Source organism: Astatotilapia calliptera, chromosome 7 (assembly GCF_964374335.1).
Source record: "Astatotilapia calliptera chromosome 7, fAstCal68.1, whole genome shotgun sequence".
NCBI classification, from domain to species: domain Eukaryota; kingdom Metazoa; phylum Chordata; class Actinopteri; order Cichliformes; family Cichlidae; genus Astatotilapia; species Astatotilapia calliptera.
Window position 1 is genome coordinate 30,361,103 of NC_137428.1, and position 69,882 is coordinate 30,430,984.

General features: G+C 42.0%; 6 protein-coding genes across 14 annotated transcripts in view; 2 read left to right on the forward strand and 4 right to left on the reverse strand.

The window, feature by feature from the left end:
* Window positions 1-769: 769 nt before the first annotated feature.
* LOC113025930 (sorting nexin-18-like) lies at window positions 770-10,259 on the reverse strand. The gene is made up of 4 exons (XM_026174190.2): window positions 9,024-10,259; window positions 8,406-8,699; window positions 7,751-8,133; window positions 770-2,458 (listed from the first exon to the last, which is right to left on the reverse strand). The coding sequence occupies exons 1-4, from the start codon at window positions 9,743-9,745 to the stop codon at window positions 2,232-2,234; spliced, it is 1,626 nt and encodes a 541-aa protein (XP_026029975.1). The 5' UTR covers window positions 9,746-10,259; the 3' UTR covers window positions 770-2,231.
* A 32-nt stretch (window positions 10,260-10,291) lies between these two features.
* On the forward strand, window positions 10,292-14,784 carry kiaa1958 (KIAA1958 ortholog). Of its 2 annotated transcripts, none has more exons than XM_080304396.1 (6): window positions 10,292-10,428; window positions 12,233-12,542; window positions 13,026-13,506; window positions 13,591-13,770; window positions 13,885-14,076; window positions 14,160-14,784. In XM_080304396.1, the coding sequence occupies exons 2-6, from the start codon at window positions 12,240-12,242 to the stop codon at window positions 14,465-14,467; spliced, it is 1,464 nt and encodes a 487-aa protein (XP_080160522.1). In that variant the 5' UTR covers window positions 10,292-10,428; window positions 12,233-12,239; the 3' UTR covers window positions 14,468-14,784. The 2 variants fall into 2 exon arrangements, with proteins under 2 accessions (XP_080160522.1, XP_026029976.1); XM_026174191.2 differs by lacking the exon at window positions 10,292-10,428 and adding an exon at window positions 11,128-11,347.
* An 84-nt stretch (window positions 14,785-14,868) lies between these two features.
* Window positions 14,869-20,907, reverse strand: LOC113025932 (SOSS complex subunit C). Its single transcript, XM_026174193.2, has 4 exons — window positions 20,553-20,907; window positions 17,110-17,206; window positions 16,024-16,111; window positions 14,869-15,263 (listed from the first exon to the last, which is right to left on the reverse strand). Exons 1-4 carry the CDS (start codon window positions 20,575-20,577, stop codon window positions 15,165-15,167), a joined length of 309 nt encoding a protein of 102 aa, XP_026029978.1. The 5' UTR covers window positions 20,578-20,907; the 3' UTR covers window positions 14,869-15,164.
* Window positions 20,908-21,490: 583 nt separating this feature from the next.
* Window positions 21,491-38,286, forward strand: snx30 (sorting nexin family member 30). Of its 2 annotated transcripts, XM_080304397.1 has the most exons (10): window positions 21,491-21,868; window positions 25,186-25,401; window positions 28,606-28,716; window positions 28,833-28,991; window positions 29,367-29,556; window positions 30,874-31,073; window positions 32,888-32,977; window positions 33,322-33,474; window positions 34,551-34,614; window positions 37,869-38,286. In XM_080304397.1, exons 1-10 carry the CDS (start codon window positions 21,734-21,736, stop codon window positions 38,003-38,005), a joined length of 1,455 nt encoding a protein of 484 aa, XP_080160523.1. In that variant the 5' UTR covers window positions 21,491-21,733; the 3' UTR covers window positions 38,006-38,286. The 2 variants fall into 2 exon arrangements, with proteins under 2 accessions (XP_080160523.1, XP_080160524.1); XM_080304398.1 differs by lacking the exon at window positions 34,551-34,614.
* Window positions 38,287-40,247: 1,961 nt separating this feature from the next.
* slc46a2 (solute carrier family 46 member 2) lies at window positions 40,248-54,213 on the reverse strand. Its single transcript, XM_026174195.2, has 7 exons — window positions 53,543-54,213; window positions 51,757-51,927; window positions 50,957-51,175; window positions 50,347-50,518; window positions 46,021-46,104; window positions 42,711-42,867; window positions 40,248-42,629 (listed from the first exon to the last, which is right to left on the reverse strand). The coding sequence occupies exons 1-7, from the start codon at window positions 54,014-54,016 to the stop codon at window positions 42,581-42,583; spliced, it is 1,326 nt and encodes a 441-aa protein (XP_026029980.1). The 5' UTR covers window positions 54,017-54,213; the 3' UTR covers window positions 40,248-42,580.
* Window positions 54,214-60,476: 6,263 nt separating this feature from the next.
* Window positions 60,477-69,882, reverse strand: part of palm2akap2 (PALM2 and AKAP2 fusion) — a 97,519-nt gene continuing 88,113 nt past the window's right edge. For 5 of the 7 annotated variants that reach the window (XM_080304401.1, XM_080304399.1, XM_080304404.1 and 2 more), the window contains 6 exons: window positions 68,679-68,777; window positions 68,472-68,573; window positions 66,824-68,285; window positions 65,857-66,035; window positions 65,022-65,060; window positions 60,477-63,237 (listed from right to left, as the gene is read on the reverse strand). In XM_080304401.1, the coding sequence (XP_080160527.1) occupies window positions 63,100-63,237; window positions 65,022-65,060; window positions 65,857-66,035; window positions 66,824-68,285; window positions 68,472-68,573; window positions 68,679-68,777 (2,019 nt within the window). In that variant the 3' untranslated portion in view covers window positions 60,477-63,099. The remainder of the gene's footprint in view (window positions 63,238-65,021; window positions 65,061-65,856; window positions 66,036-66,823; window positions 68,286-68,471; window positions 68,574-68,678; window positions 68,778-69,882) is intronic. The other 2 variants (XM_080304400.1, XM_080304402.1) reach the window with 2 other exon arrangements.

The window sequence follows — 69,882 nt, forward strand, 5'->3', positions numbered from 1 at the left end:
GTGGGTGGTGGGAAACATCCAAGTGGTTCTATGGCCTCCTGGAGAAGGGGAAACTAGGCTAATTTATGTCCAGTGAAGTCACCAAACATTGTTTCTTACCTGATAAAGGGTTTAAAATGTGTGACCACCCCCAACCGTCTGCAGCAGATGGCTGCCTCTCTCTGAGCCTGGTTCTGTCAGAGGTTTCTTCCTGTTGAAAGGGAGTTTTCCCTTGCCAGGGTCGCCAGGTGCTCGCTCATAGGGGGTCATTTGGTTGTTTGGGTTTTCTCTGTATTACTGTAGGGTCCTAACTTTACAATATAAAGTGCCTTGAGGTGACTGGTGTTGTGATTTGGGACTATATAATTGAAACTGAACTGAAAGTTTAACACAAGAATAATAACACTGACTAAGCGCATCTACAATGACAACTCTGGATGTTTCATAGGCTTTTCTCTGATTTTCAACCGTCATTTTTTTTCAGCGGGTACAGCTGATTATGGATATATTTTTTTGAAAGTGTGGCGTGTTATTACAGCACTTGAATTCAGTGAGCTTATTCTTTCACAAATGACTGCAAAGGCATGCTGAACTGCTAGGTAACTGATTCTATACACCCTTGGCACTAAAAAGATGAAAGATTAAGAAGTGTGGCACAATACCTTTTGTCCGAATAGTGTGTGATCATCACAAATATATTAATATTCATCAAAACAAACACCCTAAAATATGCAGAAAATGGGCCTATATTGTGCAAAAATGCCAATGATCAACAATACAGAGTCTGAACTGAAATAAATTCTGCTTTTATTTATTTTTTTATTTTCTCCCATCATGTTATATTGAAAGTATATCACTTTCACTTTTGCTAGCGATCCAAGTGAACAGCTAAAAAACAACCAGGATGGTGGTTTGTCCCATTATAAACTTTGTAAAGTGAAATCACAGGAAAGGAATGAAGTCACACCTGATACCACAACTCAGACTTACAGTGGCTGATACTTTAAACCCCTGTAACCAACTCCACTGAACTGTATCTCTGAGTTTTCTGCATTTTTAAGGAAAATATAAGTAATATTAAACAAATCCTAACTGTCTCTCAGAGAGCTCAGCCTGCAACTCAATGCTGATTAAATCCAAGGAGCTTCTGGGTGAATCGGGCTCATTATATCAGTACACGTGAGGCATTGTGATCATATTTTGGTGGCGTGTTAGAAGGGAGTTGAAAAGCTGTTATGTCTAGTATTTGAACAATGCCAACCCCAAATAGCATTAAAAGAATTGGTCTGTTAGTGATGCATGTCTGAGATGTACAAGTTGATCAGTTTCACAAGGACTGCCATGTTTCTCAAACAAAAAGCTTTCACTCTAAAGCATGTAAAATATGCTATAATCACAATCACTGCCTGCATGCTCTCGGTTTACTGTTTCCATGCCAGAAATAGCTGGCATTCGAAAGAGCTTTTAACCTTACCCTGAATTGGGTGAGAGACAGATGTAGCATTAGGTTTTCATAAAACATCTGGAAGTTAAGATTACTGCGGTACCGCTTCACCATTAAAACATTTAAGAGAAAATGTTCAACCACAAAAAGTTTCAAATGCAAACAAGGTGAGGGTGATGTGAAAGAAGTCAGACATCACAGGTAGCTCAGATTTCAAGCTGTGATGGAAATCCAGACTTGAAACCGATTCTGGAAAGTAGACAGTGCCCTCTTCCCTTTCATACGCTGTCTTGTTAAAACAATACTGAGCAGGTCATTCAAGTTAAAACAAATCAGTACATTTATATCTTTCAGGCGCTAAAACATCCAGTTCAAGCGATTTAGTTAGTTTTACAGTCTTTGTTTGGGCTGTTGTTGATTGTTCTTTCCCGACCGAGTGCTCCCATGAAGAGGCAGTGGAGACGGTCACGTGACCCTGAAACTGTGACTCAAACGCAGCTCCAGTCATACTGAGAGCAGCTGTTTTAAATATCTGCTGCAATCCTGCTGAGTTGCAACATGTGTCTGGAGCGTCAGCAAAATCCTTGTTAATGGTACATTCATCAGAGCTTCAGATAATACAAGAAGTTGTCAAATGGCCTGTATTTTTCTTCCAATGCTCCAACTAGACAGCGAGGGATCATCACAAAAAAGATTTTTCTTTTAAAGGACAATAAGATGCTCTCGATTATGAGAGGATGACACCACCACCACAACCCATTTCTTTGAAGCCTTTGTAGTCTGTTCTCTTCCTTGTCTCACTCTTGTGCTACTGGTCATCGTCATATATCTGCAGTGCGTCCTCAAGCTTGGCCGTGATCTTCTGGAAGAAGCTGATCTGCTGGCGTAGGTGGTACTGCATCTGTGAGCGGAAGTCCCGTACACGTGTGCGGTGGAAGTGCTGGATTTCTGCCAGCGTGGCGAAAGAAATGATGTTGCAGCGGTCATGCAGCTCACCTTCCTTCTTTGGGCAGTCTTTCACCTTGGTCAGCGCACCTGGGAAAATACATCGGAGAGTTCAAAAGTTAAAAAAAAAAACTTTCGGATTTTTCACAATAAAAAAAAAAAAACTTATTCAAAAATATTCTGTGATCATGACAACACTGGAAATAAAACCCTGACACATTTATTTCAGAAATAATATTCTACAGCTATCCATTCGCTTCTGCTTATCCTTTACAGGGTCGCGGGAGCCTATCCCAGCTATCATAGGGCGAGAGGCAAGGTACACCCTGGACAGGTCGCCAGTGTGTCGCAAGGCTAACGCACAGAGACAAACAACCATTCACAGTCACACCTGTGGGTAATTCTCACTAACTGCATGTCTTTGGACTGTGGGAGAAACCCACGCAAACACAGGGAGAACATGCAAACTCCACACCGGCCTGATGGTGGAATTGAACTCAGAACCTTCTTGCTGTGCGGCAACAGTGATAACTACCATGCCACTCTGCTTTGATATTCATCTATCTTAAAATACATTACCTCAAAAACAGGTTTCCTTTCTTCACACAGATAAACAAGAACACTTCAGCGACAGATAGCTGATAAGATAACAATCTAAGTTTGCACACTTGAAGTTACAGTCACTAAAGGTTGTGGCAACACATACACAGATATTTTTGGGTTTTTAGCTTTTAGCTTTTAGCCTACGTGTAAACTGTTATCTCCATTTATCAGATCACTAAAAATGGAGCCTCCAGAGACACATTAAGGGCATACCATTGATGTGGTATGCCCTTAAAGGCAAGCCACATTAATGGTATGATGTTCTTTTTGACATCATAATGTGCAATGTTTTTTTCCTGTAATGGTAGGTGCAGGCAAAAATACTGTTGCAATACATTTGTTATTCTTAATATCTGCAATTTTGTTCCTCTGTCTAGAAAGACAGGCGTGAGAATGAAGTACTACATCCAACACGAACTCTCGTGGCCCAGAGTCTGACGCCAACATCGTCGCCAGTTTTAAACAGGCCTCTCTGTCTGTCTAACAATCCCAACAATCAGATGACCCCGTGCTGATCAAGCGCTTTGGTGACAAAGGGAAGGAAAAGCTCCCTTTTAACAGGAAAAACCTCAACTCAGGCAGAACCAGGTTCAGTGAGAGTAACCAGTCTGTCGTGAGCACTTTTGGGGGGGGATTTAAAAACATTAAAAAAAAAAAAATACTAAGAAACACACTGGGCCAAGGGGAACAGACACTCTGACAAAGGACAAGTGGAGACAGCAACTATACATAAACAGAAGGGTGATTAGAGGAAGTGCAGACAGCTGGGGAGAAGAAGACATCTGAACTAAATTGCAGAGCCAAGACAAGGGAACTAAAAGCAAAGCACAAGGAAAAAAACTAACTTTCAAAATAAAGCAGGAAGTGAGATATCTAAACGTGGAAAATATGAATGAACGTACGGGAGACTTGACACAAAAAGATGGAGCACTGAGGGAAAAAAATTACTCTAAAGCAACTAAGAACTAATAAAATGGGTAAATACACTAAGGGAGAGAATACATTAAACAGTTTAAACAATAACCAAATGCAAAGTTTAAATGTGCAAAATTTAAAAGTAAAAACTCACAAACATTGGATGAGACAATCTGAGACCATGGCATTGTCATGTAAATCACCACATGGGCTCAGGACACTTCAAGAAATGATCTTGAAACTAGACAGGTTAAAACTTTATTCGAGTATAATCCAAAAACGCTGCCATCTTCTCTGGACGCTTCTTATTAATGTTCATTTAAAAAGCCTGCATCTCTGATGGTATGGAGGATGAATTAGCGTGTGTGGAACTGGCAGCATGCACATCTGGAAAAGCAGCATTAATGCTGAAAGGTATATACAGCTTTAGAGCAACATGTCCTCCTATCCACACAATGCAGTCTTTTTCAAGGTAGGCCTTGCATATATCAGCAAGCCAATGCTAAACTACATACTGTCCATGCATTACAGCAATATTGCTTTGCATTAGAAGAGCACTCAACTGGCCTTCCTGCAGTCCAGACCTTTCACAAACTGAAAACACTTGGCACATCGTGAAATGAAAAATACAACAAGGACATTTTTTAAAGCAGCCACTGGATAACTCAAAGACTTTATTATGAATGGAAAGAACAGGAGGACTCCTGCACAGTGCTTTCTTTTTCCTCCTTTTTTTGCCTAGCAACTTTTTGCCCCCTAGGCTTCTGATTGGACAAAATTTATATGGTTAAGGTTATACCGCCACTTGATTTTATTTTTCAACATAAAATCCCCATTATAAAAAATACACTTTTACACCCCCATTGACCAATTTTCAGGACTTGATGATAACAACAGAACCATTCATCTTCACAGCTTGCTATATGGTTGTGCTCTCTTTAGCTTGTTAGGGTTGACTCGAGTTTTTTGTGCTCAGATAAAAAAAAAAAAGACACTCATAGGAGTTCAGTTTTCCCCCTGAGACAACACTTAGTTGGTTTTTTTTGCCAAAATTAGAAAATTGAGACTTCAAAATAATTGTCCGCAAAGCAGTTGATGACATCAGGGTGGCTACACAGGAAAGAGGAAGTCAAACTCAATAGTCAAATCAAGGAAGTCTGGAATATTTTTAGAACTTCTACACAAATAATTAAAACACAATTCTACAAAAGGAACTTGTGCAATACAAAATTCACGAGGTCGTAACTGGATCACATAAAATCAGGACATGTTGAGAAACCTGCAGAAATGTGCTGATTGTTGCAAACCTTTGCCAGGTTTCTTTGAAGACACCCATCACCCACTTATGACTCACAGTGTTTAGAGTGACTCAAGCTTTGGGGGGGAGGCTGTACAGTCCAGACAGACAGGACCAACAAAGAGGGATCTCAGAGTTAAGGACTAACTCACATGAATGTGGAGGAAATTGCGAGGAAGCTGATCTTGAACGTGCTGACCTAGTTTCTCCTTCTCTCTATCTCACGAAGATCAGAAGCACAAGTTTGCCACCACAGTGAAGCAAAAAAAAAAACTCGGACTTTGCTCTCCTCCCCGCCAAGGGGATTACTGAGCTATAATTTGAACTCTTGTACTGTTATGCTGGTAGGAAATCTTGTAAAGCTCTGTAACTCTCCGTACCCCCTCATACATTCACCTCCCCTCTTCTTCTTCTTCTTCTTCCTATTTTTCTTTAACCAACAGGAGGAAAGAGGAAAAGGGGGGAACAAAAAAAGAGGAGGAGGGGAATGTAATCCTGAGACCGCTCCATTTTGGATTCCTGTAGTCCCGGGGCAACAGAGTACAAGAGGCCCAGGAATTCCCACTCATTCAAATCAGATGTAGCCTTTGGACTTAAAAGACTGAGCTGGCATAGATGACTGTCACCGTAAGTGACATATGTAGTTCAACAAAGCAGTCAAACATGAGGTGTTACAGCTGCCATTTTATATGTTTTCTAATTTAGCCATTACTGGAGAAAGTGTATATGAGACAATATGAGACTGATAGAAATTAGGGGAATGTGGAGCTGCTGCTGCTGAGAAAAAAATGAAGCCTGATGCGTCTGGAAACGCAAACCCGCTAGAGTCCTGTTTTCCTTCTTGCCTATTTCTTTATCAAATCAGATGCCTCGTGAACTAAGCCAGTCATCTTATGCGAATCTAAGTTATTTCACAACCCCAGCACCAATGTCGACTCTGCAGTATGGTCAATGGTTGAAGGATGTTACTCACCGGATACTGACCTTTTCTAACACCAGCAGAGATGATTACAAAAGTCTGAGAGTGCTTATTGTAAAGGCTTACAAATTCTTCTGCATGCTGGGTCTATTTTATAGTTGTGTTAGTCATTTTCTTTGGATGTGTTATAATTAGGGTTATAATTTAGTTTACAGCAGGATAGAATCTAGCTGAAAACTAGAAGAGGATATACCGTGTTACTGACATCAAGGGTAGGAAAAGCATAGAGGTTTCTGTTACCACTGAAATGTTTAAACCCTTACACATCAGCTCAATTAGTGAGCACAACACTGAAGAAACTTGAGTAGACTTTCATTTTGCTTTATATTTTTGATCCAAATCAAATGATTTCATGGTTATGATCTGGCTTGTAGCTGGCTGGCTCACTTGAAGGCTTAAATCTATATAAAATGTAATAATTTTCTGAAACATCAGTGGACAAAATGAATGAGAAATTCACTACTGGAAGTGGAGGTCTTAAAAAAAGTGGGCGGTCACGGTCCCTACCGACCATGAATAAACAGAATCAACTCTTTGTATGAAAAGGACAAAAAAATGTTGCCAGTCAGTGTTTTCAGTGATGAAACCCACGCCGGTGCCCCAGAATTATGTCACTACTTTGTGGGAGATCACCTGAAATGTTTAAATTACGTTGACTATCTTTCCGAGATATTAATCAATTTGGTTATAATTTAAGTAAAATGTGTTTTACTGGTTTAACTGGTTTTTATTTGGCGTCCCATTTTATACAAAATACCCCGAACCAATGATGCTCTGTGGAGAGAAACTTTGGCATGAAAAACTTAACAGGAAAAAAACAGTGAGTTAGTAAGTAAATGGGCTTTGCGAGGCATAAAACAATGTGTTTGTTATTTGTCAACAGGAAAGGAGGTGAAGCCCTGTCAGTCACACGGACTATTGCAATTCAGGCTCGTTCCACAGTTGGGAGCTGGGATTGTATCTGGAGAACAGAGTTCAGCAGACTATAGAAACAGTGTCTCTCGGTCTGGCAAACGTCTGGACTCTGCGTGCCAGGAGGAACTCCCTCCTCCCAACCTGCAGGGAACTAATAAGCCAACTCCTGCTTTGTAAGTGTGTGTGTGTTTTCAAAATGAGCAAATACAGGCCCTCGCACAGTACCCCGAGTGTTACAATGGACCACGGGTTTCAGTTTTCGACGCAGATTGACACTGCTCTTCACTAAATGAAAACAGATGTTTCTCTTGGTTGGGATACAGTCAGAATCTGGGTCTTTGTATGTCTGCATGATTAACAGACATGCTAGAAGCATTTAGACGCATATAATTCGTTTAAATTTTTTTCTTTAAACGGCAGTTAAAAGCTTCCCTACATACTTGGTGCCGAGTCTGTTTTCTTTCCTCTAAGTTTGTTTGTTTTTTGATTTTTCATAATTGGTTTGTTACTAATTAGAATTTATTTTCCCAAGAAAGTATTTTAACATGTTTAGGCAGTATTAAAACGTTAGCCCTGCATAAAAATGTGCTCAACGTCTTTCCTTTGCATTTGTGCTCTAAGACTGCAGAGCTGAATTTTTTTTACCAACATGAAGACAAAGACACTCTCCCACCTTTCTGCACATGGATGATGTCAGGGAAGTTGGCCAGGTGTCCTTTGTAGATGTCCAGCAGGTCGGAAATGAGGTCCAGGTCCTGCCGCGGCTGATCAGCAAAATACTCTCCTATTGCCTCGTAAGACTCCCCCGTGTAGGAAATGGCCTTGTTCAAGCCCACTGAGAAGACCTGCTGGTCCAGCTCGAAAGCCTGGGCCAGGAGTTTGAAGGACTGTCCGACCTTCTGGTACTCCTTTTTGAACCCCGATATTTGTTTGCGGCCGAACTCGTTGATGCTGGTGTTCACAACTATGATGTTCTCGTCCATCTTCTTGGTGAATGTTTTGAAGCCTTCAATCTTGCTCTCGACTTCCTGCAGGTCCAGAGGTACAGATGGGGGGCTGACGGAAAAAAGAAAGGGGAAGATTGTCATTTTAAATCTTTTTCTACTGCTTATCTTTTGCTCACTATCTGGCACACCCTATTTTTAAAGGCCTTCAACTCCAAGTTGTTAAAACAGAGCAAAGAACGTAGTTTATAATATTAGTTCCCTATACAAGGTCAAATATCTTTCAGCTAAACTTAACACTATTAAAAAGAACCTGACAAAAAACTTTGTCATTTCCCAAAATGCTATGTGCATCTTAATAAAGACCAATTCTCAGACTCCTACCTGATTGTGAGGAAGAAATTGGCCCCGACCAGCTCGTCCCTCTCTGCCTTCCTCTTTCCCTGCTTCCATGCCTTCTCATCCGCCCCACAAGTCAGGAAATGCTGGAAAACGTCACAGTGCGCCAGCACAGGATGGCTTGTCATGTGGTTCATCCACCAGATCAGACCCTTCCTCCTCTTGGAGAGGAAGTCCTCCTCGAAGCGGCCCGTGGCCTGCTTCTCTGGCAGGTGGGGCACTGAGATGACAGGGAAGCGCTCCACGAGCCGACCGTAGAGCCAGTCAAAGTGTTTATACCTGCAGGAAGGAGTGGAGAGAAGAGAAATTGGGACTGGTTGAATAAGTGAGGTAAGGTAATGCCAGGAGCATGTAGTGAGACAGAGTGAAAAAGATAAATGGAGGCGAAGTGCAGGAATCTTTTCCCAACAAGCCCTGAGGGAATTCGAGTGTAGTTCAACTGACAGACACATGGACATGGAAACAATGTGAAAGCTGTTGAGGGAACCTCAGAGAGGAAACAAGAGAAGGCTCCAGATGGCAAATATCCACAGCTCTGTTTTTAACATTTCGTAAACCGCAGTAAAAATCAGAAAAGTGGAGAAAAGGGAAGACGATACATACCTGCGGTTGACTTGGACATTGGTGTGCGTTGGAGTAAGGCCATATGACATGTAGCTCTTCATCCCTTTGAACTTTGTTTGCTTGGTGGGGTCGTCAATGGTGCACGTGAACGGATAAGGGTCCTCCTGCCACTCGGGTCCATGCTTCCCCATCACCACACAGATCCTGTCTCCATCTTTCACAAAAGCTGACGCCTCCCCTAGCAGGAAGGCCTCCCCTCCGGACTTGACGAAGGTGGAGAACCTGTTCAGGTTCCTCCCCACTGTGGCTGAACTCTTGGCCTGCTGCTGCTGGGAGCTCCCACGGCCCGGCAGGGAGGAGGCAACTGGGTGCAAAGGAGGGCTGCTGCTGAGACCCTGAGGGACATTGGCCACAGGAGAGCTGTCATCCCACTCGTCATCCCAGTCATCATCGCTGCCCTGGCTAGTGTGGAAGCTGCTGCTATCAGCTCCAAATCCTCTGTGAGGCTGGGAGGATGTGTAGGAGGTCTGGACTTTGGTTTGGGTCAAGGAGAAGCCATTGTTGTTGGAGGTGATGTGGTCTCTGATGATCTCAACATAAGAGGCAGGGAAGAGGCCAGCCTCCCCCTTGCTGTTCTCCCCCTCCAGCCAACCCTCCAGCTCCTCCTCGCTAAACAGAGTCACCACCTCATTCTCTGCTATGGAGATCTCTCCTGGATTTTCAGAGTGGAAATCGTACAACACTTTGGCCTTCAGCGCCATAATTTCAATACTGCTGCAATATATTTTTATATATTTATATCTCTATATATAGATATATATTTCTGGTTCTGATTCTCAAAGCTTCCTCGAAAATGTTATGTCTTCCAGCACGATTAAACCTTTAGGATCTGTGCAGCTTTAATCAGATTTAGGAAGTTTTATGGTAAAAACAAAAAACAAACCATTCCACCTTTGACCAAATTAAACACGCTTGTATCTGTGATCCACGCGCAAAAGAATAAGACGGACACGCAAAAGTAGTCCTGTATCCGACACCCACCTCCTCTCTCTCCTTTCCGCGGGTTCAAATATCATTAGTTTCCATGCACAACTTAATCCAAGTCCGAAAACGCATTCAAAACCTGACCTTTTTTCTCCCTTACGGAAAGACACCGGCTATTCAAGTTTAAAGCCAACAAACTTGCGACGGCAGGATAGCCGTCTTTCCCTAAGATAAAAGCCGGGGGGAAAGTCCTCTTTTTTTCCCCTCCTCTCTCCAAGATGCTTGTAAGTTAAAGGCACCAGCACTAACACGTAGTTACACAGGCTGACTAACGGAGGGTGGAGCCAGGAACACGTTCAGTCAAGTCTCTGAAGTCGGACCAATAACTTTTAAAAACCAAAAAACTTCCAGCTTTTATATACTCATTTATCCAGACACGGAACAATCCACATCAAGCGGGGTATGTTAGATTAACTGCCCCAGTTAACCTGCTTTATAGGCTATGACGTCATTACACGTAATCTTTGAACTGGTCTCGGGCTAACCTTATGTTAATTAGAGAAATTCGCTAGTCACTCTTCAGGATGCTAAAAATACACACTTTAAACGTTAAAAGTTAATTTGGGCTTTGATAAAAAGTTAAAAATAAAATACTGTTTGTGTTTTAAAGTAAAGTCTGCATCAAGTTCCTGGATGTTTCAGCTTCACCGGGCAGAAACGATGTGTTCGCATCAATTTGACATGCTGAAAGTTTCTGTTCGCTTGATTTGTAATCTGAGAAGATTTTTTTTTGTGACAGCACAACTTGTTTGGCTGCTTATGCTGCTGTGAAACTGCTTTTTAGTTGGGTGTCAGGGAGAAAATAAGTATATATAAATACGTAAAAACATGTTTTAACCCGGCAAAACAAATATTAAATGTTTTTTTAACACGTCTTACAATCTATATGGATGAATGGGATATTTTATTTCTCATCCTCTTATAATTTAAATTGTATCAAAACAAAAATAAAATAAAATAATATGCATGTGCAGGATATATATTATTGTACTTTATTAATAGCCCCCTCTGCCCACTAGAGGTCGCTGTTTCATCACCCACTGAGAGCAGAGCACAGTTCATCCTCCCGTCCACTTGCTGGCAGTAAACCAACCCTTTCATTCAACTGTGGCGATATTAAACCTACCGGACAAAGAAGATAATAATTAAACAAAAGCTGGACATTTTTTATTATTATTTTTAATCAAGCGTGGTTCGCGTCAGCACATAAGACCCGAGAGTTGCTTTGGCTTACTGCAGGCAGCTGCGGAATAAATGAGGACAGTCAGATTATGTGAAACCTGCATGGACCTGGTTTAATTTAGATTTCTTTTTTAAAGGTAATTATGAGGCATGTGTATGTGCTGTAGGTGCTTTGTTTTCCTGTGTCTGTTAAATTAGGATTTGCCCGTGGACAGATTTGATCGAGAGGAAGATAAATTGATGATTTATGCCAGTTTAAATAAAATATAACTTGTTTTTAACAGGAAACTGAAGGACACTCTGTTTTTACAGTTCATTTGCTCTAGCTACAATTAGGCGTCTTGTAACCGACAAGATTTATTTTTATGAATTGGAAAATTTTGCCTTCATAAATATGTGACTGTAATCTTTACCATGGTAAACTGAATCAGGGGATTGAGTATTGCAGCAGCTGCATGCTACGAGGTGTAGTATCCAGCTGTTGCACGATAGGACTTGCAAAGCAACAAGTCTTCTTTGAGGATAATTTAAAGAGGAGAAAAGGGGAAAACACTAACAGATTAGATGTGGTCATTTGTGGTAAACATGCATTAAAAATCAGCACGTCTTTTTTGTCTGCTAAAGTGAAAACAGTGATTTTTTTTTTTAAATCGCCAGTTTATATACAAGAACATGAAACATTTTGCATAATGTAAACCCTGAAATTGAAGAAAGTCAAAAGCACAAAAAACTGAAAAATAAATGAGCCTGTAATATGAGAAGCTGTTCTTAGGACTCAGTTTAGGTCACACATGGCTGAAAATTAAGATGGATCAAATCAAGACTTGCACCACCTGTAAATGTGAATTTCCTTGAGTAATTATTAAAAAAAACTTATGGCATCAGCAGCAAAGGAAAGAAAGATAACAGCAAAGGCAGCTGATGGAAGCAGTTTTTATCTATGATGCCAGTGATATTAGCAACAGATACAAATAAATAATATTAAAGTGTTTCTAACACCGTCTTCTCGCTCTCTGTTTCAGACATCCTATGATGTCCAGCCTGGTTCAAACCACCTCGGACAGTTTGTGTAAACTCGTCCGCTGGGCTCACAGCCACGGCACCATCTGTAACCTCCTCCCCAGCTTGCAGCACATCACCCGTGGCTCCTACAGCAATGTGCTGACAGCTGAATCTGGTCCGCACGGTGGCAGCGTCCCCATTGCTGTGTGGGGCTGTGGGGCTGGACACGCCTACCACTGGCCCCTTGGTGAAAATGCAAACACTTGTGGCGGCTCAGCCAGTACCAGACAAGGCCAGGAGAGGTTTGCTGGAGGTCGTCCAACCAGTAAGGTGAGGTAAAGATGTGAGGTGCTGGTATTGTCTGAAATGACACGGGGATGTGCAAATGTGCAAAGAATTGGGTTACTGACAAATTCACATGAGCTTAGGGCCAGTGTATAATCAGCATGTGGGTTCATGAGCCTTTAATACTTTGTCTGTCAACATATTATTAAACCCAGACAAGACTGGAAAATCCCTGCAGCCTTACTTTTATGTGGGATTTTTGGTGAAATAATGCACTCTTAAATCACTTTTACAGTGGCTTTGTTTTTGGAACGTGGAAGCTATGTGGTTACAAGCCATCTTTAAGTTACAGTCCATGGATTTCATGCAAGTTATGCATAATTTTAAGGCTTAATTTGATGTAAACTGGTGACTTACATGAAAATGAATTGTACAGTTGTCATGAACTGTACAGTAAAGCTATAGAGACAATTATGTACTGGATTATAAGGTTGTACAGTTGGACATCACCTCTTTCTAAATGTTCAGATTGCAGTGAGAACATCATGTGACCTCTCCTATAGTGAAGCGGCATCAGAGGGCGAGGAGTTCAGCGGTCGGCTTTTTGACATTGCTGCATGTGATTCATCGGCCACAGATGAGGATGGCGACTATGAGCCCCGGCCATCTAGGAAAAGAGGCGGGGCCCAGGGAGGAGCCATCGCTGCAAAGAAGGTCAAACAGGAATCCGCCCCAGCAGAAGACGATGACACTGGGCTCACAGAGACAGACCTAGTCTGTGTTTTACAAACTCATCAGGCACCAAACACATACTCTCAAATCACACAAACACTGTGGCCAAAAAAGGCTCTTTCATCTTGCTGTCAGCCCCAGCATGGACAACATGTGGGGTGTGAGGGATCGATGGATCCAGAGACGGAGGTACTAGGAGGAGGCAGCTGCACAGCAGGGACCACAGAGCAGGCTGAGCGATGCAGCTCTGCCACAGAGACCACTACGAAGAACACAGGTACCAGCTCGCATGTTTTCATGCCATCAGGGGAACAAAACATAACGTTGTTTTTGTTTGTAATTTTTTTGTGTGTCTGTAAAGCTGAAGAAGACGAGAGTGAGCTGGAGAAGCTGCGAGCATTACTATTAGCAGAACGCAGCCGAAACCAACAAATGACAGAGATGATCTCCAATTTGAAGCAGGACAAAGAACTGCTGCAACATGAACTCACGAAGAAAGCTGAACTCATATGTGAGTTTCTGCAGGATAAACTGCGCCCCGGTAAGCTCACGAATCTGTGCCGTTTGTAACCTTACACAAAAATTACGTTCACTGAACTAGAGTTAGTTGGTTTCTCAAAATCTTCAGTCCTCATCTTCTCTTTCTTTCTCCTAGAGAAGAGGTGGCCTCGTTGTTCCACTCAGGTGGAACCTGGAAGCTCACACATGGCGTCCTCTGATGATGCAGCTGGGTTTGATTTGCCAACGCTGTTTGACTCATTTGAGGAAGTGGAGCTTCATCCTCTAGAGCGCCATCGGACCCCGAAGAGCAAGAGGAGCCGGGATGGAGAAAACACTCGAGTCAGGAGTAAGGACACATAGAGACACTCTGATAAATGTGTCACGGAGTACTTGCTGTGCTAAACATTGCTTTTTTGTTTTTATTGGTAGTGAAAAACGTGGTGGGTGTGATAGCACGCTACATGGCTGCCCTCCAGGAGTTTCGCCGCAGCGTCTCCATGAAGGTGGCGTTTGACCGCATCGGTGTGGACCGCAACACAATCTCTCGCACGGCGGCCATAGCGGAGCTCAGCCTGGCTGCTCCAGAGGTTTTTCACGCACTGGTGCCATGGGATGAGAAGGAGGAGACGCTGGCACACTACGCCCACCGCTGTCGGCAGGCGATGGACGACACCATTAAGGCCAAGATCAAAACAATGAAGGCAAAAGGAGAACTGTTGCCCATTGTGTCAAAGTGACAGCTTCATGTATGGTGCTCGCGCTGCCTGAGGCACAGGCCTACAAAACCTCTGCATACTTTATGTATAGAAAAAAAAATCAGAGAAAAATACCACCTTAGGACTTTTAACATAATTGACTTCAAATCATATGTCGACTGTATTCCAACCATCATGGGTGCTTCCTGTCTAGTGGATTTTTTTTCTTGTGCGATTATGAAACAGAAGCGTGAAACTGACACTTGTTGACTTTCACAGCAGATTCAGCTGCTCAGAATTCATCAGGTTCTAAAAAATGTGTTTCTTATGGCTGTTTTACAATAAACCACAAAAAAAGGTTTTTTCCTCCATTTATTAAATTGATATCTTTCACCCTCAAAGAACATCAGTGGGTGTGTTAGAGTCCAGAAGCACTCCTGTTATCATCTTTAATGTATGCAACATTTTTATTATCCACAGCAGAACGAAAACAGTCGAAATATAACCTTTACTGCAATGTTTCACGGCCATGTAGAACAGTCTTCTGATCCCTTGTGCAGGTTTTCTAAAATCAGCAACCAGCTTTCCTAGTCATGAAAATATAAGAGAGGTCATTTAACACTCCCCTGAGATCATTTACGACATCACAAACAGCTGTCCAAGATGAGAGACGTGGTGTGCGCCCAGCTTGTTCCAAAGCTGCGCCTCTCACACCAGAAGGTAGATCGGATGTAAAACGTCAAGACTCGGGCTCCAGGCGTGGAAGAACTGGGAGGATGAGGTTTCCAAATGAGGAGTCCTGAGTGATGAAGAAGCCTGAAGAATGTGCATGTGCATGCTGCAAGAAAAGAAATAAAGGTGTTAACTACAGGCTTGACAGCAGAGGGCCACCCAAACACGCAATCACACCACCAGCATGACATGAAGAATCTGTGTTTTCATTTATTCTGTTTTATCAGTTAACTTGTTGAGGTTGAATTTATATTGCCAGCCTGATAACAAATCATAGTTATTTCCCACTGTTAATGATATAGAAGGAGGATTAAATGCAGCTCATTTTTAAATCTAACCTCTAATCTACATTAGCACATACGCACTGCTAAGTGATACCCAGCTGGTATTTACTGGTATTTTCTTGTAACTGTAATTTACAAGAAATGCTGCCCTCAGATCTATCAGGCAGCTTTGAGACAGCATGCCTGAACCAATGATTAATTCACCAGCACTTAGTAAAAATATTTGGGATTTCAGATCACAGATGTGGGATCTGGCATTTGTTTATCCAGCAGATTAGCTCTTACACGCTCAGCACCAGCTGTAATCACTGTAACTGTAATCACAGCTGAGGACACAGTGATGTGGAGTCAAGCAGTAAACTTGTAAAATAAATGACTGGAACATTAAGGATCAATGACCTCACTGTCCCCCCCCACACACACCTACACCTAAAAAAATAAAAAATAAATCCAGTATTAGTTGGGCTCCTATCAGAAGGCTCTTCTAATGTATGCTGTGTAGGATTGCTTGTAATCACTGTAAGATTCATAATGAGGAGGGGTAATGTGGTTGCACTTCTAGTAGCGTTTCTGGTGTCTTACCTGCAAGGCTGCTTTCTGCTGCGCAGCGATGTGCTGCTGTTCTGCGTTGTCCCTGAAGTCCTTAACACTGGGCCGGGCCAGCGAGATGCTACAGTGTTGAAGGGGAAAAGATGGCATGGAAGCATGTGAAAATTACCAAAGTCTTTTTTGTTCTGCCTGAACTCGGCTCTTTAAGCCTGACTAATGACAGGTTATATGTTGGTGTTCTAACATCATCATAATTATTGTTCCAGGACCATCGCTGCAAATGTCCAGTCACATTGTTGTGAAGTCATAACATTAGAGAAGAAAAAGGCAACTGGCGCCTTGTCATAATAATGAGGGCATTAAAGTTCAGGCTTCAGGATTTGAAGCAGCACAGAGCTTTACACACTCGGAGCATCTCTTAATATGTTATAACTGAAACAACAGGGGAAAAGCTGTGTCCCAAAAAAAAATCGACTTTCCCACTGGACTGTTTACAATAAAATAAGCATATGGAGTGGTGAGCACACCTGTTCCCTCAGATGTTATTTGCCACATTTGTCAGGAGTCTCTCCACATCTCGGATGGCAATGAAACGTGTTTCACAAGGGGAAATCTGTACAACAGTGTCCAGCTGTTGTTCCTTATTGCACTGCCGATACAAGCCAGCCATCTTGTTTAATGCTACTGGCAGGGAGGTGGGAGTTAAACTGAAAGAGGTAAATATGGTTCTGTGAATTCCCGGGAAACTGCCAGTCATGCTGGTCACTCGGAACATCTCGGCTCAAGAAGCTTCCTAGAGACTGGATGTAGGCTATAACATGGTATCTCAACCTGCATGCAGTGCAAGGAGACATATCCAACTTGATGTCTGGGAATTCACAGAACCAAAGTTACCTTCATAACTTGCGTGTGTCCTGTCCTTGGATGACCTCTTTCATGTTTTTGCATCACCGTTGTAGTTGATGGTCCATATGCAACAGTAATTATGATGTTGTAGGACCAATGCCAACACGAGGACATCAAATCATGACACATACTAATGTCCCAGGTAAGCTTTACACACAGACTTAATACCCCCCCCCCCCTTCTGTTACTTGGATTATGCTATACTACACCTACCTGGCTCCAGGAGTATTCATGGACTGACTCTGCATCAGTCGCCTCCTTTCCTTTTCCAGCTCTGCCAATATAGCCACCCGGGTCTTGTTTGGGAAGGCTGTATTACAAAAAAAAAGAGAGTAAGGGACAGCTAATAATGGCCACGTTTTTGGGTAATTACAATTGAATGTTGAATAAACATCCAAAAAGATTAAGCTAAACAGTGTTTAAGATTATTTAGGATCTTATTTATAGCAAGATTTACTAGAAAACACAATAAAAATGATTCTTGTGATCGTGGAGGTTCTTTTTTTTTTTTGACTGTCCCGTTTGGTTTTTTTGCCATCAGAATTGTTGTCTAAAGGCAAAGAAAGACACCCAATGGATTTACTTTACCAAATGGACCATCCCAGCCTTGCCGTATTGGTCTATTTGATTCACCTTTGCTTTTATTGTTTATTTTGTTTTCATTTGCTGAACACGGGACAGACTTGACTGGAGAAAAGAAAAGGGAGAAAGAAAGAGGGAAAGAAAAAGAGCGGGGAAGAGGGGCGGTGATAAAGGGCAAAAACCAACAAAACAAACAGACAAAAAATACACATATCAGTCACCTGAGCGTGAGTGCGCTTGTATTTAACAGGTTCCTTCATGTAATGATCTGCTAGGGAGTGTGGGGAGCCACAGCCCCGTCCTCCAGGGCATGAAGCAGGTATGGAGGAGATCAAGGCTCCAGACATCCAGAGGCCCCCAGAACACAAGAGACCAAGGAAAACCAACAGAGGGGCAGCCGCGCCACTGTCCCAGAAAGAGCTGAGGAGAGCCCCAGATGAGGGGTCACTCAGCAGCCGCGGAGCAGAAGCCAGGGGGGGGGGGGGGGGGGGGGGGGGGGGGGGTTGCAGTGACGTGCCTGTAAGCTCCGCCGCAGCCAGCTGTGCCAGAGTGACCGAGCCCCAGGCCGAGGGCACCCCACCCCCGAAGGAGCCCGAGCGAGCCCCAGGCTCCGACAAGCACCCACCAGAAGTGAGCCGGTGTGTACTTGGACGCCCATCCCCGAACACAAAGAACCACCAACGCACCGATGTCTGAGGGCGTCTGCCACTGGCAGGGGGAGTGGTGGGGGGAGATAGGCCTCCAAACCTTGGAGGGCCTGAGATGTCCCCAGAGAGGTGGCGTCTGATACCCAACCTGACATATGGACACAGACAAACAGGCACACACAGATACAAACATCCATTCCCACCCTCATGCTCTCATATGCAATTACTCAGCACTCACCCAACGTGGAGACAGACATAAAGAGACGCTGTACACACGATCACACTCCCCAAGCGTACTCTAAGCCCCGGGTCTAGGTCCCCCTGCCCCTGGAGGGGGAAACTGCACCCAGACCCAGGTGGTGTTACCCTTTTCCCTGGGGCGGGGAGAGGCAGACCGCCCCGACTCAGCAGCAGCAGGGAGGCCCCACACTCCAGACCCCAGTCGGACGGCCAACTCCTCCTAGCCCCCCCGCTCCAGCAGGCTGCAGAGAACGGGGGTGAGAGAAGACTCCAAACCTCCCTCCACCCGCTCTTATGTAGTGTTGATGCATGTGTGTTCTAAGGTGCCTTTAAAACCCAGGAGGGCATGGAGCTACCTGCCAGAGAGCAGCAGGTAAGCGCATAGCCCCTCCTGCTAGCCCTCAATGTCTACGTGTATTTAAAATTGAGAGGTGGGCAACGACGCCAGGGGTGAGGTGTCCACCCTGATGGTACTTTGGATTCCGTGTAGCGTGCCCAGCACCAAGGTCCTATATATATGTGTTATGAGAGTGTGAGTAATGTGAATGTCTAAGTTGTGGGATAAAATTGAGGCACAGGCAGCCAGAAGGGGACGGGGGGGGGGGGGGGGGGGGGGGGGGGGAGATGCCTCCCCTGCACCTTGGTGACACATCTTTACCCCAAGGCCCTGCATGTGGGGGTGATTGTGGTGGCGCGGGAAGAGGGAGGCAGCTGGAGATGGGGAGGGAAGGAAGGGAGGGGCGAGTGGCCCCTCCCTGGGGCCAGCTCCCCTGCTGACCCCAGTAGGCACCCCCACACTCTACAACCCACCAGGGAAAGGGGGCCCAGGCCCATCCGGACTGGGGGCCCAGTTCAGCAGTGCCGCCCGGCCCCACAGAGCCTGGGGCAGCCCACCTGACCCCACCGCAGAGAAAACTGCACCCACCCCGTCTTCCACTTATCTTCCAGACTACACAAGACAATAGACACCCAGGCTGAGATCTTCCTCCACCTCTCCTATATCTCTCCCCACCTGCAGAGTCACTTCCTGGAGAGAGGAGACATCCTGTAAGATGTAAAAGCCTCCCCCACCAGTTGAAGAGCCCCCCAGGTGGCTTGATGCACCGGCGGCACCCTGTTCCAGGGCTGGGCCCCCATGCACCCACACACCCACAACCCTGGCGACACACCAACCAGGACCCAAGCCCCCAAGGCCCAGCCATGGCCCCAGCCCAGAGACGAGCACCCCCAGAACCCCGCCTGCCCTGGACACAACCAGGGACAGCCAGGCTCCCAGGTCAGTAACCCACGTCCGTCAGCACAGACCCTCCCCTAGCCCCGCTGCACGCAGCCACGAGGAAACAGTCACCTAAGAGCCAACAGAGCCCTTAACAGGCCATGACCGCAACCCCGGGTTGGGCCCTCCAAGGAAGACGCTTCTGGGGAACCCCCCGACGCCCCAAGCCTGTCCCTACCCCCACACCAATCACAACGGCGAAGGTAGGACCAAACTATGACCCCCCCACCCCCACTAGGTGATGGAGCTGATCAAAGGAGCCCAGAGCAATTGATCTGATGTGGTGGCAGAGGCTGTATCAAGACTAATGTAATCTAATAGATAATTTCTATATTGGTTAGAATTAAGATTATTTTTATTTTTCCAGTTCATGAGGACTGTTTTCTTGGCTATGCATAGGGCAGTGAAAACCATATGGGCGATATTCTTTTCTGTAGTGACATAATCTAAGCTGCCCAACAAACACACTAAAGGGGAAATTGGAATGTTACATTTCAGACACTTTGATAAGTCTTCACATATCTCGCGCCAAAACTTCTGAACTGGTGGACAGAACCAAAGAGCGTGGATATAATTGTCCGGTGTATTGGTTTGACAGTGTGAGCAGTTGTTGGTAGACGTAAAGCCCATCTTGAACATCCGATGACCTGTATAGTGCACTCTATGTAATATTTTGTATTGAATTAATTGAAGACTGGGATTTCTAATTAGATGAAAGGTTTTTAAGCATATCTGAGACCAGAAGTTTTGGTCTAAGTTAACTGATAAATCCGCTTCCCATTCTTTGAGGTTCTTGCCCTATTCCTCCCTCATGGAGGGGGCTGTTTCAGGGTATCCAGAGCTGGTAGTTACGCCCCTGTATTCAGCAGCCGATTCTCAAGAACTTAAATGACCCAAAACAAATGAATTACCTTGTCCTGGAGGATTAGTAGTCATCTCAGAGAGTCGGAGAGGTCAACAGCGGACACCAAAAACCCCCAAACAGGTTATATTAACGGTCAAATGCTTGGTGTTTCCTTCCCGCTGCGATTGTTTCGACGCTACTGGAAACTGCTCATCGGTAAAAGTCCTCAACGGTGATTAATGTAAGTTAGTTAGAGAGAATAGACCATACAGGAGGACTTGGTGATGGACACCTCAGCAAGTGTCTTCGTAACAGACGATAAAACACTCGACTGTGTATCTGTGCATCACCGCATTTTTGTTTCTTAAACGCGTGTACCGGTTTCACAATTACAAAAGACTGCAAAGGAAAGAGGACCCACTCTGCCTTTATTCAGGAAATTTAAAAAAAGTATATATATATATATATATATATATATATATATATATATATATATATATATATATATATATATATATATATATATATGTATATATATATATATATATACATATATATATGTATATATATATATGTATATATATATACATATATATATATATATATATATATATATATATATATATATATATATATATATATATATATATATATATAATCAACTAATTGATTTCTTTATATTTAAATAAGAATTTGGGATAGTAACAAGACATTTTGAGATACATTACTTGAAATTTTCAGACATAGTGGGAATTCTGACATAATAACTCAAAACTCTGAGGCATATAACTTAAAAATTTGAGATAACCTGAAATCTGAGGACAATAACCTGCAATTTTGATATAGTAATAATTTAAAATTTTGACTTAGCTTCTTGTGTTTTTTTTCCTGGGCCATTTGTAAACTATAACCTGTTTTGTTTCTTCATGTATTTCTGTAAAATATAAATCTGCTTGCAAATCTGTTCGTACATCTTCTTAGTAGACGATCTTCAGCGATTCCCTCGTCATTTGTCACGTGACTGACATGTTTACATCCAGGTTCTTCTCGTTTAACTTCCGGAACTGCGCAGTAGGAGTCAGCTGACAGTTGTGGTCAAGCAACCAGTGAAACATCTCAGCTGAAGAGACCCTGAACGGAGGAGGGGGGGAAAGCCTCTTTTTTGTCTCCAGAACCGTAACGGCCGCGGAGAAACGGACAGCCGTTACCTCCTTAGATACCCGGCCACGTCTTCCCGCCTTCCACGCAATGAGTATCAGCGCTCCGAGAGGCCTGGCCAGCTCGGGGCAAAAGCCCATCACGGAGATTCTCCACCCGCTGTCCGCCGCCGAGGAGCCGCTCTCCCCCGGGCCAGATGTCACCGTCAGCGGTGGAAGGGATAAGGTAGGATCTGATGGGGCTTCACCGACGGTGGGGGATGGAAAGAGGACGCTTACCCAAACAAAACCCCTCTTTGATTAAAGTGTTTTACGGCTGACGCCAGTGTTTATCATTCCCCCTGTTAATAAGTAGGAGAAAACCGATGCAAGTTTAAAGAGGAAACTGTGGAAAACACTCATTTCTGTTTGCATTTGAGGTTTTAGAGCACATGGCTGAACCCTCTGAGTCTGCCACTAAATCAGTGCTGAAACAGCAAATTCACCTAGTTTGGATATCTTGCCCAAATTAATCGACACAAACTCGCAAGTAAAACCGTATTTAAGATGGATTATGTGTGTACGTGGGCATGGCATCCATCTCAACCCCGGTGAGCTGAGTAAACAAAGTTGGGCCATCCAAGCATATCACATGGCTTTTATTCTCCCTGCTTCTGCTGCTGCTGTGTTTACTGTAGTAACAACTGTAGCAACCACTTTGATACTGAGGTTAATTATTGCCTACAGGAGATGCTGTAATACTGCCAGTATGAAGCTTCTTGGCATCATTATGGTTGTGGCTTTTCCTTGTACATGATTACCCAGGCCAAATGGGTCTGGCTCCTGTCAAACCATTTGTCCAGTCATTTTAACAAAATGGAAATGCCACAGGCTCCAGAGCAGGTCTAATATCATTCTATTTAGATAAGAGATCTTATTTTTCTTAGGATCTGGTGTATAATGTTAAACACTGAAATTGCATGCCTAAGGGTGCTTTTAGTTCCTTAAAGAAGCTGTAGGAAACAAACACCACAATAACCCATTAAGCATACTGCAGCTCAAGTGGTCTGAGTGGGAACTAATCAAAAGGGAACTGGACTCCTGCACCTCCCTTGCTGTCTGTTTTCCGGCTTCATAAACTCTGGTCAATGATGGAAGACTTTGGACAATCACAGGCTGTTTCAGACCAGATCAGGTGAACAGTACAAAGAGCAAAAAAGTGCAAAGGAAGTAGAATTCACTCAGGTAGAGTGGACAAACGCAAATGTGATGAGTCAAAGGTTCGATCCCAAAGTCTGTGGGGGAGATGGACGCCCAATCTTGAAAAATACACAAACATCCACGGCAAAAAAATTTGAGGGTGGGCAGGTGAGCAATAACACATCATATGTATAAAAAGATAATGACAGATGGAGGCTTTCTTTTATGATTAAAAATCCCAATTGCATCTGTCGGTGTGTGTACCGATGCAACAGATTTATCTAATAGGCGTGTGCCCATGTTGGTCTGTAGGGAGGGGTATGAAAGTGGTGCTAGATTGGATCAGTCACATAAAAATTGAAGTGCACATTTTCTTTATTACTGATTTTGATGTTCATTTGATTATTTTGAGGTCTGGGCTGTTGATAGGACAAAGCAAGGATTTACATTGTGTCACTTTGAGGTCTGAGAGAGAGTATGAAAGTGGTTGCATGAGCAAATTTAGCAAGTTCACAAGTGGCACAATTGCAGGCATTGGGACAGCAAAACAACTGATCACAGCAGCATAGGTCCTACTTGCTGCAGCTTTAACCTGCAAAAACAGGCACAGGTAGTTTGTGTTAACATAAACATGTATAATTTTTTTAAGTTGGCAAGTTCATATTTTAGGCGTGACCATAAGTGTTTAAAATATGCAAACATGTCCATAACAAAAAAAAGCTCAGGTGGAAATATTACATTGATGATGGTGAGGGTTAAATTCCATTCGGTGCTTGGTGACTCACTGACATGCTGTCGTGGCACTTGATGTATTTAGTAACACCTGTGCTCTAAATATCTGCTGATTGGCCACAATGCCGGGACTGGTTGTCACAAACATCTGTCAGCTCTGCCGTGTCTGTTAGACACATACAGTTTTCTTATTTTCCTCCTCACTGTCAGTGCGTACTGGACTCTCCTGTTGCTTATTAACATCAGCCCAATGCAATTATCTCAACTGTGATTACCAAAGCAGGTTAGCACCAAAGTGTTTAAAAAAAAAAAAAAGAGAATTTACAGCATCAGCGCCCGTGTGTGTGTTTCCTGTGTGCACAGCAATGAGTGAAAGCAGTGTGAAGAAACTGTGTGGACAAACTGAGGGAAAGCACTTCTTTTGACAGCGATTGAAGTAGAAATTTATCCACAGACCCTCTTTTTCTTTTTTTCTTTTTCTTTTTAAAGAAAAGGTAATTGTGCTTGAACATGAGCCTCTCACACAACGAAAGTAGTTCCTTTTCTCATGTGATGCCATAGAAGACTCTGACAGCCGCTGAGATTTGTCACCAGAAAGTTCACAGAAAATCAAATGTTACATTACAAGTCCTCATTCCAGCGGTCCATAATAAAACTGTTTGTGTTATGTTGTTTCCTGCTAACAAAAATGATCCTTTGTGCAGTTTTTGGTTGCACCACTGATATTTTCACCCCTTATTTACATGTTTCTAGACAAGAATCAGAACAGAATTGGGGGAAAAGGCTTTTAGATACGCTGCCCCTGCTTCCTGGATCTGAATCTGGAGAAGGAACTGAAAGTATCAGAATTGGTTACCTTGGGGGAGTTTAAGTCCATCTTAAAGGAACGAGAGAATAACTCTTTTACTCAATGTGATTGTTTTTAATGTCGCTCTTAATTTGGTCTGTTATTGTATATTTTTCACATGTTTGTATGGGATATTGTATTTGTTTTAAGTGTTATATACTTATGTGGTACATGTATTTTGACTTTTGTTGCCATGATGCCAGGTCTCTCTTGGAAATGAGATTTTTTTTACCTGGATAAATAAAGGACTAATAAATAAAAATAAAAGAATACATGCGTTTTCCTGCAATATGCATCCAAAAGTGCTCAACAAAAAGATAATAGAACAGCATTAAAATCTTCTCAACTTCAATTCCATGCCAGTACAGCTTTAATAATTCATGATCAATTTTCTCCCAACATACATTGCGGGATATTGGCCCAGTGCACTCCTGAGACTGCACCTCTACTGTTAGCAGCACCTCTTAGTTAGTCTTCTAAACTATTATTTCTTAAGTAAGGCCCTTGGAAAGCAGTGACTTTTATATATTTACTTGGAAGATAAGATAAAAAAAAATTCTCAGTATTTCATGCCAGAGCTGTTTGTTTCCCTCCCATTATCCATCATTCAGTTAGGACAGTGTAGGAGATGTAGGATGTTTGCACGGGCCTAACAAGAGCGCCATTGACAGAGAGGGAAAAAAAACTGCAGTGGCAGCATCGGGATCTGTGTTTTACTCTTTGTTTGCAGAGTGCAGCATCTGTATTTTGGTGTCATGATGTTGTGGTTATCTGTTCACATGCAGGAAGTGGGGCTGACCAACGGGACGCCGGTTGAGACGCCGAGTCCGGCTTCTGCGTCCGTGCTGTTCAACAGGCTGCAGCTGGACGACGACTTGGACTCAGATGGCAGGGACCCCTACGCCGACACAGAAACCCACGACCTTTTCGTCACTGTCGACGACCCAAAGAAACACGTCTCCACCATGGAGACCTACATCACTTACAGAGTCTCCACCAAGGTCTGCTACAGGCTGGTGTCATGATAATGTGAACAAACTCTGTTTTATTTTATAGAAAATAATTGCTTAATTAAACTTTTATTTAGTGTTTTCTTGTATTTTTTTCCCTTTTTTCTTCGACCTGCATTTAATGATGGCGCAGAGCTTTAATGCAGCTGCTGGAGGTTCTGAAAAATGCTGTGCTGTAGTGTTAAAATGAATATTTAATTAGAAAAACATACCAGTGAGGAAGGTGTAAGTTAAAGATACTCTGTGGTGTTTTTGACTTGCAGTGCATTGTTTTTATGACTGTGTAGCAGTGCAGCAGCACAGGTAGGGAAGCTACCTAACAAGGATGTAAACAGAGGAAAATATACTTGACACATTTGTATGGGCTTTGTCCACAGAGCACTTTAACAACTTAAGATGTGTAGATAGGAATCAGGCTTTTCTTGATGAAGCTGTGAAAGGTTACATGGTGACAGCTCATAGACTCTTATATATTGCAGTGGGTGTATTTTGTCTGTTTAATCACTGAGCCCCCTTTTTTTTTTTTCTAAATTCAGTTTTCACATCTCTTAATTTCTGCTGTTTTAAGAGATGTTTTAAGAGATTGCTGTTGTTAACCTCCAGTTTAAAGCCACAGACACACTGATGTTTTATCTCAAAAATACTGTGATGTAGAAATGTACATTAGTTATAGTTGCCAGCTTTTGTCACAGGAGCAGCAGCAGGCAAGAGAATGTTGCCATCTCCAGACAAAGAGAGAAATGGATGCTGGAGCAGAAATCATGTGTTAAATCTGTTAAATCTACACTTTTATGTGTATATGAGTTTTTTGTTTGTAAAGCTGTTGTTATTGCATTGTCCATTGTTAGAAAGGCATGGACACCAAATTCTGAACCCACAGTGAAACAAAGGGACAATTACAGTGGGGCAAAAAAGTATTTAGTCAGCCACCGATTGTGCAAGTTCCCCCACTTAAAATGATTACAGAGGTCAGTAATTTGCACCAGAGGTACACTTCAACTGTGAGAGACAGAATGTGGAAAAAAAAATCCATGAATCCACATGGTAGGATTTGTAAAGAATTTATTCGTAAATCAGGGTGGAAAATAAGTATTTGGTCAATAACAAAAATACAACTCAATACTTTGTAACATAACCTTTGTTGGCAATAACAGAGGTCAAACGTTTACTATAGGTCTTTACCAGGTTTGCACACACAGTAGCTGGTATTTTGGCCCATTCCTCCATGCAGATCTTCTCGAGAGCAGTGATGTTTTGGGGCTGTTGCCGAGCAACACGGACTTTCAACTCCCGCCACAGATCTTCTATGGGGTTGAGGTCTGGAGACTGGCTAGGCCACTCCAGGACTTTCAAATGCTTCTTACGGAGCCACTCCTTTGTTGTGTGTTTTGGATCATTGTCATGTTGGAAGACCCAGCCTCGTTTCATCTTCAAAGTTCTCACTGATGGAAGGAGGTTTTGGCTCAAAATCTCACGATACATGGCCCCATTCATTCTGTCCTTAACACGGATCAGTCGTCCTGTCCCCTTGGCAGAAAAACAGCCCCATAGCATGATGTTACCACCCCCATGCTTCACAGTAGGTATGGTGTTCTTGGGGTGCAACTCGGTATTCTTCTTCCTCCAAACACGACGAGTTGAGTTTATACCAAAAAGTTCTACTTTGGTTTCATCTGACCACATGACATTCTCCCAATCCTCTGCTGTATCATCCATGTGCTCTCTGGCAAACTTCAGACGGGCCTGGACATGCACTGGCTTCAGCAGCGGAACACGTCTGGCACTGCGGGATTTGATTCCCTGCCGTTGTAGTGTGTTACTGATGGTGACCTTTGTTACTTTGGTCCCAGCTCTCTGCAGGTCATTCACCAGGTCCCCCCGTGTGGTTCTGGGATCTTTGCTCACCGTTCTCATGATCATTTTGACCCCACGGGATGAGCTCTTGCGTGGGGCCCCAGATCGAGGGAGATTATCAGTGCTCTTGTATGTCTTCCATTTTCTGATGATTGCTCCCACAGTTGATTTTTTCACACCAAGCTGCTTGCCTATTGTAGATTCACTCTTCCCAGTCTGGTGCAGGTCTACAATACTTTTCCTGGTGTCCTTCGAAAGCTCTTTGGTCTTGGCCATGGCGGAGTTTGGAGTCTGACTGTTTGAGGCTGTGGACAGGTGTCTTTTATACAGATGATGAGTTCAAACAGGTGCCATTCATACAGGTAACGAGTGGGGGACAGAAAAGCTTCTTACAGAAGACGTTACAGGTCTGTGAGAGCCAGAGATTTTCCTTGTTTGAGGTGACCAAATACTTATTTTCCACCCTAATTTACGAATAAATTCTTTACAAATCCTACCATGTGAATTCATGGATTTTTTTTTCACATTCTGTCTCTCACAGTTGAAGTGTACCTCTGGTGCAAATTACTGACCTCTGTCATCATTTTAAGTGGGGGAACTTGCACAATCGGTGGCTGACTAAATACTTTTTTGCCCCACTGTATGTGACAGATTGCCTGGTGCAATTTATTTTGCGGGTTTCGCGAGAAGGAGGGTAAGCCCGAAAGTAAAAATCTAGAAAAATATTTGATATATGAGGCTAAAATTTCACAATGTATGTATGTCCACATTTTAAAACCATAAAGGTTTCAAGTAAATCAGAGGTGGTTGTGCAGAAAATGTTTAAATAATTTATTTGAGATGGAATGAACCGGTTAGACCTGAATTTGCTTGTGTCCTGATAAAACGGGTCGTTTCAGATACATGAACCTTTCCTGGAAAATGATATTCCGCAAGGGAGATTCTGTAACTTGTGTTTAGCGGGTGGATCCTCTGTTTTTTGTTTTTTGTTTTTTTTTTTCTTCAGCGCTTAATGACATAAACCGATTCAGTGGGGAGACATGTCCAAGCAACCTTTGACCCTTGATGTTCAGAGAGACAGGAAGTGCATTTTTGTGTGTGTACACATGCACTGCCTAGTGTGAATACTAAATGATTTTCCCATTTCTTTCTTTCTAAATTAACTTAAACTGTTACAAAATAACTCACAAACGGTGTAAAGTTTACTCGGCCACAAAAGGCTGCGTTCATGGACCTGTTTGACTTTACCACCTTGTCACATGCTGGATTTTTCTAGCTCTTTCTTCCTTTTTTTTATATGAAGAATTTCATTTAGAAATGTTTGTGTGTGTTCTTCCTCAGACAACACGGATAGAGTTTGACCTGCCGGACTACTCTGTTCGGCGGCGCTATCAGGACTTTGACTGGCTGAGGACCAAGCTGGAGGACAGCCAGCCGACCCACCTCATCCCAGTAGGTTACACGAGCTTTGTTGCAACCAGCTGTGCCACTTGCCAATTAGAAACCTCTCACGCTCTCTTTTGCACTCCGGTCTTGTCCCCGCTCTGCCGTCGTCCTCCCATCTCCAGCCGTTACCAGAGAAGTTTGTGATGAAGGGCGTGGTCGATCGTTTTTCCGAGGAGTTTGTGGAGACGAGGATGAAGGCCCTGGACAAGTTCCTGAAACGAGTTGCAGACCACCCCGTCCTCTCCTTCAACCCTCATCTAAATGCTTTCCTTTCTGCCAAGGTGAGATGGGGGTCTCCCATGAAGAAAAGCAGATCCACTAATATATGAATATAGGTCAAAAAGAAAGGAAAATCATGAGTGCTGTTGCGTGATAAATGAAAATTCAAAAGGCTCAACCTCAGCTGTAAGCTTTCAGAAAAATATAAAACCACAAAATTTAGACCTCTTATTTCCTTGCTTAAAATGTCTTTAAGCAAAGTTTTTGTTGCTCTCTTTAAGACGAAAGACCTTCAAATGGTCTTAATCGCCACCAATACTCGATCTCCACTGAGAAGAGGAGAGGAGACACGATTACCATCATATTTTCTTTACTGTCTAACCTTTTGAAACTTATGTGGCTGCCTATTTATATCAAGATCATGCTGTTGCTCGCAGGACCTCAACAAACGTCAGGGTCTGGCCCTGCTATCCAAAGTGGGTGAGTCTGTGAAGAACGTGGCTGGAGGCTACAAGCTGCGAGTGCGACCTCCTGAGTTCTGCGCCATGGGAGAGTACCTGGACACCTTTAACCAGAAACTGGGAACCATCGACCGGATCGCTCAGAGGATCCTCAAAGAGCAATCAGGTAAGGGGCCGAGGAAATATTATTTAAGCATGATAATTCTTCCTCCTTCATCTATTTTCCAGAGAAGTCTGAGCACAGATGCCCTTACATGCCTTTCATCAGTCACCTGCCCAGCTTTTCTGGAGAGAATCTGAGGTGTTTGTAGGCTAGCCAGGGAGACATAACCTATTCAGAGTGTCCTGGCTGGCCAGTGGTCTTCTCTTAGCTGGACATGCCTGAAATACCTCATGTAGGAGGCGTAGGAGGCTCGTATCATCATCAAAAGTCCCAGACACCTTTGCTGTTACATATGGTGAACTGTTTATCTATTTTTTTCCATTCTAAATTAAACCCACAAAAGGAGAAATAATTATGCTGAATCATAAAAAAAAAAAGAAGAAGCTAAAAACCAGAAGAGAAGCTTTCGTTTGTATAGGATGTTTTTATTTTACCAAATATATTAAACTCCATGCTGACCCTTAGATGTATAAAGCACTATGGCTGGATAAAGAGTTAAATTCTCTAGAGTTGCTTACCCCATTCGTGTATTTTAGGCACACGCAGGAAGCAGCCAAATTCATATGGTGCTGTGCTCTTTGCAGCGTAGCCTCAGTGACTATAGAGGAGCTATTTGTATGTTTACCACTGTGCTTGTGGTTACAGATGAACTTCATCGAGGCTACTTCTTCCAAATGTGTATTTTAGGCACCAGCAAGCAACGAGTGCATATAGTGCATTGGAGCTTGCTCTTTATATTACGTTTCTTGGCCATTTTGCTGGTAGCATTTTGTAGCATCGGCGTTTGAATTTCATGTGCGATCGTCCAGTCTGTACCGGGGACACAAGCAATGAGTTTTAGGATGAGTTGATATGCAGTATTGACTGTGGAGTGTGTTTGTTTGAAGAGGAATCCACAGACCTTTGGGCCTTGTGGTTGATAACTGCAGGCCTAACTCATGCATGAAAAGTGACTGTGTAAATAACTGCCACCAGCCACGTGAAGTGCTGCTCGGCACCATCTGTTCAAGTTGTAGACCAGTGGCTGTCCGCGGCGGCCTTGTTAGAGGAGATAAGATGGAAACTGATGACTGTAAATAATAAAGACCTGTGAGGTGATGGAGTGTAATCCAATCCAATTTTTTTTATAAAGCACTTTAAAATACCCAGCACAAGACCAAAGTGCTGTACAGAAAATAAGTTAAAAACAATAGTGTAAAAAAAAAACTATGCTTGTGGCTTTGCTGTGATTTATTTCCCAGCACTAGTACTCTGCAGTAACTCTGACTTTAAGAAGTCAGATCTGACCTAACCAACTCTTTCACCCCATCTCTCGACTAGAGTATCTAACTGAGCTACGCGAGTATGGTACAGTCTATGCCAGTTGGGCGGGGTCAGAGGAGGAGCTGCAGCGCCCTCTGGAGGGCGTGGCTGGCTGTGTGACGACGTGCTGCGGCGCGCTGGAGGACATGAGCGAGAACATGGGCCAGGACTTTCTACCCGTGCTCAGAGAATACATTCTCTACATCGAATCAATGAAGGTAGGGAGTTGGTGGCACTAAAAACGTGTAACGTCTGCTTGATGTGTCAAGAAAAGGGAACAAAATAAAGTGTTCTAATTTCTGCTAATTAGTCCCCGGGTGTAGGTTAAACAAAAATTTAGCGTTAACTGTTTAGAATTTTTTGGACATTTTATACTAACTCATAGTAATTAATTGGCTGATGATAACATTCATGGCCAGATGAGGCCTGTTCTCTTGTTATTTCATGACAGATAAAAGATCAACATGAAGTCCAAAGAGATATGCAAGTGAAAAAAGCGATTGTTAGGCTGAAAAGACAAAGCGAGAGAGTTGCTTAACTTGCTTGAAAAGAATGAAAGCCCTGGCAAGCTCATCAAAACCAAAAGACCCGAAAGAGCACAGAAAACAACTGAAGTCGATGATGACAGAATTATTTCCATGGCCAAGAAAACCTCCCTTCACAACATCTAACTAAGCCAAGAACACTCTTGAGATGGTGCGTACATCATTGTCAAGGTCTAAAATCAAGAGATGCCTTCATGAGTGTAAATAAAGAGGGTTTACAACAAGACGCAAACCACTGGTTACACTCTGGAGCACGAGGACCAGATTAGTATTGGCCAAAAAACTTCTTTGCATAGATGAACCGTTTACCAGAATGATGGGATGATGGGAAGTGAAACAAAAACAGCTCCTGACCTGGAGCATACAACATCATCTGTTATGGCTGCCTGTGAAACCAGGGCACTAATGTGTATTGATGCTGCTGATAGACGAGCAGGGTGAATTGGGAGTCATACAGGGCCGTACACTCAGCAAAATGGGGCAGAACTGATCAGACAGTGTTTAACAGTACAAATGGATAATGACGCAAAGCAAAACAACCAGGGGGTTTCTCAAGGCAAAGAAAGGGAATGTTTTTAAAAGTCAACCTGATGTCACTCCAGAGCGTGCTTTTCAGTTACTGAAGGCAAAAAACCCACTGAAGGATAAAATAAAGGCCTGGAAGGGAAACACAGCTTTTTGTGATATCCATAGGTTCTACACTTTGGGTGGTCATTGACTGCAAAAGGGTTTCATGACAATCCTCATAAAATGATGTTAGCTTGTCCAGTTAGTTTTGAGCCTGTGGAGATGTGGGGTCTGTGTATAAACATAGCAATATTCCTCAACAGTTATTTTGTTAAACCAGAATTAAAGCAGAACATCTGCACTTCAACCACATCTCGACTGTGCAGGCAGAGAGAGGCAAAACTACAAAAACCGTGTCATTGTCTCAAACCTAGTGACAAAAAGAAGCAAACTTATGTGAAATTAAAATATTTTTGCCTGTTTCTTTCCAAACTAAAAAGAAAAAAAGATGTCTGGTTTGCTGAGCTAAAATTAGCAGAGGAAAGTTCTACTGAAGTTTTCCACTGTAAACACATTTATAGGTTTTGGATGGAAAAGAGTGGAAACGGCAGTTCTGCTCGGTTCGCAGGCACAAGCTTAAAAATGTGTAATGTTTAACCGTGGATTAGTTTCATTTATTTATAGCGGAGAACATAAGGAAGATACGCGGGGGCAGAAATTTACCCAGAACAGCATAAAGTGCGAGTCCTTCTGCCTGCACACAGTCGAGCAGCGACTGCTTTCATCACCTTTGAACCTGAATAGAGGAAGTATGGTGTGAGATTCTGCATGTGTCATGTCCTGTCCTCGCCAAGCTCCTGATTCAGCATCTCTGTCTCAGTTTAACAGTTTGCACATGTTGTCTTTCTTATAAAATACTTCGGACAGTGTCACATTAAGGGTGCAAAATAAAACGTATGACCTTCTCTGTCTGTTTACAGAATGTTTTAAGGAAGCGAGACCAGAGCCAAGCGGAGTACGAAGGCCGTCTAGAAGCAGCCGTATTGCGCAAACAAGAGGACAGAACGCCCGTGAGCCTTCCCCTTCCTTTCATCTGAATCTGCCGTTTCTGCATTTGTCACTTCTGGGAGCGTCTTTACTTTTCACTGGCATTCTTAGAATTGAAAACTTAATAAATTACAAGTTAAGAGATCATTCTTCAGGTGACCAGGTTAGATTTGTCGGATGTTAAATAAAGTCGTTCATTTTTATCTTTTGCCCATACAAACATCACAGGATTTAATACACACCCCATCCTCACCAACGCTTCTGCACCGCTCGAGCGGCGATGTTGTTTGTGATTCTTGTCCTGTAAATTAGTCCTGTATTATGTCCCCTATGGCTCCTGTAGCTGATGTTGTTTGTGTTATACCAGATACCAGCGGAGGTAGAGAAATGCCAGGACAAAATGGAGTGTTTCAACGCTGACCTGAAGGCAGACTGGGAGCGCTGGCAGAGCAACAAGAGACAAGACTTCAAGCAGCTTCTCACCGGCATGGCCGACAAAAACGTCACCCATTATGAAAAGGTACGCCTGTGTAATTTCTGTAAAAACACTCCAGCTTTTAGCCTCAGGCAGCACACGAGCTGTTCTTAAAGGTCACCGGAGACACTCCCACTGATACCAGTGTTTCCAGTTTTATAGTGGTATAAAGACTGAAAACAGTGGAGCAGTTAGGGAGACGCTAAATGATGTGCAGCCGTCGGGGGGGGGGGGGGGGAGGGTCAACAGATGACAAGAAGACAAACGCTAACCTCTCTCCAAAGTGATCCCATCTATTCATGCGTACAGAGTCTGCACTTAATTTAAGATATAAAAAACAGGTTCATTTTTTCAGTTTCTTATTATTTGAGTTTAAAAAAAAGTTTATGTAGACTAGAGAAATATTATTTAATGATGCGAGCACAACTCAATATTACTATAAATGAACTTTAACTGTTGGTCGCCGTCGTTGCACTGATTACGCACAACTCTCACCTTGTTTTTGGTTTTCTCTACGTGGAAAACGCACATGCTTAGGATGAGCAGGCGTGCAGTCAGTCCACATAATTACCTCCTGTCCCGTTTTCTTGACTACAACTGTAGGATGTCATGAGGCCTAGGAAAGGTGTGAAAGACTTGCTAACAATATAATGATCTCAAGAAGACGGACTACAAATTCTCATCTTGTTTCTTTCATGTGCTTTAATTACAAAGGTTGTTTATTTGTTCTTCTCATGATCTCATGATCTTGTGTATGTTTATTTTTCAATGCATAAAAATAACAAACAGTATTTAGTTTGTTAGCCTTATCCTCCCTGAAATTTCTCTGAAACTGTTCAAGCGCATTCGCTCATTAGCCCGTAGAGACTGTTTTGTACTCATGTGTGAGTGCTAGAGCCATCTGACTTTTTTTTATTATCTGGTAGATCCTCAGCAGCCTCTGTGGCAGATGTGTGGAATCACTGTACAGATTTCTGAGCTCTCACTGTGAAAACATGACTTTTACAAACATAAATCTTTCAGAGCAGCCTCAGAACTCACCTAAATAATTCCAATCTTTCCCTTTTACCTCATTCTTTCCCCACGTCGGCCGACTCTTCGTCCTTCTCCGCCCTGCGCAGTGCCAGGCAGCGTGGGAGTCGCTCATAACTCTCCTCCAGGACAAACAGACTGAAGACAAAACGAGTGAGACGAACTGAAACATCTCTCTATCTCTTTCTCTCCGTCTCTCCACACACACTCTCTCGTTCATGCCACGGAAAAAGACCAACAGGGCAGCAGGTTTACCTGCTGGACTCGGGGCCCCTGTTCTCCTGTGAGATGATTGTATGAGGGGAGTCGTCTCCCTCTAAGATTTTGGTCCGCTAAGGAGGAAACATACGGTGCATTCGAGGACAGCTAGGAAAAGAGGAGAAACCTACTATGTATAGTTTTTGTTTCTTTTTTGACTTTTTCTACTTTATATTTCGAGTTAACAGTCGGTTGCCAACGCTGCTTTGTATTTATTTAACCGCAGTCTCTTACTCAACGCTCTCCCATTTTCATACTGAGAAAACTGTTCATGAAGGTGTTGCTGCTGTGTGGGTCTATGAAGTATCTTAGGTTTGTTTCAGATGTGTTCAAAACATCCTCAAGATGTTTTTTGTTTTTTTCTTTGTCCTGCCAGGTTGTAAAAGCCTCTGGGAAATACGACAGTGAATGAACAGGAATTTACTCTCTTGTACTCAAAGCACCACACCTGTTGTTTTTTGTTGTTTTTTACTCTATACTTTTACCAAAGGTCACAAACTTCACCCCTGTCGTTCCTGCACCTGTTATTAAAAATAACCCACAAAAATCAGGTGGTATGTGAAAAATGTTCAAGTGGGACCTCTGCGTGTTTTCCCTAAGGGACACTTTAGTATGTCTTGGTTTTTGTTTTTGTTTTTTGCTACAAACCCTCACAGATAAATGGAGATAAACAGTGTTCAGCGATGACGATGAAGGTGCCTACAGAAGAAAACAAGGTCTTGCCATCTATAAATCACCATTTTGGGCTATAATCTCTGGTCTCACTAACTCAAACTTATGAGAAAATAACTTGAAATTTTGAGATTATAACTCAGATTTTTAAGTTACAGGTAGCAAAAAGTTTTTTGTTTGTTTTTTTGTTTGTTTTTTTAAGTGATGGCAACAAGCTTCTATGGGCGTCTGAGCTGAACGCTGAGGTTTGTCTGAGAGGTCACTTTGTGGAAGGTGGAGTTTTTAAGAGAACAGCGGCTCCACCTTGTGGCCAAGCTGTTAATAGTTTTCTCCCATGCTTTTGAAATGAGGGGGAAGTGAAGAAGTGAGCTACCTCTTTTGGCTTCTCTTGATATCGTCTTTCTCTCACCATTCCCATTTATACCCTTCCTCTTCTTCTTTAAGCAAAGACTTACCTCAGTTGGTGACGTTAACGGTGCATTTGGTTCATAATAATAAGGTAAAGGCTCCAGTGGTAAGAAGACGTAAATGTTTTACCATTGGATTTTTTTTTTTTTTAAATTAACTTATTATTATTTCCTTGCCTAAGTGATAAAACCCTGCACTGAAGCATGCATAACCATCCCTAAGAAAGCCATGAATCCTGAATATAAGGTGTCAGTGTGTTCATGCTGCTGGCTTACAGAGGAACTAAAACCTCTGGGGCTAGTGGAAAAATCCCTGCTGTGTCATGTTAAGAGTGAGACATTGCAAAAAACAAACAAACAAAAAACGACACCCTGAGCGATGCAACACATTACTTTAAATTCTTAAATTGCCTGTTTTAACCAAACGGGCTGAGACTGAGGTACTGAACAGCATGGAAACCCTCTGCGGTGCAGCTCTGTTAGCAATCTGCTCAGCTGTGACTCATGGGATAATGAGGTGGAGCCCTGTATGTGAGGCACACTTTTTGCATCACACTCCTTTATTATTTTCCAACTCCTGAATGGGAAAAATCCCCTCACTGCAATCATAATATTTAAAACTTTCTGATTTACTGCCAACACAGGAAAGCTTATTCTGCTTTCCTTTTACTCTGAAAGTAGCTAAAACCTGACCAATGATGCCCAGGCAGACTCAGTCATGTGACATTTCCACAGTCACCACGTTTTGTCCTCCTGTTGGTTAAGAGTTTCTCCTTCACTGACAGGATTTCCAGACTAGAGCTGCTTTCAGATTTTGTTACAATCAAGTAAAGTAGCCGTCACATTACTGAGCCTGCGCCTCCATGCAACCAAATGCAAGCGCTGCAGCATCCTGACGAGGCGTCTGCAGCTGCCAGTGAACTGGGTTTATTTTGTTCTCTCTCTTTTTTTATTGTCCTTATCTACTTTTGCCTTTCACATTTTACCCTTAAGCTTTAAAAGAGTGAAGCAGCTACTCTGTAACTAGTAGAAGTCAACAATGTGAATAAAAAGTATCTTTATGGATGGAGGCAGCTGCAGTGGAGCGGCCTATGGATGCACCAGGGCTAAAAGGGAAAATCCAAAGATTTACTACGATCATTTTTGCCCATACTGTTGTCCTATAATAACTCCATTGCATTTGAATAGCTCAAACCTTAGAGTTTGACTGTAAAGTTCTAGTAGTAGTCCACTAGTAGTGCTATTGAGCAGTATTTGTAGCTGCTCCCACATTGATTGTACTCATACAAACACATCAGGTGCCAGCTTTTATCAATTAAAGGGATCATACATCTGTTTATACTAAAGAAAACCCCAGATCGGTTTAAAAACATTAAATGTTTGCTTGTAGCTAAAACTCACTGAACCCTGAGTGCAGTTTGAGAAGTAACTGGATGAAATGTAGCATAAATATTACAAAAAAAACTAAAACAAATAAATATAATAAAGCTTGAAAAACACATTTCCTGTTCTGTTTAAGGTATAACATTGGTATCTGCTGAGGATTGTGAGTTGTTGTTGTTACTTGATTTCTTATCATTAGGCACTGGTGCATCTGTAGAGCATCGCTTTGGTGTAAATGAAGTAATTGACATGTGAGACACACATTTATGAAACTGGAGGGCATCTTTGGGATTTATATGAGTGCATAAAGATTTAAAAGGGATTAGAGATGTGCACGAACAGTGTAAACCTGCCACAACCAAAACAGATTTACTTTTGATGCACATTAAACCTCCAACAATAGCTCTGTTTAGTGTGATCAATGTTCTCTATTAGCCAGTGCCCTAGTATTATTATTATTATTATTATTATTATTATTATTATTATTATACTACATGTGCCTGCTGAATTGTTTTGCACTAAATATGTAGCTCAAGGCCCTGGCAGAAACTTCTGCTGGGGAAAAAAATTGTTTTTCTTTCTAATTTAATTTGCTGAAAAATTGAAAACAAACTGGTCTAAAGTCAGTTGAGACACATTCAAAAAATGCTGTATATGAAGCTGATTCAGGTTAAATCCTTCAAACAGGGACGTCTGTTATGAGCCTGTTGGAGGGGAGAGTTTTCATTCAAATATTTCCAGGCCAAACATCCTCCACCCCCAATGCCTCACTCTTCCTCTCATCGTCCCGGCAGCGTGGATTCGCACATGAAGATAAGATCTGATTTTCAGCACATGATTAATAAAAGCGACCAAGTCAGTCTAAACCTCAGATCACTTTTTTGTCTGTTATGGTTTTGTTTTTTTTTTTAAAACCTCTGTTCCTCCTCATTGTGTGCTGTTTACGTTCAGAGCCCTTATTGTACATTTGGATGTTAATAACAATTTTGTTGTAATTATAAATAAGCTTGTACATTGATGTTGTTTTTGATGCAATTTATCTTTAACACAAATTGGGGTTTTTCTGATATATTGGACCAATAATAAAAAGAATGAATGCATTTGATATTTTTCTGCTTCTGTAACTTTGTGTGTGTGTGTGTGTGTGTGTGTGTGTGTATTTATTTATGGTGCAACGATATTCGTATCGATATTGAACCGTTCGATACAGTGCTTTCGGTTCGGTACGCATATGTATCGAACAATACAAAATTTGTAATTTATTTTATCAACTTTCCTTCTGACAATGCTGTCTGTGTTGAGCGCTCAGTGGATCTGCGTTCGACTACTCCGCCTAGGCTCGACAGTGCAGCCTAGGCGGAGTAGTCCAACGCAGATTCACTGAGCGCTCAACACAGACAGCATCAGAAGGAAGAGCGCAGGGCAAGCTAGCAAGACAGAAGTTAAGCTCTCCTTGCAACATGGACCTCCCCCACCCTCATTCAGATCTGGCGTTTGGAATTATTTTGGTTTTCATGTGACGTATGACCCTGAAGGTAAGCGAGTCATGGACTAAAGTAAAACAGTATGTTGGATGTGCCATACAATGCTCAATTACATGGGTGGGAGCTAGTGTGTTAGCGCAGTTAGCTCGTTAAGGTGTTGGCTGTCTAGCCCCATGCACGGGGCGATCGGCGGTAGCTCGTTAACGGAGATTTGCCGTGTTGTGGCGTTAAGGTCATTTCAACGAGATTAACCTGAAAGCACTAGTGGGAACACAACGAATATGACTGCACATTTACGCCGACATCATCCTAGTGCAAAGACAAAAACAACAAGCATGCTACTAACTTTAGCCGAGTCATTTAGACAGCTGTTAGCACATGATTCTCCTTATGCTGCTGAGAATATAGCCCAGAAGAAGCGGATAGTATAGCTTTTATTTTGGAAAGAGACATTTCTCTGTAATAAACTCTCTTTTCCAAAGATGAGTGATTCCTCAATCAGATACAGGGCTTGCAATATCGCTAGCCCGATGTCCTGGAGCTAGCGATTTTTTCAGTCGAGCTACCAAAATCTATCTCTTCCCTGCCCGTCGGGCTATTGTAGGAAGGAAAAATATATGTCAATGCTTTTGCATTCTTTCGGAAATGTAGCTGGGTAATTATGTCATTGGCATCGGTGAGCCACTGTCAATATGTGACATATTGAAATCGAGTTTGAATTTGCGCTTGTTTTTTTGCTTTCACTTTGCAATCGTGCGAACTGTGTATAGAGAGCGACAGCACTGATCTGTGAGTGATGATAATTTGTGCACCAATTCCTCTGACATCGTCTTATTAATCGTTAGCTTACTATGCAAACATGACAAGTGAAATCTTCCGCAGCTTAAACATGTGAGAGGTTGATCGCGCAGAGAATCGCTGAGCTTATGTGAGTGCGCGTGTAAAAGCAGCAGGATTTATATTTGACTATGATGACCTGGATGACTGAGAACCTTCACAGACAGATATATATTTTAGTTCTGCTGAGCCAAATAAGACAGGTCAGGGTGAAGAAGTGACAGCCAAAGAAAAGCTTACCACAAAACGGAGAAGTTATGACAAATCAGACTATAAGGCAAAAAGAAAGTGCAGCTTTATGGTTTTATGGACAAAATAATTTCTGTGGCTGCAATATGACGAGCTAAATAACCAGGGCTGCACATAAGTGGTCCGCAGGTGCGCATTCGCTGTCAAAATAAAAAACACGCACAAGGGTTAGGGTTAAATTTAAAAACTGTACTTTTGTGTTAAAATATATATTTATAATTTTAATAAATGACAAATTAAAAAGGCATGAACATTTTTTTTGTATCGAAAAAATATCGAACCGTGACACCAAAGTACCGAACCGAACCGTGAATTTTGTGTATCGTTGCACCCCTAGTATGTATGTATGTATGTATGTATATGTATGTATGTATGTATGTATGTATATAGTCATCAAAAAACTAAATATACTGCAGTTATGCTCTGGATGAAGAGGTTTAGAAAGGATTGAATATTTAAATATTCTTTCATACAGACAATTTAAAAACATCACAACAAGCCTTAATAATGTTTATTTAACAAAAAGATTTTTAGTGTCATTGCAGCTCGAACACCAACATAAGTTGCTCTTTATGTTTAATAATTTCATTTAAACTACAGCAGAAGCCCCCTTTTATGCACCGTCAACAAATAAAAGTGCAATAATGTGCAAATGCAAAATAACTATTACAAAAAAACCTTCATTTGGTTTCCTTCAATCAGTACTATAAGCACTACTTCAGCTATACAAACATGTCTACTAATAACTAAAATATGGCTTTAAATTTCTACATAAATTCATACACAGAACTGTACCAGTACCTTCAGACTTAGACAGATGAACATAAAGCACAATCAAATGAATTAGTGGGTCAATATGTAAGGATAATAAAAATATATAAAAGCAAACAAAAAGTTATGTCAAAAAAGATCCCTTAGACTGCCAGTAGTCGGTGTGCGAGAACGTCAAATGACACCAAACCTAAAGCTTTTCCTAAAATATGTGTTGTGAGCAGCTGACCGATGGTGATGATACACGGAGTCATGAGCGGGGGAGAATCCAGCAGTTTTTTCCCATCCACAGAACACTTGTCCACGCACTTGTGATCGTTTGCTAACGTTGCGCTGAATGTTTCAGGCACAACACATTTTTCCTTTTGTTTCCTTACGAACTGCGTCAGTAGGATTAATCTGTCAAATACGCAGCATTAGCTTCCTGTGAAACTTATTTCTTTGTGTTTCTGGCAGCAAAGAAATTAAGAGGTGACTGTTTTGTTAATAATTGGTTTGCCACTGGGCGCAGACAGGTGGTAAAATATTTGATATTTAAAAAATCAATAATATCCTCTGAGCAGCAAAAATTGGTTCAATCTAAAGAAAACTGGGCAATGTTTTGCTATGGTTTACAGATTGAACGTCGTGTTTCAGTCTTATAATGTGCAACAGTGCGCATCAGACTTATGGAGTATGTTTTTCTTTCAACTTTTTTGGGCTTGTTGCCCAATCTGTAGTGGCGTCTATGCAAGCCCTGCTGATTTAAAAAGCAGTGCATGCAATTAGTCCGTTGCCACTGATGTAATGCTTAGCTATTATATCAGGGAGCTTAATACAACACTGTTTAAAAAAAAAAGAGAGAGAGAAAAAGTTTGGTATGTTTGGTATTGGGGCTGAAAGCTCGTTTCCGCCACTGAAAAAAAAAACCCTGATTGGCAGAGCTCATTCGATGTTTCGTTATCTCAAAATTAACTGTATTTTTTATTTTGTAGACCAAAATTTTGGAGATAGTAACTCTAATTTTCCATTTGTGGATGCCAGAAACTGTTTTTGACAGAGACGAGCTTCCGTAAAACGCAGCGTAGGCTTGCAGCAGGTTTAAGTCACACCTCAGAAACAGTGGCCTCTAGAGGAGTTAAGGTGATGTGAACAGGACACAGATGTAAACAGTACAAAAAGATGGGCGTGCCTTCTGCGTCTGATGAAATCTGTATTGTCGTTTCGTGGCCAGCAGGGGGCTGGCCATTAAACTCATGTCTGAGAAAAAATATAGATGGCATTGCAGGGTTAGGGCTTGTACAGATGATGTAAGAAAATGTCGCTAGTTTCAGATTTCATAAATGATCCTCTTTATTAGACTCAGTCAGAAGCTGTTAGCCAATGACTGTGCGGTTTCTCGAGCCTCGAGGCTTCACCTTGAGACATCACAGTGGCCATGTCCACCGTTTACACCGTCTGTGACTCAAACTGGATTCACTTCATGTAGCTTTGACCTAAACCCAAACTGCAGCTAAGCTGGCATCAGAGCAGCACTCTCATTAAGTTTGTGCACATTACTGTGCAAGTACAGTAACAACTGCAAAGTCTTTAAATATGGAAACAGTAACAGCCAAAAAAAAACCCCTGATTTTATAACCACACTTCCACTTCTAGCTTCTAGTTTACGAATCTACAAAAACAGTAGGCAGTTAAGTAAAAACAGGTGAATTCATAACAGAGATCAACTTGTGTCAAACTTTCTGTTCCTGTAACAGCCTGAGAGGACTCCAGGATACAAAACTCCTAACGAAGTTGTTTAAAACATGACCCATGGCTGAAAACTGCGTGTGAGTAACAGTTTGCTGACAGAAGCAGCCAACGCAGTCCGTGACAAATCCTAAACTATGTGGAAATCACCGTGGCAGCTTCTGTCTTTGTGAGGCAGTTGTCTATTTGAGATGTAGATGTAAAAATACTGTTTGCCCTCTTTTATAACTGAGGAACACCACAGGAAGTAGTTTCAAGTCTCAGTTCCCTTCTGCCTTGCACCAATGCTCACTCGCTGCTGCTGGTGATGATGTTACTGGTTCGGCCGCTCTAAATCTTCTCATACTGCCACCTCTGAGGTGATCTGCAGCCGATGATACTGGAGGGAGTAGACAGAGGAGATGAGACAATGAGACTCTGAAAGGCGGGCACGTTAGTCTGAAGTGATGGGCACACATACCTGATGGGTGTCATTCCCAGTACTGTGAAAATACTGGCTAGTGTGAACACAAAGCCTGGGAACCAGTCCAGGGTTCCCTGATAGATCTTGGTGAAAGCGGGAATGTACGCCAGGCTGGCAAACTTCAGAGCGAGTTGCAGGAAGGTGAGGGTCATGCCTGAGGAGAAGGGGATGGAAGACAAAGGGAATGAAGAGAGAAGAGCTTGCTGTTTGTTTAATCTATACAAGATATTGCTGCTGTGTGTGTGTGTGTGTGTTTGCATTTCTGACGTTTCAAGCAGATGACGGGAGAAAAAGCCCTGGCAGTAAATTGATCTGATCCTGTAATCACCTGGAAACTGTGTGTTCATGTGTGACAGAGAGGGAGGAAGCCTTCTCTGGCTAGTTGCAGAGCAGGCTCTTATAATATGCAGGTCATTGTTTATCGTGAAGCAGCCTTAAAGGGATCACATGGAGGACTTGCTTATGCACAGATCCTCTCACATGCATCCAAAACTCCCTCAAACTCAGTGCACGCACACTGAAACACAAGACTTAAAATGGTGGCAGCTTTATTAAGGCTTAAATATCACAAGACTCCAAGGCAACCACATTTCAAAATAAAATTAAAATGTCTTCAGTTTTACAGGGAAGATTATGTTTAACCTAAAAACTCCAACTGCTTTCGGCACACGGGTCTTCATCAGGGAGTAAAACAGAGTCAATGAATCGTTTCTAGTGGCATTCCAACAATCGGGCCCTTTCACCTGAGGTCTTCCTTTATTAAGATGTTTAAAAAATATAATAAAACCTCACAGTATAATACTATTGAAGGAGAGCACTTCGCAATCAAGCTGCACTTGTGGTTCCAAGATTTACTAAAAGTAAAATGGGAGGCAGAGCCCTCAGCTATCAGGCCCCTCTCCTGTGGAAACAGCTCCCAGTTTGGCTTCAGGGGAGTATAGTTTTAAAATTAGGCTTTAAACCTTCTTTTGTTTATGTTTTGAAAAAGCTTATAGTTAGAGCTGGATCCGCTTTAGTGATGCTGCTATAAGCTCAGACTGCTGCGAGGCTTCACAAAACAATCCTTCTATTCTCCACTAATAGCTAGGTTTCATTTGACGTAGACGTGACGTCGACGTAAAGCGCGAAATTTGACTGGCGGTCGGAAGTGAAAAAGATAAGCGCAAAATCACAGACAGACAGTACGCAAAATGCCTATGTCCTGTTGTGTTTACGAATGCTCCAGTAGGTCGACCAGAGAAACTGATAAACGGTATTTTAGGGTACCAAAAATAGCCCAACGAAGAGGAGAAAAATGGAAAATTCTAACCAAAAAACGTAGGAAAAAATGGATTTTAAATTTACGTTTACAGTCGGGAGGAGCAGAGTCTGCCAATGCCCGTGTCTGCAGCGACCACTTCGTCAGAGGTAATGTTATGTTTGCAAACGAACTTATTAGCATTAGGTTGTCGTTAAATTCTCGTTTACTTAGTGCTTTTAAGTTAGTAGTCTAATATTGACTTGATTGGGACTATAGGCTGCCCAAGTGCTTTGGATGACGAAGAGTCGGAGGACTGGGCTCCGACGGTCAATCTCGGCTACGAACGAAAACCCAGATCGGAATCAGTTCTCAAACGAGAGAAAAGAATGAAGCTTAAGGCAGAACAGCATCGATGTGCAGAGGCGATTTTGGATATGCAACAGACGGCTGAGAGCCCGGATTTGAGCCTAGTGACAGTGGAGAACAGGCTACTAACCCTGCCATACAATTGCAATGAGCTGCAATCACTTCTCCATCATCCTTTGCAATTACCCAAGTCTTCAGAGGTGTCTCGTTAGACCGCTGAGAATGGTTTACCTTGAAACAAACAACTGTCACTCTAACGAAGTCCTAAGGATGTGGCATGTTTGTTGACGTTAAAGCCGCTACCGCTAACTGTTAGCGTGTTTAAGATAAAGCAATATAAGAACAAACACTCACCCTTGCAAACACCAAACTGTATCCATCACGGAGACGTTTTGTTCCAAGGTTGTGGACCCACCCGCTGACAAAAAAATTGTACGCCTCCAGACTCTTGAAAGCTTTCATTTGCTGCCTAGTGTAGTAAGAAGTCTGGAGGACCAAGTAGTTGGTGATATCCACAGCCTCGATAGTAGGCAAATCCTTTACTTCTGTGGTGTATTCGGACATTTTCAAAGAATACGGATCACGTCCGATATATTTTTTAACTATCTGTTTATATCTCTCCCGAGAAACGGGGTCTAAAGTTGCACAATAGCTGCTCTCCTGACTCTCCACAGTGTCCTCCATGTTTACTTCCGCCCTCCACTCAAAAATCGCGCTGCCTCCGCACGTCATCAGAACCACGTGACCGCAACCCAACTATTGAGGAATAATGCTCCCATCCCTCAACCGGTCATGGCAGATGGCTGCCCCTCCCCGAGTCTCTTCCTGTTAAAAGGCAGTTCTTCCTTACCACTCTCACCAAGTGCTTCCTTGTGGAGGATCATGTGACTATGTGCTAAATTTTAAAAAAGAAAGAAAAGAAACCGTGTCTGACAGCTATACGGGAAATTCTGCGATTACATAATGACTGAATAATAAATGAAGTCCTCAGCGTTGTGCCACCTGCGTGCACATCTGAATCCTATAAAGCAGTAAAAAAAACCAAACAGCTGGAACAAGAAACAGCTCCTGCTAACGTCTGGCTTATAAAATCTTCTTGCTTATGCTGAAAAGTGTAAAAATGTGACAGCTAATACTAAACAAGCTTAAATCATACATGGTCTTTTCATTAATTAGTAAGTTGTTTGGGCCTCGCTCTTTCATGGGGCAGTGTAATCCATGTGACATGAACTTTAATGCGTCAGAGTTGACAAACCTGTTTAAGAGTCATGAAACTGGTGGCACAGCAGCCTATAACGACAATGCTTTGCTGACACAGTATTTTCTCACGAGCATTAAAAATAAACAGGACTGGTGAGTCTTTTTCCCCCTCTAACGTATCAATGACCTTCAGACAGCAAACACAACTCGCAGGAAAAGTCATGTTGTCGTTGCTTTAATGCAACCACAGATCACTCCAGCCTACTCTCAACCCGCTCTGCTCCTCGAACTCTGAAGCCATCGTTGATTTTTATGCTGCAGTCAGTAAATATGTGTCGAGTTTATTATGAATGACCAGACTGGGTTTTCATCCATTGTGTTCAGGCACCAATATTATACATTCATTCACGTGCTCAAATGACAGCCTCCAATATTCTCACTTTTTTAAGATGAAATACAAAGTGTGTGTTAAGTGCTCAAAAATCTTTCCTGCGTACTCACCACATGAAGAAGCTGGGACCTGCTGTGAGAGCAGAGATCTGATTGTGGTCATCGGGATGAGAGCAAACAGGGTGAGTGCACGAGCTGCAGAAAAAGTTCATGATTAACATTTTGTTCCATAATGAATTCTTCAAATCCGCCAAACCCGACCACAGCTATGCAGCTACTGCTGCCCATTCTGGGTAAGAATGGTCGCACCTGGTGTTTAAACAAGTATAATTTTTAATCCGGCAGTGCTTGCTTTAAAACAATGTCCCAATTCAGAGGCTAAATCCTTTGAGGGAAACAGGTCAGGCCTTCACAGGCAGCATTGACCCACCAAATATCTCCCTGCTGAATAACTGCCAGCTGGTGGTCTGGTCACTGAGATATAGTTATTGAGATATGAACATACAAAGCATATGTCAGAGGTAAGATTTAGAAAAATCAGCACATGTATCAGAATAAAAACACAAAGCGGTCAACTCCCTGTTTCGTAAACATCCCAAGTTTCAATGACCATGTCCATCAATGCCTCATCAGGGAGTTTGTAGTACAGGTTTTTACCTGACTAAGAAATACTGAGACTAAGGATTTTTAGTCTATTTTTAGTCTTTGTACACACACACACACACACACACACACACACACACATATATAAAAACTAACACCCAGCACGCCCCTGCGGGCGGTTTATCCTTCAAGCTCGGGTCCTCTACCAGAGGCCTGGGAGCTTGAGGGTCCTGCGCAGTATCTTAGCTGTTCCCAGGACTGCGCTCTTCTGGACAGAGATCTCCGATGTTGTTCCCGGGATCTGCTGGAGCCACTCGCCTAGCTTGGGAGTCACCGCACCTAGTGCTCCGATTACCACGGGGACCACCACTATATATATATATATATACATATGTATATGTATATATGTGTGTGTAGTAGCATTCCAACAACGCCCTGTTTTCGTCTCTTGCCCACCGATGCCTTCCAGTTCCAGTAGCCCACTTTTCGTCAGGGTGCCCTGGTTCCTCAACACCTGACGCGGCCCTTGTTGATCCGGGCGACGTCCGAGCCGGCATGCCTTCATATTTATCTGTCTCGCTCATGTCTGCGGTAGGCTTGCTTAGCATAGGGGGTCTAGCCTTAGGACCCTTACTGGATACAGACGCCCCAGGCAGGAATCGAACTTGCGATCCTCTGTTCCAAAGGCGTGTAGTCTAACCACTACGCTATCCAGCTGCTATATATATATACATATATACATAACATTTTTTGAAAATATTGCATATTATGGTTTTTTACCCCCCAAAGAAAATAAACAGAGGTCTTTATGACAACAAAGCCATAAAAACATAAAAAATATTAAGAAAATTATAAAAAACTTTATATCAGTGGATAGGTCTGAAGTTGTTTAAAAGATCTGATGTGAAAAAAACTGAAAAAAAAATTCATAAAATCCATTGCTATATCACCTTTTGGATGGGGACCATTTTGGGTCCCGAGGACCATAAAAGGGTGTAAATTTGAAAAACTCTTATTGCTCCAAAAATAATAAAGTATCCAAATCAATTCTGTTATGAATTTTTTACCTATCCAAGGCTCTAATAACCTCATGCCAAGTAGTTCCATTTGCAACTCATTTTTTAAAAATATTGCATATTATGATTTTTTACCCCCCAAAAAACAGGGTTTTTTATGACAATAAAGCCATAAAAACCTAAAAAATATTTAAAAAAATTATGAAAAACTTTATATCAGTGGATAGGTCTGAAGTTGTTTAAAAGATCTGATGTGAAAAAAAAAGAAAAAAAAATTCATAAAATCCATTGCTATATCACCTTTTGGATGGGGACCATTTTGGGTCCCGACGACCATAAAAGGGTGTAAATTTTGACGGCTATCCAAGGGTTAAACCTGCACCATCCTTCCTATTCTGGTATTTTAAAGAGTACTTAGCAGAAATATTAAGCAACCTAACTAATAGGGTTCCAACTCCCAGCAAAAAAAAAAAAAAAAAAATAGGGAACCACCCCCCACCTTATGATGCTTAATCGACATAATTAACTTTAATTTGATGCAGTTTGAAAAAAATGCACAGAAATCAATTATTTTTCAAGAGTAATTAAATAGATTCAACATCTTTCTTCAACAGAATTGCAGACTGCACAGATGGTACCTTCCCAACGGAAAAAGTAGTATAGCTTACTAGGGTATATATATTAGACTTAATAGTTACTATATACAGTAATGGACTTCTATACATTTTACATCAGATTAAAACTTTGAGTGTAAGATTCAAATAATTATTTATTAAAAGCTAGACATTTTAAATGAGAATAAGTAAGAAAAGTATGTCTTTCTGCTCCCCTTTTCCCTGTTCATGCCCTAACGGCCCCCCTGGCTAAACTTTGCTAGATCCGCCCCTGCACAGTTACCAGCATCAGCTACATAGAAAAAGATCCTGGTGTAGAAAGTAATATTAAATAAATTCTAACAACAGCTTAACAAGCTTAAACATGCTGCTGTTGTTCAGCCGCTGGTTTCCTCTTTCTGGCGCGAAGTGGGCAATAAACAAACAAGAGAGACGAACTCACGACAGAAAAGCTGATCAGCTGATCATTGATCAGTTTCACGACTGAAGTAGCAGCAGGAGAGGGAGGGAGAGAAGAGGCAGTCGCTCCATATATCGTTTGTTAAGCTTAATGCTGGAATGCTTTACAAACATTCAGAGATGAACTTACACACTTGCTTCATTTCTCTCTGGGATAACTTCCTCGGAGATGAAATGCCGGATTGGTAGCGAGGCTCCAAATACTGAACCAGACCGCAGACAGGTCTCCCACGCCACAGCCGCTCTATCACGTGATGCATACTACTCCGACTGCTAAGGTTATGGGCCGAGTTACGCCATGTTGCAAGTTTTGTGAGGTGTTCTTTTGATATTTAATGGATCGGATTATATATATATATATATATATATTGTCCAAGTTCAGAAGTGAAGTATGATAAATAGCAAATAAAAAACATCCTAGTGGTGCCAATCCCGCCCAAACAATAATTAAGACAAAGTATCTCATTTGTTTATAACCAGAAAATAGACCAGACCACAACTGCTGAGAAATGTCCCTTTTTACATTTCCACATGTTTATCCGTGAGCTTCAGCTGAGTAGCTGTTTGCTGGGTGTACATATTGAGTATTGAATGTCTTAGCCTTCAGTAAGAATGCAGATCTCTTATAGTGGTCACTACAGTGGACAGCTATTCAAAGGCTGTTTTCTTGTATTTGTGTCAGTGTTGATAGCATATTTGCACATAAACCACCACATTGGACACTGATGTGTGACTCCATACCCTGCCACCCACTGGCCAGCCAGTGGACTAAGTGGACTAAGTGGATGTAAAAAACTCTTTGCAAAGTACATGTTTAAAAAAATGAAGTTCAAAAATCTTTTTTTCATGCCTAAAGATGAATAAAAATACTTAAGAAAAAAATCCTGATTGAGGTCATAATTCATGCATGAAAGGGTTAAATAAACCTTATCAAACTTAATTGGTTGAAACTAACTCCTGGCTGATTTGGTAATTAAATGTAATGTTCTTGTTGACTGCCTGTGTGCATATAACATGCTTCCTGCAGCACAGCACTCTTAGACTAAGGGGGAAAAAGTGTTTATGGCTTATAATCACTCCTAGTTCCTTATTTTGGTTCCTACTTTTTTATGATTCATGGTGGTGTTTTAGGTCTGACGTAAACTCAAATAAACAGCTTGAATTTTAGCACACAAACTTATTTTGCTTGCTGAGTCAAACTTTCTAATCCATCAAAGCATAAACACACATTTTTTTCCCATTTGCTGTTTGCTGTGCGAACCACTTGGCAAAGTAAAAATAAAAGCAACGATTGGAATCTGAACATGCAGCTCTTCTGGGAACTAAACCTGATCTGTTTTTTAGACAATACCAAGTGTCACATGAAGAACAGGTTAGGAGCAGTCACACAACTGGGCCTTTGTTGCTTTCAGTGTCTAATTTTTTTTATTTTCTCACTTAAAAACACATTATTTTAGGGCAGCTTTTCATCTTTATTTGACATGACTGAGAAGAATACTGGAAAGTGGGGGAAAACACACAGCAAAGGGTCCTAGGTTAGGCATGCATTGAGCCTGATCAACGAGGGGCGCTAAACTGGGGGCCTATTTACTCTGTTTAAAGGTCATAGGAGAAAATGAAGGATGTGGCCTGTGCGTGTGGCATGAGCTCTAAACCCGCCTCAAATCTTCTGGATGAAGTGTCTCTATTAGCTGCTAATCCACCACAAATTTACTATAAAATCTGTGTAACATGTTTGTTCTTACCGAGGTAGAAAGTGAGGGTCGTCGTTACAAAGGACATGAAGTAAATCCCGACAGCGAAGGACACCATGCCGATCAGAATGAGCGAGGTGTCGCTGCAGCAGCGTCGAAACCCGATGACACCTATGTAACTGGTGAGGAAGATCACACAGCCTGCTGCATTTCCGTACCCCACCTGAAGAAAGAGGAAAAGAAATGAGAAAAAAAGAAGGGAGAGATGTTCAGCGATAGAGAGGCAATAATAAACAGACTATGCAACTAGAACAGATGGCATTAATGCTTAAGTGCCTTAAATCTGCATTATTTTTAATGACCATCAGGGGGCGACTCCTCTGGTTGCAGAAACACTCCTGGCTGTATAGACATTTGTGGGAAAACACGCCTCAGTTCCCGCAGTCTGTTCAGAAGACTACAGTCATACAGTCAGAAAGGAGGATGAACAAGGGTGTGCTCATTAGCTAACAACATACCAATCACCAACCAACCGATGGCTAAGCTTAGACACTAATATTTAGAATTGTCCCGTCTGCTTAAAATAGAGTTAAAACTAGCAGTGTTACTTTTATCCCATCTTTTTTGCATCAAATCACAAAAATGGGGTAAAAAAACTTACTAGAGTGGCGTTCCAGCTGAGTGGTGCTCTCAGCACAAAGGCGCCCAGTACTTCAATGGCTCCGCCCACTGCAAAGTCGTACAGGATGGCAGCCACAAACAACAGAGCCACATTCACTCTGTTTATCTCAACAGGAGCCTCGACAACTGAAGAGTTAGTGGAGGCGCGTAACAGTAGGTGGCGGTTCTCCTCCGGCTCTCCATCGCTTACACCTTTCACCTTTAATAAAGACGGACATGCGTGGTATATGAGCTCGGCGAGGTGGTAGAGCGAGCACGTGTGGCTAAAACTGAAGGCAGAACATGAATAAAGATGGTTCTAGTTATAAGACACATAATTACAGATTAATGTAATTATTCACATTATTATTACAGCAGCATGTTTAATGATCGACAATTTAGCTTGCTGTTCTTTATTTTATGTCATAGATGTACTTTTAGGTCATTAGGTCATGGTGAGGTCACCAAAAAGAAAGAAGTTTTTTTTTTCTACTTTTGGCTCTGTATGATGTCAGTAGGATCAGATCCTCTGAATGTGGTTATCTCTACCTGGTGTTCAGAGCCCTTTTGTTTTGAAGGGGCAGCTAATCAGAAAAAACTTACCTTTAAGGGGGGAGGAGCTAGAAGCAAAGTGGATGAAGGGCCATTATAAAATATACTGTGAATCATGCAAAGCTGATTCACAGTATATTTTTTGATTCCAAGAATAAAAATAAAAATAAACAATTAGAAATACACAAAAAACACATGGCTACACTGGACCCCCGCCCCCTCTGAACCCTCTCACGTGCACACACTGACCTGCAGCAGGAAAATGGAGTGTAAGAGGCAGAGCAGATGCAGCAGTGTGCTGATGATAAGCAGGATGGTCCCATGTCCCAAACTGGAGCTGTACAGGTGGAACAGATGGCCAGAAGCGAGGCTGCCCACCACGCCTGCTAACCCATACATGAACTCCACCCTCATCAACACCTGCAAGGGGGCACAGGGTTATTTCTTTTAATATAAATCAGTTAAGTCTGTGAAGGTTCTCAGTCAGGAGAGACCAAACAGCCACTTCACAAGCGCATGGCACAACACAGAAGAGCCACCTCCACAGGACAAGACTCAGCAGTCCATCTGCATCTTAAGGATAAAGGACACTCTTTCGAGGATGCCAATGTTCACATTTTGGACAGAGAGGACAGATGGTTTGAAAGAGGAGTGAAAGAAGCCATCTATGTCCACTGTGAGCGACCATCTTTGAACAGAGGCGGGGTTTACGACACCAACTCTCTGCCATCTATAATCCAGTTTTGAGATCCCTTCCCAGACGCCTTAACGCCCACTCACATCCTGGGCCATCTGACCTCAGGAATTCGCATGATAAGGTGGGGCCAGGTTTCACAATGAACACACCCGAAACTCTGGCTGATTGGGACCCACACCCAGTTTCACACCTTGGCTCAGGCGATTAGAGGATCATCAGGGGGTCCTTTTGTCCCTCTGTGGGGGGATACTCCCACTAGGTTTATATCTGGGACTCTCCACCATTTGACCTTAGAACTGAAGAAGCTTCTCGGATGAGAGGTGAAACGTCTTCAAGCAACTTAAAGAAGTCCAGACGCTTTTCTCTGCAAGCTCCTTTGAATAAATCAGTTAAAGGAAACTGTTTTGCTTTTGTTTGGGTTTTTTTTTTCCAGTTCAATTCAGCTGAATCATGGAGTAAAAGCCATCTGTCACAACGGGTTTGGGGGTGAAGGGAGGCAAACAGGACAAAGAAACACTGTGGAAGAGGGCAAGAGTAGTAATAATAACTTAATAATAACTAATGACTACATGCAGATTGGTGTATTAACACAGGGAGTGAAGATGAAACGGTGCATCATGGGAAGCTCCCAGCTTTCTAGGCCTATTGCAGCACAACTAAGGAAGGATTCAGGGTCACTTGATCTAGAACTATCATCATGCTTTATCAAAAAGGAAAGTCTTAAGTTTAATCTTAAAAGTAGAGAGGGAATCCAGACTGGGAGCTGGCTCCACAGCAGAGGGGGCTAACCCCTGAGTGATTTGGTAATTAAATGTAATTTTCTTTTTGACCGCCTGTGTGCATATAACATGCTTCCTGAAGCACAGTACTCTCAGACTAAGAGGGGGAAAGTGTTTATGGCTTTATGTTAAAAGTTTAAGCTTACTTTTTTTTTTAAGTTCACTGAATATATATTTGAGTTGTATTGTGTTTCTTTTAGGTACAACATCTGTATTGCATAGATTTTAGTTAAAAGAGGTGACGCAGACTCGTATATCGACCAATTGTGCTCACATGAGCAATAAAACCTAAAGGCCATTTTTAAATAAGGGAAATCCCTGAAAACAATAATAGCGAAAGACTGAAAAATCTGGAAAAAAAAAAGAGAGAGAGAGAGAAAGAAACGGTCTTCTTTAATGGCCCAACTTATTCGTTTATATCCTTGTAATTCTTAGTTTTTGCACATTATCATCAGTTTTACAGTCAAACACAAAGTTTTGTGATTGAAAGTAAGTTATTTTGAGGCTCCTCTCGGCGCTCCTTCCACGGCTTTGCAGCTGCAGCACGCCTGTAACTCACCTTGGAGCGGTCGGCCGCCGTGGAGCCGAGTGAAGCTAGAGTCATTACACCGGGCCAATATGCGGTGAACCCGCCGGAGAGCCCGAGGACAGTCCCCGCCGCGAACATCACCTGCAGCGGCAGTTTTAGAACGACTACCAGGAGCAGGATGACCCTAGACAACAGGTAGCCGGTGAGGGGGGACACGATGGGGGCTTTCCTCCGGCCGCGGTCGCTCAGTCTTGCCAGGAACAGCGCAGGAAAGATGGGAGTCAGCTGGATAATGAGGTTGTTGATCATGTAGAAGTCGGTCATGGCTTTCTGCTGGGCATCCTCACTGGAGTGGCCCGGGTCGGTAGCGTTGGCACAGCGGTCCCAGACCACCATCTGCAGCGCGGTATCAAAGAGAGTGCTGCCCAGCTGCTCGAGCACGATGATCGGCTCGATCTGCCGAAGCATCGCGAAGGCTGCTTGACACAAGTTCGGTACCACCATGATCTGGATTGTTGTAGCTTTGTAAAAAAAATAAAGATGACCGTCTTCTAGGACTGCTTCCGTCAGTAGTAAGTGAAGGGTGTGTGCGCGTGTGCTTCAAACTAAGCAGCCTCACCGAGGAAACACGCCCACTTCCTCATCCCCTGCTGCTGATCTGCTGGCTTCAGTGCACTCTGTCAGATTTTAGGAAACCACCTTCTTTCTGGGCCACTATTTACATTTTCATCATTACCATTTCTCTGTGCTCCCTATTATATCTCCACACAAATCATCTCTCGTTGCATTTATCTAGGTTTGAGATATAAAACTGAAACACAACTGAGCTGCAGTCCAAAACATGGCATTAGATATGAACCCATTGAAGGCAGTTAATCCATCTCAGCTGGTATACTTTCATTTACACTTTTAAATAAATTATCAGTGTGTGACTTTAAAATGTGAAAAATGCTGATAAAAGACCCAGCACGCACCACCCATGTAATTACACAGGTATTGCAAAGCCAAATCAAATGTGCAGTTCCTGTAAATTTCTATGAAGAGCTGTAGGCGAAGTAGATATCGCATGCATACAACAGCACATATACAGGCATTACCGCCAGCTCATTTCAAGGTAAACCAGAAAGCAGGTAATCCTCTAACAGGAGAAGCCTGAAACAGGAAACATTTAATTTCCTTCCAATAAACAGCAGTGACTGCAGTCTTTGTGGATAGGCTTCTGCTAGAGTGGTCTCTGTTGTATGTTGATAGAAATAATTTGAACTGAAAAAAAGCACATTCACAATGGGTTCCCACAAGCTCAACAATGCACTAACCACAAGGTACTTTCAAAAGCTGCTGCTTACAGCTCACAAATAGAACTGAAGGAAGTGTCTGTGAAGGTTCTCAGTCATCCAGGTCATCGTAGTCAAAGGAGCTTGCAAAGAAAAGCGTCTGGACTTCTTTAAGTTGCTTGAAGACGTTTCACCTCTCATCCGAGAAGCTTCTTCAGTTCTAAGGTCAAATGGTGGAGAGTCCCAGATATAAACCTAGTGGGAGTAACCCCCCCCCCCCAGAGGGACAAAAGGACCCCCTGATGATCCTCTAATCGCCTGAGCCAAGGTGTGAAACTGGGTGTGGGTCCCAATCAGCCAGAGTTTCGGGTGTGTTCATTGTGAAACCTGGCCCCACCTTATCATGCGAATTCCTGAGGTCAGATGGCCCAGGATGTGAGTGGGCGTTAAGGCGTCTGGGAAGGGATCTCAAAACTGGATTATAGATGGCAGAGAGTTGGTGTCGTAAACCCCCGCCTCTGTTCAAAGATGGTCGCTCACAGTGGACATAGATGGCTTCTTTCACTCCTCTTTCAAACCATCTGTCCTCTCTGTCCAAAATGTGAACATTGGCATCCTCAAAAGAGTGTCCCTTGTGTGGTCCACGGGTCATTTTTGTCCTCTAAAGAAATCTTTTGCTATCAAAAATGTATTTGTTATTCATCAAATGGGCTGAAAATAACAGAAGTTATTCATTACTATACTATGAATGATTGTAATAAGTTTCAAGTAATTTGATTTATTTATGTGGTTTTTATTGAATTTTATAACGTTGTGTGCCCTCGTGGACAAAAATGACCCCAAAGTACAAAGTGTTGCAAAGAGCCGTATTTTCACACCATACTGTTTTCAAACATCTTTGATCTTGGATCACTGATGTGTGGGGTCAAGCACTGGTCATAACAACCACAACAGGCAGCACAATGAGGAGGCAGGTGCTCTATATTCAATGAAATTTTATTTATACAGCGCCAAATCACAACAACAGCCGCATCAAAGTGTTTCGTATTGTAAGGTAGACTCTACAATAATACATACACAGAAAGTATCCTCAAAAGCCTCCATTGCACTGGAGATTTGCATACTTTGATGAGCATACTTTTTTTTACCATGTTGTGCAAAGCAATGACCAGTAGGACAAAGCACATATTGTCCTCTAGTATAATGAGGAGGGAGAATCAATGTTCAGGAAGATCCAGGGTTAGAAGATATAGAAAATATTGTCAATATTTAGAGCACATGCTACCCTTTCTCTGAAAAAGCACATCAGCCACCTGCAGAAGTGGAAGAAGGCTATGAAGTGAAGAAAAGTGATGAAGAATCTGAACTATGTTCAAGTAGGTTCTCAGGCATCCAGGACATGGTAGTCTGAGGAGCTTGGAGAGAAAGTGACTGGGCTTCTTGAAGTTTCTTGAATTTTCAGAATGTGAAACTGAAATAGAAGATGTGTCAGAGGACTACACATCATCCATTTCAATTATGATGAAGACAAAGAATCAAGCAGGAAAGAGGAATCAGCTGAGACAGAGGAATATTTGCAGTAACGTGAGGAAACACTGATCTGGTCTTCTAACCTTCCCAGTGACAGACGATGCATGACTCTCTCATGTGCCTCAGAGAAAGATGATCTACCACAGTCCAAGCACATGTGCCAGGTCCCATACTCCTTCAGTGGCTTTTCTACTCGAGTACTGAAAGCATTATACACAGTGTATTCTGCTTGTATTCTGCTTTTTAACGTTCACATGCCAATGGATGCATCAGAGACCAAGTTGGGGTTCAGTAACTTGCCCAAGGACACCTTGGTAAGAACTCCAGACTAGAGCACACAGAGATTGAACCAACAACCATCCAATTAGCAGATGACCTGCTCTACAGCCAACTCAATGATGAACAAGGAGGGACAACAAGAGAGGAAGAAAAATGGACCGAATGCAGCTGTAGGCATATGTGGGTGTGTTGATTCTTACTGCCGTGCATCCAGTAGAGTCGCTACGGCCAGTTTATGACATCCTGAGTCTGGTAGAGAAGTTTTCATGCTGACACAAGATTAATCATAGAAGCACAAAAAGGACATAATTTCTTGATAAAGACACAATAGATGATCGTCGTTCATGACACAAACGTGCTCCCATTTGAGGTGTATGATGTGTGTTGGTGTTGACTTGACTTGAAACACAAGTGGGTGTTCCTCCTGCTGTGATGTAAGATCCTGGTACTGATGTGACTGTATGAGCACCAAGTCCCCTTCAGAGGACTCTGTCCCCTCCAACAGAACATCCAAGTAAACCAGGGAACTTTGAGACAAAAACATGGGCAGCATGTGATGCAGGTCCAGCTGTACATGGAACATGCTCGTGTGCGATGGCAAACCGTCTGTCCTGCAGTCAGGACACGAGTTGTCCCTAACATTTCAGGTTTCCAAAAGAAAACAATCACCTGTAACAGCTTGTTTACTGTATATGCCCCTTGGCCTGCAACTGCAGAAAGAATGCTGTCCATGATGGGACCAGTGCAGAGGAATAAACCTGAGCTTCCTCCTGCACTTGGGTCAAATATGGACACGCCTTTGTCCTCATGAAAGTTTGCCTTCACTCAGACTCATGCCCTCCTACCATGCCAAAATATAGAAAACTGTCAGGCAATGAGTTGGAATAAAGTTGAATAAAACCTTGAAACACAGAGATGGATGATATTTTATACTTGTTGCTTCAAAGCAAACGGGGTCATTTTTGAGCCCTGAGGACCACAGGTGTGATTATGTGCTGCCATTTAAAATTTATAGATGGTTCAAAAAAAGAATTCTCACTAAAGTTCAACATACAGCACTCTGTATGTTGAACTTTAGTGAGAATTTTAAAAAAAAAATTTTTTTTTAAATATTTAATTTAATTAAATATTTAATTTTCTTGTTTTATTTTCGCTAAAAAACAGGGTGTATTTTTTGTAAACAAGGTCTGGTGGCCCTAAAATGTAAAATGTTGGGTAAATTTTGTTTTAATGTGTTGGTCTTAAGTAAAACTAAGGTGTAACACTGAATTGATTGACAATTTATACTTTTTACTTTAAAAAAAACAGTCAAATGAAGTGGGGACATTTTTGACCCCTGAGGACCACCAGTGTGATTATTTGCTGCCATTAAAAAAATTTAAATGGTTCAAAAAAAAAATTCTCACTAAAGTTCAACATACAGCACTCTCTAGTTATTCAGATAGTCAAAATTATCTAAACAATTAAATATTTAATTTTCTCAATTTGTTTTCGCTAAAAAACAGGGTTTATTTTTTGTAAAGAAGGTCTGGTGGCCCTAAAATGTAAAATGTTGAGTAAATTTTGTGTTAATGTGTTGGTCTTAAGTAAAACTAAGGTGTAACACTGAATTGATTGACAATTTATACTTTTTACTTTAAAAAACAGTCAAATGAAGTGGGGACATTTTTGACCCCTGAGGACCACAAGTGTGATTATTTGCTGCCATTAAAAAAATTTAAATGGTTCAAAAAAAAAATTCTCACTAAAGTTCAACATACAGCACTCTCTAGTTATTCAGATAGTCAATATTATCTAAACAATTAAATATTTAATTTTCTCAATTTGTTTTCGCTAAAAAACAGGGTTTATTTTTTGTAAAGAAGGTCTGGTGGCCCTAAAATGTAAAATGTTGAGTAAATTTTGTGTTAATGTGTTGGTCTTAAGTAAAACTAAGGTGTAACACTGAATTGATTGACAATTTATACTTTTTACTTTAAAAAACAGTCAAATGAAGTGGGGACATTTTTGACCCCTGAGGACCACAAGTGTGATTATTTGCTGCCATTAAAAAAATTTAAATGGTTCAAAAAAAAAATTCTCACTAAAGTTCAACATACAGCACTCTCTAGTTATTCAGATAGTCAAAATTATCTAAACAATTAAATATTTAATTTTCTCAATTTGTTTTCGCTAAAAAACAGGGTTTATTTTTTGTAAAGAAGGTCTGGTGGCCCTAAAATGTAAAATGTTGAGTAAATTTTGTGTTAATGTGTTGGTCTTAAGTAAAACTAAGGTGTAACACTGAATTGATTGACAATTTATACTTTTTACTTTAAAAAACAGTCAAATGAAGTGGGGACACTTTTGACCCCTGAGGACCACCAGTGTGATTATTTGCTGCCATTAAAAATTTATAAACGCTTGAAAAAAAAAATTCTCACTAAAGTTCAACATACAGCACTCTCTAGTTATTCAGATAGTCAAAATTATCTAAACAATTAAATATTTAATTTTCTCAATTTGTTTTCGCTAAAAAAACAGGGTTTATTTTTTGTAAAGAAGGTCTGGTGGCCCTAAAATGTAAAATGTTGGGTAAATTATGTGTTAATGTGTTGGTCTTAAGTAAAACTAAGGTGTAACACTGAATTGATTGACAATTTATACTTTATACTTTAAAAAACAGTCAAATGAAGTGGGGACACTTTTGACCCCTGATGGCTCACATTGTATGCAAATCGGGAGGACATTATGAGGGTTAAGATGCAGATGGACTGCTGAGTCTTGTCCTGTGGAGGTGGCTCTCAGGCGATTAGAGGATCATCAGGGGGTCCTTTTGTCCCTCTGGGGGGGGGATACTCCCACTAGGTTTATATCTGGGACTCTCCACCATTTGACCTTAGAACTGAAGAAGCTTCTCGGATGAGAGGTGAAACGTCTTCAAGCAACTTAAAGAAGTCCAGACGCTTTTCTTTGCAAGCTCCTTTGACAACTCAAGGAAGTGTTTGCTTGTTCAGTTCTGGTCCGATAATGAGACATACCTCCTTCAAAATGTTTGTAATGTAAAGTGTACTCTATGTATACTCCCTGGCCAAGTCAGTGGGTAGCTGTTCAACTGCTCCTTCATCATTCAATCATATGGAGACATAAGTTTTTAGGCAGGTAGACACAGTCAAAAAGACATAAATTCAAACTGTGCATTACAGTTAGGAAGATATGATCTAAGTGACTTTAAACACAGCATGGTTGTTGATGTCAGATAGACTGGTCTTAATATTTCACAAACTGCTCGTCTGTTTACAGAGAAGGATCCAAAAAGAGAGAAAACATCCAGTAAGTGGCAGTTCTCTGGATGAAAATGCCCTGTTGATGTCAGAGAATGCGCAGAATGCTTTGAGCTGATAGGATGGCAACAGTAATTCAGTTAACCACAGAAGCAGATGGGCTACAGGAGCAGATCACACCAGGTGCCACTCCTGTCAGCTTAGAACAGGAAACGGAGACTGAAATTCTATTGTACACCAAAACGGGACAATATCCATCCATTCGTCCATTTTCAACTGCTTATCCAGATCACGGGTGCAGCAGTCTCTAACGTGAAGCCTAAATGTCCCTCTAACCAACTGCCTCATCCAGCTCTTCAGTAGGGGACACCGAGGCGTTTCCTGGGTATTCCTCTGGGCCTTATCCTGGTGGGACATCAGTCAGAATGCCTGGACAATAGAAGATTAGAAAAACTCAATCTCTGCTGCCACATTCAGAGGATAGGGTCACAGCAAAGTGTGAATGAAGTGTCCCTTTGGTTAGTGTATGTATATGGACAATGAAATGATCCCCCCACCTCCGCTTCCAGTATTAACACTGAAAACACATGCAAATGAACCACTCAGGAAACCCACATGTACAGGTTTTGTTTTTAATGAGAAAATATTCATAATATGTATAGTGGGTGTGTAACTGTGAGCCTTACATGTGCTATAAAATAACAAAGCAGAGTATGAGCATACAAGTGGTTAACATAGGAACAGGGGTTATACTGTGTTTATATTGTAGTAATAAGATTGCTTTATCACACACACAGACAGTGAGTTCCACACTGGAGAAGCTCTGTAGGCCGAAAACAAGCTACCAGCATTTAAAATGATAAATAAAATCATCTCTGCACCATAAATTCAAACATCAAAATCATAATAATAATAATTATAATAATAATAATAGATCACACCATTCAATAATTCCTCTGTGTGTACGTTTCATAAGCGACTCTAATGAGAACTTTGATTGGTTCCCACAAGGATGAAAACCTTTTCCGTCCTGTTGTCTTTTAGCCTTTAAGTCAAAAATAATCTCATACCAGCGTTAAAGACACTTCACCTCTGCTGCACCACAGAAGACCCTGAAAGGAGAACTTGGATGATTCTCTGGAACATATGTGTGGGTTTTAATATTATTTGTTCTGGGTTTGGTGGAAGTGGACACCGCAGAGGAATGAGTCCTTGATTTTCACTTTTGGTTTATGGCGTTTGTGCCACGCTTTCTTGACAAAGCATATCACAAGACAGTCGAGTGGAATAAGTTGCAAAGGGTGGCTTGACTTGATAGGTTAGTAGATGTCCAGCAATTACATCTGTGGTTTAGCTCAGCGTACATTCAGTGTGTTTGGAAGCAAAGAGAGAAGTTGCTGCCTTGCTGAAGGGCACTTGGACAGGTCAAAACTGTGACTTTTGGTTTACAAAAACGATGTTGTTTCTCCTCACATCTGGACGCAGAAACGAATCTCAAAGGCTACGACAGAGGAATACAATCAAAAGTTGTCCAGAAATACCGTTTCCACAGCCAGTTTGACACATTTCTACTTTTCATTTTAAATTAAAGACAGTCTGTTATACTCCAGGGAGAAGTGTGGTTGTGTTAAAGTGTATTTACTGTTTTACTCTTGAAGCTGAATCCTGTTTTTCCTCGTCACTTTGTATGATTTCAACACTTCAAAACACAAAATCAATGTCATTCTGCAAAATTCAGTCACAATACAGTTAGTAAAAAAACAAAAAAACCCTTACAAGCCCAACTTACAGCACAGCTCAGCGTCTCGAAAGACCTTTATTGCCTTCTTTTTGCCACTGCACTTTTTTTTCAGCTGTGCTTGTTTCAGGTTAGGAAAGGAGTGTGAATCCATTCGCACACTTGTACGCCTTAAAAAGGACGTGGAGAGCTCAGGCTGGTGGGTTTTCTCTAAATAACATTCTGTTTTGGTATAACGACTTCTTATAAAAACCTTTTTTGATTATTTTTTTCATCAAACTTTATCCTCGGCTAGCAAGTAGATACAGACGTTCATAGGTCAAATACACAGTCCTACCTCAGTATAATACATGAAACAACTGCTTACATCATCAGAAAGCACAGGTCAACAAAGCAACGTAGCCAACAAAAGTAAAATAAGTGATTTTTTTATATAAAACCCCTGACCCAGCCCTTTAATTAACACACAAATTCACTCAAATGGTGTAAGCACTACCAGCAGGTAGCCCCCCCCCCCCCCCCCCCTTTCTATTTGCACTGGAAAAGAAGCGATTACAGGCAAACTTTCTATCTAAGGTGGTTGCTTATTTTCCCTAAGGTCTACCGACAGTGTAGTAATGCAGGATAGGAGAGGATACAATACATACCGTTCACCGACAAGCACTGGCGGTCTAAGGCAAGTTTAGTTTTGCTAGTTTTGCTAATTTCTTGACTAGCATTTAACACAAAAAGGATGCTGACTGCTCAAAATTCAGTAAAGATGCTTGACAAGAAGGCAAAAGCTCCTGGCAAGCGTGTCAAACTTGTGTCATATCTGCACTGTGCCATTATGGGCTCTGAAAGTGACGCTTTGGGGCACCTTTCGGTTCGGTTCTTGGAAAACACAGCAGCTTTCCAGTAGTAAATCCAGGTAAAAGTATTTCTGAAATTACAAAAACTAAGAGGGTGATCTGGCCTCTCCTTGTCTACTTCCTCTCAGAACTTTCTTTTTTTGAATAGCTGCATCTGCCTATCTTTTATATCGTCCTCTTGATTAAAAGCGTTCCACACTTTCAGAAGATGACTGTGGTTATTATATAGCACGCGCAGATGAAACCACCATCAGAGAGTCTCAGGCAACCAGTCAAAATAAAAGCTTTAGATCTTATTTGAATAATAGCATAAAGGTGAAAAATCCTAAGAATATTTCAGTCATTTAGCATCTACCAGCTATTAAAAACACTAAACGTTGCTCTAAAACCACCATCAAACACCTTTGAAGTGTCTCTTTTATTGCTGACCACCTTCACATATTTCCCACATCCTCAGCCCCTTAACATGCTAATATACCTTCAGTTTTCAGGTCCAAAAAGCCCCACTGGTTCACACTGCTGGGGTCATGTGATCTTCAGATACTCTTAATAAAATAAATAGTTTTCCTTCCTGCTTTCTCACTTTTCCTTCAGTCTTTCTCTTCCTTCATTCTCTCCAATTGGCTTGTTAGTTGTCTCTGAAGGGAGTTTTTTACTCCTCCTCCTCCTCCTCCTCCTCCTCCTCCTCTTCTTCCTCTTCTTCCTTGCCTTCCTCATTGGCATAGATGCCGGCTTCCCACTTCAGCGCCATGTCGCTTTTCCTCCTGGTCACACGAGTGGCCTCCAGAACCTGATGATTACAAAGCAACCAATCAGATGCAAGTGCGACCAGGAGCAATGTAATTGTTACAAACATAAAAAACAACAACAACAAAAACCCCAAAACACGCACGCCACAGTGACTTTAACATGACATGCAGTGTATGTCAAACACTGAGGGCGCGCACATCTAATCACTTTAATTAAATGACAAAAATAAAGAGCACCTGCAGTGTTTGACAGCAACAACAAAAGTAACTTTACTCCATTTCAGGGAAAATTCATGCTTGAACACCACATTAAACGTGTCCAGTCATTATTCCTCTCCCACACCCATGCTGATACTCACAATCACCTTCAAGCAGACAGACAAGGACAAGGGGAAAAGATTTCTTTGTCAACTGGAATCCAGGGTAGATCAGGACAGGGTGTAGGTGAAGTGGATTGTGGGTAGTGGCAGAGGGCTGACAGCAGTCATGATGATAGAAAAGTATGGACATGAGCTTCTCAAAGCTTAGGCCAATTACGTAGTGTCAGATTGAAGCACACCCAAGTACCGTATCTTTTAACGACTACACACTTTTGAATATCATTTACAAACATATTTATCATATATAGCTATATGGCACCATTAAAATGGCTCCTTCTGTTTTAAATATTGAAAGAAACTTTTTAAATCAACACTCTATACAGCATGTACATAAATTGGAATGTGTGGATTAAAGGTTCACACCAAATCCACGGACAAGCACATGCAGCACCAACACCACAGAGCAGAACAAGGAAATGAGAGTACAACCAGACCTGGGAGCAGACATAAAAACACATGTGGGTTTTGTTCAGAAAGTGCCCTGTCTATGGTTTCCAATCTACCATCTACATTTTCAGCACTGGTTTCATTTCTAAAAGACTGACTGAAGGACAATTAGAAGATGAAAACAACAAAGTGGAAGTGGAACTCTTCTCATTCTGACTCTGTAACTGGACTCGGGAAGTCAAAATCACTGTGAATAGGCAGTTTCTTCAGGTGATACTGATACATGCTACACTTCTGTGCAAAGGTTTTAGGTAATAAACACATTTAGATTCTTATTATTAATAACTGAATGTAATGAGGGACCCAAAGTCCAATTAATAAATTATGATCCCAACGATCCAATGAGACACACACAAGTAATGCAAATTTAAACTCACTCTGATTATTTTAATAGAGCTCTTTTTTTATAAAAAGGTTTTTATTACAGGAGCTTCATGTTTATTGCTCAGCTGGGAGTTTGATGATGTTCAAAACATAACAGCAGGTTATGGTATTAAAGGAAACCACATTCATAACTGTAACTTCTTTTCTTTCATAGAGGATAATCCAGTATATTCTCAGCTAACGGGGTGGAAGCACTGAAGCACTTTTCCTGAGTCTTTAGAGAATCCAGCCAACTCTTAGTATGGCTCCCATGGGCCACTTAGTCCAAATACTCTTCCTAAACAAAACTGACTATTCAAGCTCACCCTAATATCAACACTGACTCAGAAATAGCTTATTTTGAATCCAGAGAGGCCATGATGCTGTAAAGGGAAAGGGTCCTCACACTAAATATTAACCAGATTTCTTTTTATTGTACCCTGAAGAAAGCTTTATGGAAGTGGATCTAAATCCATCCTTAGTTCACGTTTAGTACCTGAAACTTTTGCACAGCACTGCATAAAGCTGATTTTTGCCATCTGCTTGGACTCTGTTGTATATGAATCTAATGTGTATGGTCTGACCCAGGTCTGTCAGTAAAGGCAGTTACAGGAGGGAAGAGATTCCTCAGGTACCTCAGTGGTTACCTCGTTAGCCAGCAACAAACGGGCATACTGATCAAGAAGCAGGAGAGAAGCAACAGTACACGAAGTCAACACATGTGATGCCATCATGGATAAACAAAAGCACAATTAGCAACAACATCAGCATCTAACAACTGCGCAGCAGAGATGTTTGTGTGGAATAAATTCAGTGAAGTAACTTGAAGTATGTGATCTTACAGCAGCTGGAATGAAATGTTCCCTCCCAGTGGATCTGCTGTGTGTGAATATGAATTTGAGCGTGCGGTGCTCATGAACTGAAAAGTGAAACTTCTGTCTGTCATTTCTGATTACGCAACATTTCCAACAATTTCTTTGTGTTTGCGTGCCAAACCTTTCACCTTTTCGTGAGACCCCATTTTGAATACATAAGCGTTCTGGTGTCGAATTACATTTATTACAAAACATTAAAAAAAAGACAAAAACATGGGGCCAGGACAGAAAGCCCCTCTTACTTTCACTCTGACTGTTTGACTCTCTTCTCTTCCAGGCTGGGAATTACCCTTTGGTGATGTACAGTATGTGCTCATACCAGGTCACGGGCGTTGACATTTAGGGGAGGTGATTTAACCAAAGCCCGGCTGAACAAATACGTATTATGTGACAAACTGGGTCATCTCTTGGCACTTTCACAGAGATCAGGGGATTTATAATAACTGATGCTCACAACTACTACATTAGTTTGTGGTGCTTTGTATTACGCGTTTTCTGCAACAGAAAGCTTTTGATTTTGCAGTGAAAAGCACCTCAGTCTCTTTCTCTTATTCTGTGTCTAGTCATTTATCTTTCCCTGGGTTGAAATACTTACACTGTTGTCCTCAATTTTCTCTCTCCTCTTCACTTTGTGTGTTTCGTAGTCTTCCATAAGAGTCTGCATGAAGTTTTTGGGTCGTGATCCTCCAGAGTCCTCGCTGCCAGCATCAGACAGGGCTCCTTCAGAGGTCGAGGGGGAGACAGGTGGCGCAGGTCGAACTTTCTCAATCTTTCCTGCAAACCCCAAAAATAAAAAAAATAAAAAAAATCCATACTATGGGTTATTTAAACATTTTTTTAGTTCTTTTCTTTTTAAAAATTGTTACATTTACATCGTTTGGAGCCAAAGCTATTGTTCTTAGATATACATAAGACACAGAAAACCTGTGCTCTGCCTGCTATGACTGAGGAAAGAGCATGCAAGCAGTCATTTTGTGGGTGGTTGGACTGACTGATTCTTATACAGCACTTTTTTACTTGAGCACTCAAAATCTAGCTTTATACAACATGCCTCATTCACACCCATTCACACAAGCACTTTTTCTATACTTAAGTGCTTTCTATCTAACATTCACACACATAGATACTCGGATGGACGCATTAAAGAGCATTTTAATCTTCAGTATCTTGCCTAAGAATACTTTGACACACAGACTGGAGCAGTCGGGGATCTGACCAACTTCCAATTAGTAGATGACCTTTTCTACCTCATGAGCTACTTTTAGACCATTTCTAACATAGGGCTTTTCCTCCTTTACCACTCTAGAATAATACAGCATGAACTTTTCCTTGTGCTGCTGGCTGCATGGCTCTCTTCTGTTAAAAAAAGAAGCTAAAAAAAACTCTTTCTTTTAGTCACAGGAATTCATAAACAGCAAATTTACATGCTAATATTTACCCATTAGCTTTCCAACTGAGTAATGTTGAAGTTGATGGGTTGATTCTGGCATTTAAAATAAACTAATAAGCTTGTTAACTGTATGACTGTATGACCCTTGTGAGGACCTGCAGTACTAACTGACCTGGCGCTGTCCGTGCTGTCAATGTGAGTCTAGTTGGCAAACTGTTGCTCTTCATCTTATCTGTGGGGGAAATAGTGGCGTGCCGCATCCCCGTCCTCACAGGTCCATGACTACTGCTGGAAGTGCCGCTGGGCCGGACAACAACGGTAGGCTGCACCTCCCTCTGCTTCTTCAGTTCTTCCTCTCTCTGCTGAGCTGCTCGGATCTCCTCTTCAATCATGGACAGAGTTCGCTGCTTCTTGGAGCGCAGGCGGAACGGGCCGCTAGCCGCCTCCACCTCTGGCCCTCGCGCTGCTGTCGCCGTGCTACGCAGTTCAGCCGCCTCTGAGTATTTACTGAAGTAGCTGAACTCTGGTTTCTCTGGGCTTGGAGGAGACGGGGGACGGTATACAGGGGTTGGCCTAGAGACAGGAGCTGTTGTGGCAGGAGCAGGCACAGGCGCAGGAGCTGGGGCTGGAGCTGATGAAGCAAGCGCTCTGGTGTAGGAGGACTGGATTTTAATCCTGGGACCTCCGTCTCTGGGCCTCTGTGGTGGTGAGACAGGCTGAGACGGTGGAGGAGAAGGCGTCTGGAGCTGTGATTGTGCTGGTCTTGGGGACTGCTGTTGCTTCTGAGCCTCTTGTGATTCTGATGGCTTCTCTTGGGAAACAACTCTCACCACTGGCTGCCTGTCTGGCTGTGGGGATGAGTTGGATGGCGCAGGACTGGAGGACACAAGTGACTGGAAACTGGGGGCTCCACCAGAAGACACAGGGGAGGAAGAAACTGGCACTGGGCTGCTTGTGGATACAGAGCATGGAGATGCAGGGGTACTCAGCTGTGAAGAATTCAAGTCAGCTTGCTGCCAGTCTTCTACGTTTTCAGCTGCTAGGGCATTTTGGATGGCATTTTGAACAAGAACCCCAGCGTGGTACTCCAGCTCATCTTCTGTTGGACTGCCACTCATCTGCCCGTTGACTGGAGTAGTTGGCTGAGGGGTAGGTGGTGACACAGGGGTAAGTGGCAATGGGGTAGGGGGTAGCGAAGCCCCGCTGTCAGAAACGTTATCCAAGCTAAATATAGTAGTGTCCTGAGAGCGGACTGATAACTCGTCCAGTCCTGAGTCAGACTCCTCTGGGTGAAAAGCTGGATGAAAATGACCTTTTGCTTCCTCTTCCTCAGGTAGGATTGTCATCACAGCTAGCGCACATGTGAATTCATCTTTAGTTCTTTCATCAGACCAGGTCACGTGCGTCTCCCCAGTTTCTGCAACAATGTCACTGCTCCCGTGGCTTCCCCTGGCTGTGGATTTCGAGAAGGGTTTGGCAGAGTATATTTGAGGAGCTACATCCTTCTTGGTAGCCTCCCCTTGCAAAAACTGCTTCCTAGCAGAGGAGAAGTTGATCTGCTCCTCCACGATGTCCTCCTTCCTGGTTAGCTCCGAATCAAGGGTTACCACTGTGGGAGGGCCTGACACCTGAGGCTGCAAAACAGATGAGAGTACAGAATACAAAAGAGTCAATTAGAAAACTGCACAGCAATGAGGCTTAAGACATCTTTATTTAATCTATTACAGTCCAAATTTATCATGCTTCCTCAAAGTCAAAGAACATGTTTGAGTGTGTGAGCTTGAGCTCCTTTGTTTTGTGCATGTGTTTGTGTGTCTTACCTGTGTGTATGCATAAGTGTGATTATGTCGCTGCTGTTTCCTCTCCTGGTACTTCCTGAGAGACTCGAGCTTATCTGCCTCTAGCTGTTCTTCCAAAGGGATCTTGAATGATTTGAAACAACAAAATGGCAAATCAATCAATTTGTCATTAGGACAACACAGTTTAAATGAAAAACGAAAACTACCAGAGATTAAATGGTGATCTACCTCCTGAGGAGGGTTCCACCAGCGCTGAGCAATCGAAGGGTTTTTCTTCACTGCCTGGTCTCTGATCAGCTCCTGACGCTCACGCTCCAATTCCTGAACCTGACATGGAAAAACAAACCAGGAGAAGAAGAGTGTGAAAATGTACAAAGAGAATTTCCAATAAACTAGTGCACCAACAAGGAAACAAAGAAAGTTTTTATTGTGTATTGTGTACTGGTTAATGCCATCTTACAAGTAATGCTAACAGCTTTTCAAGCAACGTCAGTGTCACACAATCGTGTTGCGGTAAAATCACAGCAGTTGTGTCTCGATCATTCAGTGTAAGGTGCTCATAAATCTCAGTCAGAGCTGTCTTTTTTTCAGAACAAACCACTAAAGCTCTTTCTGTGTCTGTTCCATTACTCAGCAGTTTTTCTTCCTTGGAAATCTGCAGCATGACGGGAACAATTTCTCAAGGAATTAAGTTGTACTCCTTGCAAATAGTAACCTTGCAAAATCCCGAGTCTTTGCCAAATCTTTTAGTGTATGAGTAAGTGTAACTATTGTGGGAAAGTGTCGCAGTTTCAGGCTTCTCCTGAGGCCTGTGGGAGGTTACATTTTGGACTGTGGTCTTAGTATGACGCTTTAATATTACTTAGGATCAAAAACAGTGTTTTGAGCCCCTTCTGTTGATAGAATTTCAGGGGATTGCCATTGTTTCTATTTATGTTACCACATATGTCTTTTTGAGCTTTGATGTCATATCATGAGTCACTGACAGTTGCCACACACTTTCAATTTCAAAATTCCTTCCTTCAAGCCTGTATTTCACAATTCAATATGAAGTCTTATGTGGCAGTAAGATTACAGTGATCTCAGTCATGACCTTTCTACTTACGTAGTTTGTACATTAAAAAATGTTTCCAGGTGTTTTATATTTTGTATAGTAATAATGAAGGAACACTGGTCTTTAAGAGTAGGCCTCTGGTATTAAAATAGAGCAACTGAAAGCAAGTACACTTTTTGCATTAAGTACTAATCATTTCATTTTATTTTGTTGTTTTTCGTGTTAGAATGGTTATTTATCATTATAAACAAAAGCATGCTAGTGAATGGGGTAAACCTACCCCAAGTAACTCATCTTTGCTTGTTTTACATCATTTTTGTTTTCATAAGACATGATTTGATAAAACAAACCGTGGTCTCCTGAGGCTGTGTTTCTGAA

Coding starts and splice junctions, on each gene's coding strand:
- LOC113025930 (XM_026174190.2), bottom strand. CDS start 9,745: ATGGCGCTGAAGGCCAAAGTGTTGTACGATTTCCACTCTGAAAATCCA. Junction 8,700..9,023: donor AATGTCCAAGTCAACCGCAG/GTATGTATCGTC, acceptor TCCTTCCTGCAG/GTATAAACACTTTGACTGGC. Junction 8,134..8,405: donor AATTTCTTCCTCACAATCAG/GTAGGAGTCTGA, acceptor TTTTTCCGTCAG/CCCCCCATCTGTACCTCTGG.
- kiaa1958 (XM_080304396.1), top strand. CDS start 12,240: ATGATGTCCAGCCTGGTTCAAACCACCTCGGACAGTTTGTGTAAACTC. Junction 12,543..13,025: donor GAGGTCGTCCAACCAGTAAG/GTGAGGTAAAGA, acceptor CTAAATGTTCAG/ATTGCAGTGAGAACATCATG. Junction 13,507..13,590: donor GACCACTACGAAGAACACAG/GTACCAGCTCGC, acceptor GTGTCTGTAAAG/CTGAAGAAGACGAGAGTGAG.
- LOC113025932 (XM_026174193.2), bottom strand. CDS start 20,577: ATGACTACTAATCCTCCAGGACAAG. Junction 16,112..17,109: donor ATGAATACTCCTGGAGCCAG/GTAGGTGTAGTA, acceptor TCAACACTGTAG/CATCTCGCTGGCCCGGCCCA. Junction 15,264..16,023: donor AGCAGAAAGCAGCCTTGCAG/GTAAGACACCAG, acceptor CTTTTCTTGCAG/CATGCACATGCACATTCTTC.
- snx30 (XM_080304397.1), top strand. CDS start 21,734: ATGAGTATCAGCGCTCCGAGAGGCCTGGCCAGCTCGGGGCAAAAGCCC. Junction 28,717..28,832: donor AGCCGACCCACCTCATCCCA/GTAGGTTACACG, acceptor TCCCATCTCCAG/CCGTTACCAGAGAAGTTTGT. Junction 29,557..30,873: donor GATCCTCAAAGAGCAATCAG/GTAAGGGGCCGA, acceptor TCTCTCGACTAG/AGTATCTAACTGAGCTACGC.
- slc46a2 (XM_026174195.2), bottom strand. CDS start 54,016: ATGGTGGTACCGAACTTGTGTCAAGCAGCCTTCGCGATGCTTCGGCAG. Junction 51,176..51,756: donor ACTCCATTTTCCTGCTGCAG/GTCAGTGTGTGC, acceptor TCTTTATTAAAG/GTGAAAGGTGTAAGCGATGG. Junction 46,105..50,346: donor GACCCTCACTTTCTACCTCG/GTAAGAACAAAC, acceptor CTTTTTCTGCAG/CTCGTGCACTCACCCTGTTT.